General features: G+C 49.0%; 1 protein-coding gene across 5 annotated transcripts; it reads right to left on the reverse strand.

Moving 5' to 3' along the window:
- Positions 1-3,926: 3,926 nt before the first annotated feature.
- PDGFB (platelet derived growth factor subunit B) lies at positions 3,927-36,826 on the reverse strand. 5 transcript variants are annotated; one of them, XM_075009269.1, is made up of 10 exons: positions 36,547-36,826; positions 35,946-36,341; positions 34,751-34,800; positions 28,635-29,591; positions 15,699-15,795; positions 12,212-12,292; positions 11,071-11,276; positions 8,655-8,787; positions 8,093-8,256; positions 3,927-6,837 (listed from the first exon to the last, which is right to left on the reverse strand). In XM_075009269.1, the coding sequence occupies exons 4-9, from the start codon at positions 28,722-28,724 to the stop codon at positions 8,120-8,122; spliced, it is 744 nt and encodes a 247-aa protein (XP_074865370.1). In that variant the 5' UTR covers positions 28,725-29,591; positions 34,751-34,800; positions 35,946-36,341; positions 36,547-36,826; the 3' UTR covers positions 3,927-6,837; positions 8,093-8,119. The 5 variants fall into 5 exon arrangements, with proteins under 5 accessions (XP_074865370.1, XP_074865369.1, XP_074865343.1 ...); XM_075009268.1 differs by having other exon boundaries at positions 8,089-8,256; positions 36,107-36,341; positions 36,547-36,825; XM_075009242.1 differs by having other exon boundaries at positions 8,089-8,256; positions 36,547-36,825.
- Positions 36,827-71,043: the final 34,217 nt, after the last annotated feature.

Here is a 71,043-nt window from a genome sequence, read left to right on the forward strand (position 1 = left end):
AAGGGTTGGCTTATTAATGTACAGGCTAACGAATGAGTATACACAGGATATGAACATACATGGAACTCTTAAGGAGGTTCTGGAGGGCTAAGTGTCCTTGAAGCCAGCTTGTGGCCCCCTAACGACCCCGGAGAACACTTTCAGATGTAGTCCCATCGCTCTAAATGAGCCAACTCATGTGAGTAACTGCTCACCAGGGTGAATTAAGAGGGCCACAACCTGGCTCTGAGGTCCTGAAGCAGGACAGCAGCCCTACTCATGGCAGCATGTGCCTAACTCAATGCTTCCCAAACTGTGGGTCGGGACCCCAGAGTGGGTCAGGACGCCATTTTAATGGGGCAGGTCCACTGATGCGGGGAGGAAAAGGGGGCAGTTGCCCCCGGGTCCAGCATTTCAAGTGGGTCTGGAGCTGGCAGCGATGGCGCTGGAGCTCTAGGTCTCTTTGCAGTGCTGTGGGAGCAGTCTTCCAGATGTGTGGGGCTGTGAGGGAGCAGGGGGCAGGGCAGTGCTGCGGTCTGGGCAGCCTTGAGAGCTGACTGCTCTTGGCCACGCCCCTTCAGCTCCTGGCTCCGCCCCTTCTGGGGCGCAGAGCTAGGCCCCTCTCCTACTTTGCCCTGGTTCTTCAGAGGCTGTCGGAGCCGCTCTGATGGGGTTGCCAGAGCCATGGTTAGACTTGTTGAGGCCTGGGGCTGACCAGCAACATGTAGGGGGCCAGAAGGGGTTCATGGTGCAAGGAAATCTGAGAACCTCTACTTTCAAGTACTGAATGTGGTTAAAGCCCATTTCTAAAGAGAGACAAATTTAAGCATAGTAACAGAGAGGGAGCCGTGCTAGTCTATATACTATCAAACCAAAAAGCAGTCCAGTAGCACTTTAAAGACTAACAAAATAATGTATTAGGTGATGAGCTTTTGTGGGACGGACCCACTTCTTCAGACCAAATTTAAGCATGCAATTAAGTGCTTTCCTGAACTGGAGTCTAGGTAAGGATGCTGTTGTGGGAAGAGTTATTGGGTGAATAATTAGTTGCATCCCTGACCCTGGCAATAATTTCTGTCTTGCTAACCCTGCACACTGAAAAATCATGGAGTTGTCTGAAAAATCATGAATTTTAACACAATAATAAAATTGGCTGTCTTTTTATTTGTCATATACAAATGAGAGATAACTGAAAGATCATTATTATCAATCATCATCATCACCATCATTACCTGTATTGCTGCATAATCACAAACTGCCAGTAGCTGAGGCTTTAAGTAAAACATCAGCAGTCATAAGGCTCTTGACAAGATCATGAGAGCTGGCAATACACACTGTTTTATGCAGGAATTCCACCACACTATTTTGACTCATTCTGATACAGCCCTCCTTACATGTTGTACCAGTAAACCCAGGAATTTTTCAATTGCTCATCGTGCCCAGCACAACTGGAGCTAATATCTACCCCCTGAGACGGAGTGTGAAGGCCTGCCCACACCAATGCAGCTGCAGTGCTATGGTCTTCTCTCCTCGTTGGAGAGACGGCATTGTAGCCTGCACCAGTTCAAATAGCCCTGGGGCAAAGGCTTATCCAAGGTTCTGCACCCAAATACTCCAGTCAGTTCTAGGACAGCTGTTATGTGTGGATGCCAGGCACTGAACAAGTGTTATAATCTCAAAGCATTCTGAGCAATGGTCTCTTGTAGCACTTACTCGTCTAGGAATAGCTAGAGCCGTGGATAAATGTTTGTCTGTTCTTCATCTTCCACGTGATTTTCTGCCGGTCGGTAGCAGGGACATGTGTGTGGTGCATTTGACAGGAGATGGCAAATGGGGGCATTTGCCCTGAGACCCAGTGATACAAAAGGGGCAGCAGCAGCACCAGGCGGAGCCTCTGGTCCTTTAAATCACAGCCAGAGCCCTGCATGATGTGCTCTGGGTGACTACGGGCTGGTGGGGATGGGGGAGACCTGCTCCTTCAGTCAAGGCCTCCCTGCTCCTCCGCCTCAAGATTCCTCTTCCCCAGGAACTCAGCAATTCTGTCTGCTCCTCTGTGCGTGTGTGTAGAGGACGGAGAGGCATACTGAGCTCATGGAGTGGGAACACAACCCCTGCTTCTTCTTCCACAAGTGGAAGTACAATCTGCAGGGATCTGACCTGAATATGCCTGGTTCTCCATTGCCTTGCATACAGGTCCCCTCAACTCAAGCTGCTTGAAGTCTCTCAAATTGTAAGGCTAGCCTGGAAAGCTCTCAGGAGAAAATGTTTTGCTTGGTTGCGAATTCCAATCCTGATTTCTAGACCAAAGCACTTTGCATCAGCATCATCTCATATTTCTCTAATAATTTCCATTCTGCTAATCCCAAAGCGCTGTAGGGAATGCAGACAGAAGCCATTCAGCTACCCCTGATTTACAGTTCCCCGTGGGAGTGTAGCAGTAGTCCTGCACCTTTAATGAACGGGGCCTGAATAAGAGATGATCCTTGGAACAATGGAACCCAGGCCCTGTATTTGGAAGAAGCCTCTGAATTGGGGACTACACAGGACACTGAGCTATTTGGATCTGCCACCTAGAAGGTGGAATGAGCAGCTCTCACTTGGATCTATGTACCTCAGTGCTGAATATATTGGTTGTTGCTTGGCTCTACCTGTCAGAGAGCCAGTCAAAGGAGCTGAGGGCGTGTGTTCACGGCAGGCTGGCTCAACAGACAGCAATCGATCCAGCAGGGGTATATGATAAATCAGTCACTGAGCTCTCTCCTGTCAGCTCTGCTACTCCACAAAAAGGGGAAGAGTAAAGGGTGTCAATGGGAGAGGGTCAGCTGTCGATTTACCACTGTGAAGTTACCGTGGAAGCAGCCCTACGTATGTCGCCTTCAGCTGCCTTATTTATGTAGCTGAAGTTGCGTAACTTAGGTCGACAGCCCATGGCAGTATAGATGTGGCTTTTCAGAGCTGTCAGGTCGTTTCTTGTACTGTGGTCAGACTGTCAGAAGAGGGCTGTTAAACTGAGGTGTTCCTGTGCTATATTTAGTCACAAACCACAACAGGCAACAGGAAAGTGTTTTAGAAGGAGACAGAAGACTAACTTCTCTAAACTGCCAGGAGATTTGGCGGGGCAGGGGGGTAGCAGAGTACGATTGTACACAAATTGTTGCAAGAGAGTTTGGAATGCTGCTTCTCACAGACTCTGAATTACTCCTCCAGTTAGTAAAACTTTTGGGGAATGAGAAGCGAAACAGAGTGCTCAGAGACTGGGGAAATGGGAATAATTCACCAGTTCAGAGGGAGGTTTCAACAACTGTCTGTGGCACAGCCCATCTGTTTGTGCCCACCTGTGTGTTAACTGCACTGTAGCATGAGGTAGCACTAAGACACATAGGTGCCAGAATCTGCATCACCTCCCTTACCCAGTGGAAGGGGAAACACGTTGGCCTTCTGACCCCTTAAGAGGAAAGAGCAAGAAAAACTGTAGCTGTCTAGACGATGACTAAGAAGGGAAGATGTCAACTGTTTAGGAGCTGGTGAAGAATGTAAACACCAGAGAGGGAGAGGAATTGTTTTGAGTTGTTCAAAGTAGTAGAACCTGAAATCATGGGATGCAAGTGAACAATGGGAAATTCTGGCTGGGCATCAGAAAACATTGCTCAAGGTGAGACCTATTAGTATGAGACATCCCCGGTGGTTGAGTCATTGAAAACCAGACTGGACAAAGTACAGAGGAATATACACCGTAGGGAAAAATCCAGCCTTGGATGACAGCTGGGGTGGACTAAAAAAACCGATATGAATGTTCAGTCTCCAGCTTCTGTTTTTTTAATCTCAGTTAAACTGTCCCAGAAATGAAAGTCCAGGAGTTGGGATCCTCGATCTGACTCTGATCTTCTGCTCCCCCCCCATCCACACACTTTTTTAGTTTTGCATATAGAAGAAGCTTAACACACTCGAGCGTTTTGTTTTGTATTTTTTTACAGCTTTAAATACAGTACTGAGTATAAATTAATCTTACATTAAAATAAAAAAGCGAAAAAAAAAAAACAACTCACCAACTTTACAGACCACGGGGAGGAGATTTTAGAGCAGGAAGACAAAAGTGTCTTAAGACTTGAGAAGTTGTCAGGTGGCATGGGGTGAAGGGAGCAGGGTGCAAGCGGCAGAGCCAAACGTTGGCGGGAGGAGAGGAGGTCTGGTTTAGAGGCCTGGTCTACACTAGGCGGCACCTCTGACCTATTTCCGCTGTGCTATTTGCATAGCTGAAGCTGACATTGCTGTGTCTTCCATGTGGTAAGGTTGCCCGGGGCTGCTCTCCCGTCCATGCCAGCTATTCGCCTGGTTTTGGTGGGGTACTGGCATGGACAGGAGAGCATTGGGAGATTGATTTATTGCATCTAAGCAGACGCGATGAATCAATTGCTGCAGCTATGATTCCCAGCGTAGTGCAGACATACCCTGAGGTGAGGGGAGTTCTAAGCCCCTGTATGATGAACAACATTCCCCCTCCTGCTGAATCGTCTCTCTCCTGCTGCTAGTCTCCCCATGGTACCTCTGCATGCCCTGAGACCTGAATTTGGTGGGTGGGTCCACCACATTTGCCAAGGGGGCACAAATATGAAGCCAGAATTACCTCCAGCCTACCCCTTGGTGCCTTTGCCCCAAAGTGTAAGCGGTACAGCCAGAGTGTCTCATACACTTGTTGTTTGCCACATGTGGTGAGCTGGAGACCGTGGTGTGGCAAAACGAGCCACACACGTGGAGCACCCTCTGCCCACGCCCCACCACTTGGTGGCACAAGCACGTGGGGGGTGCCTCCTGTGGCTCCAACACAGTCCCAGCCATGGGGCCCGGCGCAGCTCCAGCCCCGGTCTGGCAGCTCCAGGAGTAGTGACAGCTCTGGTGAGTCGCTGGCGGTTTGGGGGTGGGAGTCTGTGTCAATCCTTGAATTTCTATTGGACATCACAGCTGGTCAGAGTGACCATGGGAGGGGCTAGTCCCCATGGAGACAATATTGCATACTTTCCCTTTTTCCCAGCTCTGGAGATTCTGGTCACTTGGAAGAAGTGGGTCTGCCCCACGGAAGCTCAGCACCTCATACGTTATTTCATTAGGCTTTAAAGGGCTACACGACTGCTTTATTTTTTGTTTTGTGACAATACGGACAAACAAGCCTCCTTCTCTGTGGCTTAGTGCGTGGGTGCACCTACGGGTAGTCCCTATCTGAAGAGTCATTCTTTCCTTCACCACCCAGCCTTTTAAGGCTCTCTAAGATGGCCAGGGAGGTAGGGACCCTACTCGGTGACCTTCCTTCACCAAAGGGGGTTATTTCTGTTTTTAATCTCTAGTTCTGAACCAGAGGTTCACCTTTGCCCCTCGCTCTCACTCCAGCCCCTTCAACGGCCCAAGAAGCATGCTGGATCTGTAGTTCTTTTGAAACTGAGAAGGGCTTTAATGTAAGTTGAGGATATCCTAGTGTGTGTGTTCAAGAGAAAACCGTGGGAGGAAAATGGGAGAGCCAAGGAAGCAGAGATGGGGAGAGCGAACGTGGTATGAGAAATATCCACAAAAGGGTTATTCTGCTCTCAGGTATTTCTGTGTAATATTATCATGCCCTCAGCATCTTGGCTCAGCCAATTACAGTTTTTTCTGATGACATAATGTTTCTAAGCCTGTATTTCATTGTCTGATTGTGTTGTCACTCTGTATCCTGCAGGGAAGTTGTGAGCAGGGGAGAAGAGAGTGAGGGACATTGTTCCATGTACCCTGTTTTGCACCCCCTACACATTGGATGAAGCCATGGAAAGTTTGTTTTTCTTCTAGCCCACCTGAGCTGGTGCATGATTGTGCCTGCAGATTCCTTCCACCATGGACCAAATCCATTTAAAAAAAACAGACAGATATATACATACAAAGTTAATTAAGCAATAACCCAAGTCCCAGACTGGAAAGTCAGACCCTCTACAGCCATGTGCAAAGACAGCATCCTCTGTCAGGGGGCGAGGAGAAGGGAGAATGATTCTGCCAGCTGTCCCCTCCGTCCTGCTGCCCCACATGTTTTCCAGTCCATAGCAGGGATGAATGGGATAAATGTGTTTTGCTTGCAGGCTTTTCTGTTCCCAGAGATGTTGTACATTTTAGTGGTTTTAAAAATAATATATATATACACACACACACACACAAAAAAAAATCTGTCCAGATGTGACAGTACAAGTTCTTAGTGCATTTTCCATCATTGGTTTCGTCTCTCAATCTGAGATCTGCCTGCTTGAAAACATGTCCATCGCAATCGTTGAGCTCAGCCAGGGCTGGGTCCACATCACTTTCACCAAGAAGCAGAGAGGAAAGGAAGAAAATTGTTCCCATTCCCCTCTTTTTCCCCCTCAAAGGAAAATGGACCCTCTTTTTCTTTCTCCTGTTTGCTGTTCTATGCTCTACAGCAGAAAAAAGCACCGTCCTATTCCAGTTGCATGTGGTTTTTAGTGGGTGGGGGGTTGTTGGTTTTTTCTTCTCTTTTTTGGAAAACTTTAAAATGTTGTTCATAAACGAAGAGAGTAAGAAGGTCCGGTCATGGATAGGGAAGCACCATTTGCCGTCCGACTCGGGCATCGAGATGGACTGACAGAGAAGAAGAGTTATCACTCTGAGGACCCCATGGGGGCAATACAGCACATACAGTAAAACCTGCCAAGAGCAACCACTCCTGGGAGTTAGCATAAGTGGTCACTTGTAAGAGGTGGTCTCTCTTCAAAGATTTGCGCACCAGAGAGCAGTGGTGTTCTGTGCCTCTGCAAGTAGCTTCTCGGGACAGGTGGTTTCTTTTCAGTGGTGATCTCTAATGCAGGTTTTACTGTATATTAAATAAACCTGAAAGTGAAACAAACAGACACTGAATTAGAGTAAGAAGCCATCCCGCTCTGCTATTCCCCTTCCTTCTCTGTTTTTTCTATAATAATGATTGTTTTAAGGTGGCAAATTAATAATCCTGGAGACCAAGCCACTGAAGTCTTCTATTTATCTTCAGGACAAAACCAGCTAAACTTGATACGGAAGCAAAATGTAGCAGTCCATCACTTTTGCATGGGGAGTCTTGAGCTGGCCAAGGACCAGAGGGGTATTTTTGGTTCAAATGTCTGAAGAACACAAAACCCAGAGCAGCCCTAGTGCTAAATATGGGTCGGTCCTGCATTAGGCAGGGGGTTGGACTCGATGACCTCCCGAGGTCTCTTCCAGCCCTAGGATTCTAGGATTCTGAAGATGGGAGAAGAAGACACTTGGCTCCAGGTTTCTGTACTCAGACCACAGTTCTCTCTGTCTCAAAAGGCCTGATTCTCCTTCAACTTACACTGATTTTACACCAGTGAAATTCCACCCGGGTCCATGGAGTTGCTCCTGATTTACACCACTGTATGTGAGACAAGAATCAGGCCCCTAGAGTAAAATGCTCCAGATTTACTTCCCTGAGACTCCCGTTCTCCTTCGGCTTTTGAAAATCTTTTTTACGCTCTCAGACTTCCTATTCAGATGCCTCCAAGTAATGCTCCTTTTTGTGTCCTTCCGCCACTTTAACCAAATAAGTAAGAAATCTATCCCACAGTAGAGGCTACAAAAAGGATATTGAGTCTTCATTTTCAGTGGAAACCCAGTACATTAAGAGAGATCGGAGTGAGGTCCACAAAACAGACAAATAATATGATCTCTGGTGGTTTTTAGACATAAAGGGGATGGGCTTGTTGCTCAGCTTTCAGGGCAGTCGTGGTGCAGGGTTCAGTGGCAAAGGGGTTAATGCATAAACCCTTCCCTTTTGCAAGAATGAGCTCAAGAGTGGTGGGTCATAAGTGGGAAGAATGTGGTGAGTACCAACCCCATCCTCTTACTTCATTAGATCAGCACTTTTGAGCCTCTCTGCTCTGCATTGGAACAAGAACTGTCTAACTGAGATCCCTGGACAGAAGAGTATGTGAGGCCCAATGCTGAAGTAGCCACAGGTGCAGTGGGTAGCAGTGGAGGTGCATGGGCAGTGCTTATGTGTGGGAAGGAAATTTCCCATGACTAGCACAGTGGCCTGGCTCACTTCCCAAAGTGCCCCTCCCCTGCAGCAGTAGCTGTTGCTATTACCTGCCTGGCACTCTCTCCCCAGCCAGCATCTCTATGCCCTGAGGATTTCTTTCTGCCCTTTTTTGTCATGGATATGCTTGAACTTCCGATGTTTTCTTTTTTGTGCTGGCCGCCGGTGCACTCGTTGCCTCCCCGAAACATGGGCTACAGTGATCGATGGGGTCGCACCTACCAAAAGAGAGGTGAGAACGTGTCACACCGTGAGCAGCAGCTGAGACATCTGGCAATACCACTCCCTCCCATCAACAATTAGCTCTACAGCAAGAGAGCAGAAAACCCTCTTCTTCTTTCCCCTCCATTTTTCCTCTGCTTCATCTAGTCTCCTTATTTCTACACTCGCCTTTCCCTCTCTGCTTCCATACTCAACTCCGTCTTTTTCTCCATTCTCTTCCCCTCCTCCAAACCCTGCCATTTTTGCCTTTTTTTCCAAGCAACACTCTAGGCAAAATCTTCAGCTGCTGGAAATCAGCCAAACTCCATGGATTTCGCTGGCACTGTGCTGATTCACAGCAGCTGAGGCCTCATCTTTCCGCACTTCCCTCTTTCCCTCGTACCAGCAGCCTTACCTCTGTGTTCACGTGAGCTGCGAGTGGAGGGCCGAGGGGGCAGGGCCTCACATCGGCACTCCAGGTGATCCTCTAAGGGCACAATGGCTTTTTTAAAGGTTGGCTTCTTCTGGACAAATCCAATCTTGTTTACCTATTGGGTGAGAATAAAAACAAACCCATCTGAAATATAAATACTGCTGCCACGTAAATACCAAGGGCATCAGTTCAGAGGGGCAGCAGCCACGTAGTCCGAGATGCTTTTTGCTCTTCCTCACACACCCCTGACTGTCAGGGAACGAAGGAAAAGTACATGGCTTGTGTGCATGCCTTTCACTCCTGGCTTGTGAGGGGAGGGGACAGAGGAGCTTGTCACACAAGCCGTGTACTTTCCCCTCGCTCCCTGACAGTCAGGGGAATGGGAAGAAGAGCAAGTGGCATCTAGTACGCATGGCTCCTGCCTTCCCAGAATGGGGCCCTTGGGGAATATTATACAATGCTTGGACCTTTTACATGGACCAAATCCAGGATTCAGACAGTCTGGTGCAACTTTCACTGATGGCAGTGGAGTAACGGATAGCTAAGCAGGTTTGACTTGAGCCTTGTACATACCGAACCATTTCACCCAACTCTGACTTAACAGCAACTTCTGGCATGAAACATGACAGCTGGTGAACAGTGCCCAGAAACATTACAAACAAAAATACAGAACAATGCTGGGTCTGATGGAATTCACAGAGGAAGTTATGGGGAAGGCAGAATATAATTAACTGAATGGAGATACTGGAATTACAACCTTGCATGGTGACAAATATCACAAGGGTAGCTGTGTTAGTCCTTTGGCACTGTAAAGACTAACAGATATATTTGGGCATAGGCTTTCATGGGCAAAAGTCCACTTCGTCAGCTGCATCTGACTTCGAATGTATCCCACGAACGCTTATGTCCAAATGCATCTATTAGTCTTTAAGGTGGCACCAGACTCCTTGCTGGGTTTTTCTTTGGAGTTCAAACCCTTACAGTTGGCAGAAAAACAAACAAACAAAAAAAAAACAACCAGGGCAGAGAGGAGAAATTTAGACCTGACAGAAAGGAGTGCAGATCTACTGACTTCAGTGGAGCCATGTCTGACAAGGTCTCAAGACTTTTAAGGTCTAGCAGTGGTATGGCGCTCATGGCTTAAGTGAAAGGCAGCATTTCTGGCAACTCAATGATCCCGGAAACCATTCTGCAGCACTGATTCAGCCTGCATCTGCCGTGCAGCTGAGGGATCTAATTTCCCACTCAAGTAGAGTGGAACTTGGCACTTGCTCTGACTGAGTCAAAATGAGTTGTGCAGCTGCGGCAGCACCGGCTGACTGCTGGCGTATGTACCTCGGATTTGGTGGGATTATACTTGAGCAGCAAGCTCAAACTGCTGCAGCCACAGCCCTAGTTCAGTCAGAGCTTGATGTTGTATATTTACCTGCACTGGGATTGACGCCTTCCAGCTGCAGTGTAACTGCATCCTCAGAGAAAAGTACCTCTTACTAAATCTCCACCAGCACATTCTGCAATCCCTGCCTTTGTGGCGGGGGTTTCTCATTCAAATACTGACCAACCCTGACCCAGTTTAGCTTATCTAACAAAACCGCATTCCCTGAGGAGGTCTGCGGGCTATAAATACCATCGCTGCTTTGAGTCTGGCACTGAAATCCTCCCAACGCGCTGGTCCTGGCAACATCACTCAACCAGCGATCAAACCCACTAGCTGTTTATCTTTCCTTGAAAGCCCCAGTCCACACGCTTCAGGCCACACGCGGCTCGCTAGACAAACATTTCCAACCACACAATACAGAGACCTCTGTCCTCAGAGGACCCATTTCCGGGTCGCTTTTCCTGGCTGACTTTTCCTAGTCTCTCCTTTGCTTTTTCCACAAAAACAACTCCCCCCCTCCCCCTCCCCCAATGCCGGCCCCCTCTCTTTTTCCTCCCTCATTTCAAGTGGCTTTTCTGAGAGAGGCATTTCCTGCTAAAGCAGACTGTGTGAATGTGCCACCCCCCACCCCACACGCACAGCCCCCAGCCTGCCCAGGGCCTGAGGGAATCTCTCTCAGGTCAGGCAGAAGATTTGCGGGGGAGGATTATATTTTTAAATTAGCTGTCTGGGAGGAAGCGTGGAGATCACTATGAACTGAGGGGCTCGAAATATCAGAGCAAGAGGTCAGCTACCAGGTGTCTGTTTAGCGCCAGGGCAGGCAGAAAGATCACAGGGGGCAAGCAGAGGAGGAGAGGGGCTGTCTGGGAGCACGTGTTAGGGCTGAGGTGCGTTGTCAGGGCTGTGATGGACTGTCGCCCGGACCGTCACCCGGCACTTTTGGTTTGTACTGTTAGTGGAGGGGCCATGAGAGCCAGAAGCAAGGCGGAGGGAGGGAGAGGCCAGAGGATTTTCGGGTACCTGGACATGCCGCACACGGATCACCGTGGGGCGACACTGGACGTTGCGATTGTTGCAGCACCCAGAGCACCGTTGCACCTCCACGCAGGGCGGCCAAACCACAAAGTTGGCATTGGTGGGATCTACCATGCTCCGGGAGACTTCGAAGACCTCCGTCCGCGTCTTGCACTCCGCGAGTACTGCTGGCTCAGCATCCGCCAGCGCATCTGGAGGGATCCAAGAGAAAGATGGCAAAATAGGCGTCATGTGACTACTCCCAGAAAACTGGCACGATCCCACTAGGTTATCTGACAATGACTGCACCCGCCTGGAATTACAGAGACCTGTTCTTTCCCCATCCTACACCAGTTCAATGCTTCTCACTGTTGCCTTCATCATCTTGATGGCCCGTAATAAATCATGATAAGTACAGCTAATATCCCAGGCAAGGAAGGACCAGGGCTAGTTAGTGTCTCTGCGTGGCAAGACAGAGTCATTTGCTGCAGAAGGATGCTTCCAAACACCACCTCCTCTGCTTCAGGGACTTAGCGCTCAGCCTCTGCAACACACTCAGGCCCAGATGGCCCCAGCTGGAGCCAGAGGATGGGAGTGGAATCAACACGTGCAAATAGCAATTGCTACATCACCAGGCCTGGTCCGTTACCATTCTGCTCGACTGAATTGTTTCAGCTAATTTAAATAGTTAATTAACAACAATCGGTGCATTTGCTTAGGGCCGCGTCAGGCTCAGCTGAAACACAGAGTTAGTCACTGGCTGACACAAGATGTTGTCTCCAGCGAGTGCACAGCACACAACACTCATCCAAGCTCTGAAGCGAATGCTAATGCAGGCAGGACTCCGGCATTTCCATCACCCTGCCTGAAGCCCCATCCAAAGAAGGCCATTAGGGCACGGAGCTGGAAATGCAGACACAGACTCCGTAACACAAACACACTTACATGGCTAAAAGCACATCCGCACAGCGACACACACGCACACTTAAATACCAGCCCAGGCATATTTCACAAACCTGCACACCCTTGCGGTGGCCACAGATGCCGACTGTACATACCCATGTCTATTCAGTATATCTAATCTCTCACTGACACTGAAACGCCTGCTCTGAAGTTAGGTAGCTCTGAAGTTGGCTCTGTTACTCACCTAGACTTCGTCTCCCTCGAAACAGGTTTTGACCTGGATGCGCCCAGGTAGCGTTCAGGTCCAAACTGGAGCTATCTTCTTCTGGAAGAGAAGGACATGACCAAATAAGAGAAGGGAGAGGGAAAAGGGTGAGGCAGGGGTGTGGGAATCAAGTGAGAGAGGAGGCAGCATTTGGGTAATTTCTCAGTCAGGCTAACATAGTAGCATATCACATCCAGAGTTTTAGGTTCAAGTTCCAGCTTGGGTCACAAACGCAATGCGTGTGGGGAATCTCTACATGTGTGCACCTCATCCCACTGCTCCATTCAAAATAACTGGCCTATCTTGCTGAGCAGAGCCCCAGGACTGGACCTGCGGAACATGCAAGAGCAAGAGGGAGATTCACTTTAGCCGAGCTCTTTGGAGTCTACCCGGCTGAATAGAGGGAGCTGCAAGTCAAGATTCAGGTGAGTCAGCGGAGCTGGAGGTGGTGAAGAGCAAAGAGCGGGGCTGAATGGGCAGGAGGGGCTGGAGGGGAGACCCGAGGTGCAGTAATAGAGAGGTGTGTTTTTCCTAGAACTGGAATATCAGAGGGAGCTACAGAACAGGACTGAGGGGCACTGGCAGAGCTGAGTGAAGGACCCAGGACGGGAATAGCAGGGGTGCTGGAGGTCAAGATGAAGTGCATTAGACGAGGTGGGCATGGTACTTGCATTCTCTCTCCCAACACACCAAGCTTATCTGAGGTTGTCACCTTTTCTGACAGGAGAAGAGAAAAATGAGTTTGCAATAACTCTTCCCCTGGATTGCTGTCAGCTCAGTATCAGGCCCTGAGAGCAGTTTGGCTGAGGGAGGAAGCGGGGAAGAGGACTGGTGGAAGTCAGCTCAATCCCCATTACCCCAGTCCCATTGCTTTCCCATAGGAAGTGCAGAACAGAGAAAAATCACATTGTCTCCCTGGGGTGCTTGTAGTAAGTTTCGCCTCTGGAGCTCCCGCCCTTCTGTGGCCTGGTGTAGCTGCAGCAGGAGGAGGAATGGACACCGGCTTCCAGCGGGTTACTACACTAAAGTGAACTCAGGACCAGGACTAGGACAAGGCACAACAGCATAGCAAATGTCCACACCTATCGCTCCACATAAGGCACTGCACCCCCCTGCCTTGGACAAAACCACTTTTAAGGGTAAAAGGGGCATTTGGTCTCTGGTCAGTCCTTACCCTCTCTGTGGAGACAGTCCCCAAGCCAACAAGGCATCACTGATGAGTATTGTGAGGCGAGCACCTGGCTGCTGGCCTGCAGGGACTGCACCACACTAATTTCACACAGGCCAGTGAACAGTCATGACATCCAGCCACTAACAACTTGAGGGCAGGTTGGAATCTGTAACCTGGGTATGAAAGTTCTCACTCCCTTATATGATCCCCTGGGTCACCCAATCTTTCCTGACCTGGGTTTAGTGTGGAACCAGTGACCTGGCCTTGAAAGGCTCCATAGCTCATTCCCAAACACCTGGTCTCCCAGGAGAATCCTGTTACATTTCTTAGGCATATGAGGGGTTTGTCACTGGAACAGAAATGTAACCCTTACATAAGCTATAAGACATGACAAGCAGCACGCATCTCCTCTGCCTCCCCTCTTTCTTGCGTTCTCTGGAATGTTATCAGGCCAGGGTGGGGGTTGCCTTTTGCGTAAGGGCGAGATGATGAGAAAAAAATAGCAACACTGTAGGACTTGAAACAAATCTTCTATTGAAAACTGAGGTCCCCCACCTCCTCCCCACAGTGTTCTTCTTTCTGACAGGCCATTTCTGCTGCTGACAGGGGTGTGGACCAGGCTTGCAAAAGGCTGTGCTGCTAATTTTGGAAGCTGCCCTATTGTGTGGCTCAGGGACTCAGAAGAAGAACTCGGGGGGACCTTGTCAGCGACGCCTCTTTTTAAGGGAAACAATAGCAGCCCGCAGCTGGTGCCCTCCCTCTCTCCCCCCTCCCAGGCCATTTTGAAAGGGAGCGGGAATGCTTTTGAGAACGTGCCAGTGGTCGGACTGGCATAGGAAACAAAAGCAGGAAATTCTGTTCCCCCGTAGATAGTGTCTCGGCAAGGATTACAAAGCTACAAACAGACAAAACACAAGAGAGAAGGCGGAGGGGGGGTGGAAGGGGATGGGCAGGAGCAGCAGTTAGAATAGAATGGAATTTACTCTGAAGAGACCGTTTATAAATACATTCCTGACCCAGCCTGGCGACTGTGACACGTGGTCCCATTCCCACACGTGCCAGTCCCTCCACGCTTTGCTCCCTGAGCTGCTGCTGTTGCTGCTGCTCTGTGATTTCAGTCCTGGCCGGGTGTTCCCAGGCACTGCAGACTCTGAGCTGTTACCCACTGACAAACACCAAGCAACTCCATCCCTCCTTCCTCCGCCCCCGGGTATGTCTACACTGCCTCGGAAGATTGACCCATTCAGAGTCAATCTTCCAGGGTTTGATTTTGCACGTCTAGCCTGGATGTGTGAAATTGACCTCTCAGGGGTCGCAGTCGACCCCTGTACGCCTTGTGAGATGCGAGAAGCAAGGGAGGTCAAAAGGAGGAACTCTCCCATTGACCTTCCTCTGTATAGACAGCCAAGTGAGCCGAGTGCAGATACGTCGGGTCTAGCTACCCAAATGCCATAGCAAGAACTGTGTATCTGTGGTCAACTTACTTTGCCTACTGTAGATGTAGTCTTAGTTAATCTGACACAATTCTACGTCTTCCTTCCCCTTTCTGTTATCTCATAGAAGGGCCTACCTGTGAACCACTTGACTCCACCCACCTGCCTGTGCCCCTCCCCATTTATTATTTCTGGGGAACCAGCTCTCTCATCTTCTCATCTGCCCTCTTCATCCCCCCTCCTATCCCACCTGCTCCTAGATGAGCGCCTGGCCGACTCCCAATCACCCACTGGTGCATTTTTTGTCTACTGATGGATCAGTCTATCCATCCACTGCTGCATCTCCCCAAAACCTATTTCCTTCAGCCACCTGTGTGCCTTTGCACCAGCCCATGGGCTGGTTCCCTCGCCTGCTTGTACACCTCCAAATCCACTCACATCCTGCTCCAAGTACTTAGCAGCTGAGTGTCAGAGGCTGGGAATGGGTAACAGGGAACAGATCGCTTGATTGTTACCTGTTCTGTTCATTCCCTCTGGGGCACCTGGCACCTGCCACTGTCAAGAGGCGGGGTATTGGGCTATTTGAACCTTTAGTCTGACCTTGTCTGGCTGTTCTTATGAGCTTGCTTAGGTCTTTCTCCAACTCCTCTTTCCATGCACCAGGCTATTTGAATCTCCCCAGCACCCAGCCCTATTATAACTGGGTTTTGCAGCATAGCTTGATAGACTGTCACCTAGAGATGAACAAGTTCCTGTATCTAGAGTGAGAAAGTCCTGCTAGTATACCTGCTGGAAGAAGAAAGGTTCTCCCACCATGAGATTGAAAGAAGGAAGAGGAGTGTTTGGCGTAGAGGAGATTTACCTACGGAGTCTATCTGCAGAGCACGCTGGAGGTCACTCCTGGAGCGCACCGAGCTGTCACTCATTATCTTGTAAACGTCTTCTGGGATGGGGTCCCCCTACCAGGCAATAACAAATCAGGAAACAGGTGTTAACACAGGTACCAAATGCCAATCCTGCACAAACAGCTCTAATTCTGATGAGGGAAAGGAGGGTGGCTGTGGGAGAGAGGGAGTAGGAACCAGCCAAATAGAGAGAGAAATACTGCCACAAAAGCATGGGATGAGAAATCCAAGAGGATGGAGGTGAGAGAACCTTGGCCTCTACAAAGTGGTTTGTGGCATGAAGTCTGAGACTTCCTGAGCAATAGCATTACATGCTGAAGAGCTCTGCATACTTTGCCAACCGTCAGGGAAATTTCATTTTAAAGGAATAGATTATGTGATTTCACCAGGTGGCTGGCAGATCTGGTGCATACAGTACTGGAATTTTTAAACTATCAGAGAAAATATTTCCCAATATTTCCCTCTGTTATGAACTTACATGATTTGCCACATACTGTGCAGGTTTGTTTGTTTTTTCAATATCACTGGCCAATTATGCTCACATTTGGGCATCATTAAAAAAAAGAGTGGAAAGGGAGAATGACTCTTATTTGCTACTCCTGTTTGTTCAGGCAGTAAAGTCACAAACGCTGCACTATGACACAACAGTTATTTCCGTGGGCTGTGATGTCATAAACGCTGGATTTCAGTGTTGTCAACCTTGAATGTTGACATCACAGACATCAGATTCCAGGCCTTATTCAGAGTGAGTGTAAGAGAATGCAGATCCATTGAGTTCAGTGAAATTTCACCAACCCACACCAGTTCCGAATTTTTCCGTGTCTGCCCTGCAGTACAACAGAGGAGAAGCACAGGAACACAAATGCTTATTTAAAACCCATTTCCAAATCAAGAAAAGTCCCACCCAACTGTTTGGTTTACTCCATGCTCTCTTTTTCTGGAGTGCTCATGTGTGGACAAGTTGGCCTTTCAGCTGATCTTCACTACATTGCATCTGACAAAGCGGGTCTTTGCCCACAAAAGCTTATGCTCCAAAATACCTGTTAGTCTATAAGGTCCCACAGGACTTCTTGTTGTTCTCAAAGGTACAGACTAACATGGCTACCTCGCTGATACTTGTCACCATGCAAGGCACTACATTTAGCTGTAATGAGTGGAAATTCCTTACTGAGGTTATTCTTTGCTCATCTACTTCCAGAGTGTAACGTTTCATTTCAGCTCAGTGTTGGGGGGAAAGTGCCGGACTGATGGCTCCATGGACAATGAATCTTCTGTTCATCTACAGAGCAGGTACTGCACAGGGGATGACAACGCAAGTTTCACTCCACATCCTATTGTCTCCTTCCCTGTTACCAACGGGCCTTAGGGACCATTTTAGTGATGAGAAGTGCAATTTCCCAGCCCTCTAAATCCTTGGACTCTCTGTTGAGGCTGCCAATAAGGGGACAGCTAATGCCAGGTTCAGGGTGTGTTTTACGACGTAGGCCACTTCCCACAAGACACACAGCTGAGAGAACACAAACTCGTGTCGTTCGGGGGCCACCAAACAGCTCTCACATGCTGTTGACTACTGATAATTACCAAGCTGGATCTGGGTTGGAACGAGGGTGGCCATCTTTTTGAAAGGCAAAAGCAGGATGCACGCAGGAGCTCCACCGCTCCGCTTTTCCTGAGCCCCCACCACCTACTCGTCCTCTGGCCCCAATAGCTCTGCCACCTGGCCAGGCCGGACCAGAAGCCGGAACTGGGCAGTGGTAAACGCTCCTCAGGGAATCCAGGCTTCCATGGGGAGCCCCAGACTCTGCGCCTGCCCTCAGCAGGGTGCCAGGTGCCCATGGGCGCTCTCCAGCCTGTGTCCCGTCCCCTGTGGGACACCACAGTGGTCTGGACTCCCTGGGCAACTTCTGGTCTGGTGAGGGGTCAAGGCCTCAGGGGGAAGAAGAGGAGAAGAGGGCAGGGCTGACGACAGACTTTGCTGGACACTGGGCAGGGCGTGGGGGCTCAGCTCAGGTGCCCCCTGAAGGGGCAGGGTCTGGGGCATAATGGACGAGGCTGTGGGGGGAGGCTAGACTTGTCCACACAGCCCTCAGCATTGCCCAGACTGCGCCACGCAGGGCTCTGGTGGCAATTTAAAGGGCTTGGGATTCTGGACGTTGCTGTTGCTGCTGCAGGAGCAGCTTGCAGCCCTGGGCCCTTTTAAATACCCAGCTCCCAGGGCAGCTGCCCTCTTTGGCCTGCCCTGCCCATTGGTGGCCCTGGCAGGAGGCTGCAAGGAATGGGAGAAGGCCCAGCTCAGCCCCACTCCACTTTCCCACCAGGAAGAGACGGGTGCTGGCTCCGAGCCTCAGGCAGGTGCAGTGTGGTGCTAGAGGGAATTGGAGACAAGACCTGTCCTGCAGTCATTCAACCTGCAACCATGGCTTGAGCTCTGCAGCTCAAGATGGGTGGTCATCTTAGCTGGCACCGGGGACCTAAGGCTCTATATCCCTCCTGTACTCTTCTTTTTGTACCAGGAGTCCAAGGATTTGTAACCTGAGATCAGAACTGACTTTTAATCTGTTCACCTGTCAAGAAACGCATCTGTGCACAAATACTGCACTGTACAGACGACTCTGGTCCTTCCCGTTGCATGGTACAGGTAGGAAATTAGACCTGATTGTAAACTTTGGCACTTGCTGGGGTCAGCAGGAGGTGCTACATGACTGCACAACTTTGGTGAATTGGTGGGAAGAAGAGAGATGTGACCTTCATCACTAGGGAGGAGGCGGAGGCGTGAAAACTGGAGGAGCATTTATGGATCAGTGCTCTGCGGAGGTATTTCAAAAGCAGGCTCGCTCACTAGGGACCGGATGACAGGAATTAGCTCCACTCCCTGATCACAGAAGGAATTTTAGGTGCCAAGTTTTTCTTGTCGCAGATGCTATCAGTTTGACTAAAGCATGTCAGCACGCCCAGGCTGCAGGCCTCATTATTCCCTCCCTGTAGCTCTAAGGCAGCTCTGGGAGTGGGGACTGCCTGCTTGCGTCTCTTACTTTCTTCCCTGTTACAAAGCCGAGTCTGAGTGGAGCCTGTAGGAGACTGTACCTGGGCTGGGAGGCTTGCTGGGCTCTCCCCACCTCCCTGAGCTGACCCTGTGTGAGGGAACTGCTGGGAAGGAACAGAAGCTGGCAGTGCTGCTGTGAAGCTGTGCTCAGTCTCTGCACAGGCAGTGCCATTCTGCAGTGATCGCTATGGCTGAGGAAGTTTAGTGAGTGGGAAACTGCCCTCACTGTTCCCAGGTTACAGACAGACCCTTAGCTGCGAAGAAGGGAAGAGCACAAAGCACGGCAATTACCAGCAAACCCATCCACCTGCTCCTCTGACATGGGCAGGAGAAGGGCGGAGTGGCAGCGGAGGGGTGGAGTCTCCTCAGAGGCCAAGCAGGGCAGCAGGGGCTGTTCCTGAGCTGTAGCAGGAGCTTAGGGAAGGTTATTGGTCTAGAGCGAGTTAATGATCTCCTTTTAACTCTGCGGGACATCAAAGAGGTCTCTTGTCTTGCCAGAGCCCTGGCTGGCTGTCAAGTGCCTGAGGTCTGGCCTTGTGCTGCTGTGAGGCCTTGGAATTCTTAGCCCAGTGACTGAGTTCCTCCGGCTGCCCCCCCCCGCCCCCCAGTTCCTCATTTCCCCATGTTCTGTACCCTGCACGCAGAGCCACCTCGCTATGGACATGCAGGCAGACACGCTCTGACCAACGCACACACGCAAGCACGTTGCTTTGATTGTTTAACATTGGCACATGATTGTGGTGCTCATGAAAGCCAGGGATGTGCAGAGCTGGGGGCGTCTCCTCAGTGGCGGCTTTGCCTGCCTTCTGTTGAGTCAGAGCGGTGTGATCTGGATGTGCCAGTAAATTCAAAGCACATCTCCATGACATGTCAGATTTTCCTCCCTACTTTCAGATATCAGCAGCCTTGGCTGATACAAACAAATCCACATGTGGCTCTGCTAATGTTCCATGGACATCTCCATCCCGTCCTACGTTCCTCTTTAACACCTGTCTGAAGCCCTCTCACAGCTCTGCCCATGCCCCTGAGGGCTGACCATCAGCCCACATCTATTTCAGCAAGATGCCAAGGGTGAAGCCCAAATCCATTAACTCACTGGGGCTCTCACCCTCCCCTGCACGTGTAAGCATGTATCATGAGTCAGGCAACCTAGCAAAAGGGGAGTACGGCAGAGGACACTTCACTGCCCTGGGGTTAGGAATATACACACTGGGCTGGAACACTTGGGTTAGGTTCCAGGTCCAATTCCTGAGCCATCAGGAGCTGGGAGTGCTGCTGCGAAGCCGGGCTCAGTCTCTGCACGGGCAGTGAATGGAGCCTGCACGGCCATTCTGCAGTGATCCCTATGGCTATTCATGGGTTCCAACAAGAGCCTAGCTCGTTCCTCCTCATTTAATAACACAGCAAATGCTTGGCCCGGAGGGAGCAAAGATTGTGAAACTGGGAGGGCGGGATTGAGAAAAACCCTGGGGGCTCGGAGAAAGAAACCGAGGACGCTCCCCTGGCGAGGATTCCTCCCCTCTTTGGGCTGTGATGCTGCACATCCGAGGAGTGCCATATAAATCAATGCCACAGGAGAAAGGATGGAAGGTGAGACCCTCCCATTTGAGGAAGGGAAATGCAGAATGTCCGAGCTCTCTGCTTCTGTCCTTGGGGAAGGGGGTAGGTTATGAAACTCCTGAGCCATCCCATTGCTGGAGATCAGCGTACCGGGAGAGGTTGATAGCCGCTGTGTCCCTATGTCCTGGTGGGGGCATGAAGGCTGGAGAGAGCAAGGGAGGAAACAAAGAGGTTTCCTCTTACCTCTCAGACTCAGACTAGGGATGATGAGGGGAGACACGGTGACATTCTTCAGCATGGAGTAAGATGGGCGAGTCCCAGCAGAGCCTGGCAAGAGACTCGTTTTGACTTAACCCCAGGGGTTGTTGGCTCCTTGGCTGGGCAGATGTATTTACCTTAACTCTTCCAGTGCCACACCCAGCCAGATAGGTTAACCTCTCAGGAGTCCTTCCACCCATCTCCCTGGGACCAATTCTGCTCGCTCCTAAGTCAGGGCACACTCCTCCACCTCTCCCAGAATCCATTCCATGAGGCACAGAAACATAGTTCAGGTTCTGCTCCCTAAAACACCCCATTAAATCTTTGATAAGTTGTTTGCAGTGACACAGTCTAACCCTCAGTGTTCTAATCATGTACTGGTACCGGCCTCACCCCTCCATCCTATACAATCCCCAGCCCCAAGCAGCAGCAGCCTCTGGGCAAGGTAATGGAAGAATTAGCCCATCAGCACAACACATATAAATAGTATCGGAAATAACATAAGAAGCAGAGTCATTCTCTCCCAGCCCACGTATCAGCTGATGGGGAGAGATAGGCCCACTCCAATTGCCTTGTTGTTTCCACCAGCTTACCCCAGATACGTATCCCATCCTGAAATTCACTGCCATGGTTGCACTGTTTCACTCCTGCAAGAGCCTCACGTTTACAGGACTGGATAAGAGTCCTAGTGTCAGAGGGGTAGCCGTGTTAGTCTGTGTCCGCAAACACAACGAGAAGTCCTGTGGCACCTTATAGACTAACATATTTTGGAGCATGAGCTTTCATGGGCAAAGACTGCTTTGAAAATATTGGTTGGTCTGTAAGGTGCCCCAGGGCTTCTTGTTGTTTTTGTAAGAGTCCTAGGCCTTCATACCATGAATTAGAGATGAGCCAAAACTGGGACTATCTATCAGTCCCACCACATTCTAGGGGAGATGGATTTCAAAATGCCCAGACAATGGAAATTTGCAAAAACCAAACCATGTTGCTTACCCTCTAAACATTGCAAGGCAATTATTATGGCCCACTGGGGAATGGCAAATAGGTTAGCATCCTTGCTCCCCACCAGGCAAATACCATCCCACTTCCACACTCCCCTTGGCAGGCCTCCCAGGAAAAGCGGAGGGACCAAAAAGGACTCCACCCTACAGCTCAGAGCTTTCTGAATCAGCTGTAACCCCAGTGGTTCTAGTGACCCTTCCCCAGCCAGTGTTGAGACAAATGGGAGTTCCCATTAGGTAGCTCCTCCCTGTACTGGCAGTGACGAACCACCATGCATACTGCTTGTACCAAGCCTGCCATTAACCCGTCTGTTAGGAATTTAAGCAGCTTCTGCCAGTTAGTGACAGCGACAGGGCTGTGAATGTAGGGTTGGGGAAGGAAATTCCATCAGGGTGCTGAATGGAGGCAGGGGCGTGTCCTCTCAGGCAGGCACCATCTTCAGCCTGGGGAGGTGAGAAATGCCATCACAGTCTCTCCAGAAAAGCCTTCTTCTGGGGCCCTGAGCTCTGACCTGCCAGGGAGGCATTACAGTGTGTGCTTTGTGGTGGTGCAGTGAATACATCTCTCCCCAGGCTCAGAAACAGGCACCCTTTTTCACTCCTCCCCTTGCCAACATAGATAATTTTTCATGTGTAACAGGCGAGGAGGAAATACTCTCCCCATCTGAAACAAACACAACAGCTGGCCAGCCCACAGCACCAACTGCTTCCCTTTTGCAGTCTGGGTCAGCCGACAGAGCACGACGAGGAATAAAGGATACATCTCCCCTGCTGTACTGCCATCCCCTCCCTCCACCCACACAGCGACAGACCAACATGAGAAAGAGAGAGATAAAGGATGCAATGCAGGAGATGATGATTTGGGAAGGAGCAGTCCTGTCTCCTGCCCCTGTGCCAAGCCAGGATTCAATCCTCTTGTTTGGGATCCTCCCATTGAGTACACTGAGGTGCAGTTGGCGTTACATGGGGAAGTGGTAGGAGTCTTCCCCCATCTCCTTTTGTGGAGTCAGATACTGACAGTGCAGAGGCCTGAGATCAGGGAAAGACCCTTCCCCTCAACCAGATCTCCGCTGGCAGGAAAAACAGCTCCAGGTTTGGGATGGAAAAGAGCTTGGTTTCCATCTGGGGAAACACAAATGTTGCCCTTGTCATATATGCTGAATGGATCAAACTTATCACCTCACCTCAGTTCCCCTCCTGTGTTTTCTCCCTTGGAGCCTGTGTGTACATGGGGTGGGGGGGGGGTGTAGTGGTGGGGGGGCAACTGCATGGTGCAGCTATGTGCGGGTGTATGTATGCTCCTGGAATAGGATGATGTGTTTGAATTTCGGTTTTTCTATGGTGCACAGCTGGGTTCCTCTCTCTCCTAATGTAATAGAACCAGCAAGATGTGCACAAGCCTTAACTTGTTGTGTCGGGTCTGAATTGAGACTGTAGACTTCTCAGGGCAGGGTTTGTACCTTTGCTTGTTTCTGCAAAGAGCCTTGCAAGCCCGAAGGGTGCTCAAAAAGCAAATAATAATATTAACATATGCCTGATGGGTGCATGTGTGTACTTCCATGCAGGTTAACACAGCAGTGCATTTGTATTATGCGCGCGTGGTTGTGGGGACTTGCATATAGGAAGGGGTGTTTAAGGGGCTACGGATGTGTGCCTTTGCGTGAAGGGTGGGAGAAGTGAGAGGCACACTTTGGAGTGATTATTAGTTCCCAGGGCATTCTAGCACACTGACGGGAAAACCTCTTCCTTCTTATGCATTAAGCAAGACAGATTTCGTCAGGTCTCCACTTCCCTTTGAACTGAAATCCACGAGCAGCTTTTGAGTTTTTCTGAGTTCAGACAGGGCAGAGAAGCCTCCAATATGTATTCCTCCCTATCCCAAAGATTCAGCCTCTTTGTTACTTTTCAGGGAAAGGGTGGTTCTCCTGACTCTAATGCCACATTTTCACTGATAATATGTCTCCTTTCTTTCCTGTTCCCATTCCCCCGAGGCAGTGCTGTAGAGAAAAGTGTAGCTTAGTGATCTGAGCATGTAATGTCTGTTCCTTACTTGCATCTGATGAAGCGGGTCTTTGCCCATGAAAGCTTATGCTCCAAAATATCTGTTAGTCTATAAGGTGCCACAGGACTTCTTGTTGTTCTTTACTTTGATTACCTGAAGCCTTGGCTAAATCATTTAGGTCAAGAATTTGGAAGCTGGGGTCCCTGGAGTTACATAATCTCTTCTTTGAGTGCTTCTTTAGCACCTATATCGTAAAATCTTACATAAAATGAGGCATGGCTTTCAGAGGTGTGGAATACCCACAGCTGCCATTGATGTCTCTGGTTGTTGTGGCTGAATATCAGGCCGCTTTCATTTCATTGCCCAAATATGTGCTTAATTTTAAGAATCCAAAAGTCTGTCCTTTAATCTTTCTATGCTTCAGTTTCTCCTCTCTAAAATGAGGGACATAAGAACGGCCATGCTTGGTCAGACCAATGGTCCATCTATCCCAGTATTTTGTCTTCTTACAGTGACTGATGCCAGGTGCTTCAGAGGAAATGAACAGAACAGGTAAACTTATCAAGTGACCCATTCTCCTGACTCTAATGCCCCATTTTCACTGATAAAATGTCTCCTTTCTTTCCCATTCCCATTCCCCTCAGGCAGTACTGTAGGGAAAGGTGTTGCTAAATGAGCTAAGTGTAAGCTGTTGTTGTCCAGTCCCAGCCTCTGGCTGTTAGAGGTTCAGGGACAATGAGAGCACAGTTATGTCCCAGATGATCTGGCAAATAGCCATTAATGGATATTTCTTTCACAAATGTATTTAACTCTTTTTTGAACCCAGTTAATAGTTTTGGCCTGATAGCCTCCTCTGACAAGGAGTTCCACAGGCTGACAGCCCATTGTGTGAAGCGGTACCACCTGTTGTTTGTTTTAACCCTGCAGCCTGTTATTTTAACAGAGTGATCCCTGGTTCTCGTGTCATGTCAAGTAGTACATAATATTTCCTTGTTCACTTTCACTACACCATTCATGATTTGATAGACCGTGATCATCTGTATTTTATGATGAATAGTTCAAACCTTTTTTAATCCCTTTGTACGGAAGCTGTTCTGTGTGCCTAATAATATCTTTGCCCTTCTCTGCACCTTCCCAGTTCTGATATACCTTTCTGCAGATGGGAGTGATCAGATCTGCACAGAGTATTGAAGGTGTGGGAGCATCATGAGTTGATAGTCTTGCATCTGACAAAGCGGGTCTTTGCCCATGAAAGCTTATGCTCCAAAATATCTGTTAGTCTATAAGGTGCCACAGGACTTCTTGTTGTTCTCGAAGACACAGACTAACACGGCTACCTCTCTGATATGAGTTGATATAGGGCATTACAATACTTTCTGTCTTATTATCTATCCCTTTCCTTACAGTTCTTGATACTGTTTGCTTTTTTGACTGCTGCTGTACATTGAATGGATGTTTTCAGAGAACTATTCACAGTGAATCCAAGATCTCTTTCTTGGGTGGTAGTAGCTAATTTAGACCCCATCATTTTTATGTATAGTTGGGATTAGGTTTTCCAAAGATTTTACATTGAATTTCATCTGGGATTGTGTTGCTCGGTCACCCAATTTATGTGAGGCCCCCTCTGTCACTCTTTGCAATCTGATTTGGATTCAACTGACAATTTATACCTATTCTTTTTTTCCTATTTTTTAGCCATGATCCATGAGAGAACCTTCCCACTTATCTGATGACTGCCTACTTTGCTTAAGAGTGTTTGGTGAGGAACCTTATCAAAGGCATTCTGGAAGTCCAAGTACGCTATATCAACTCCCCCCGCCCCAGAAGTCTAGGTTGGCGAGGTATGATTTCCCTGTTACAAAAGCCAAGTTAACTCTCCCCCAACATATTATTTTCATATATTTGCCTGATAATTCTACTTCTTACTATAGTTTCAGTCAATTTGCCTGGAACACAGATTTATAGGCCTGTAATTGCCATGATCTCCTCTGAAGTCTATTAAAAAAATTGGTGATATTTTTGACATCTGCCAGTTATCTGGTACAGAGGCCAATTTAAGCAATAGCTTACTACATGTCACAATTAGTAGCTCTTCAGTTTCATATATGAGTTCCTTCAGAATTCTTGGGTGAACACCCTTTCGTCTGGAGATCTATCCATGTTTATCAACTTGTTCCAAACCTCTTCTATTCAATATGGGGCCATTCCTCTGATTCAATATCTAAATAGAAAAGGCTCAGGAATGGGAATCTCGCTAACATTCTCTGCAGTGAAAACTGATGCAAACAATCCATTTAGCATATTTGCATTACCCTTGTCTTCTTTAGCAGCTATATTGTCCAGTGGCCTCTTTTTTTCCCCCTTTTTTTGACTGTTTGACAGGCTTCCTGCATATGGTGTGCCTTCAAAATGTTTGCTGGTTTTGTGCCTTTTGCTAGTTACTCTTCAAATTCTTTTTTTGGCAGCCTATTTATACTTTCACACTTGACTCACCAGAGTTAATATTGCTTTCTATTTTCCTCAATAGGATTTGATCTGCAGTTTTTTTAAAAAAGATATCTTTTTATCACTCAGCAGCCTCTTTTACTCTGTAATTTACTCATGGTGACATTTTCTTGGTCCTCTTACTTTTTTTCAATTGCACTTAGGATACCTAACAGAGGGGTTTGAGGATGAATCCGTTAAAGCTTGCACAGTTCTTTACATAACATAAAGTGCTATCTAGCTGGTAAGTAGGATGATTATTACTTTCCCCTAGAGCTGTAGCAAGCCAGTGGAGTAGAGGGGTTGCTGGGAATGTAATGTTGATTTACCACCATTACAAGCGAAGAAAATACTGGTGTGATGGGAACTGCTACAGTGAGGAGGGAGAGAAGGCAGACAGCCAGCTTTGGGCCAAAACCCTGGAATGAATCTCTGTTTTTTCTCAGGATGATCACCCATGGTGGGGAAGCCCTGCCTCCCTCCCACTCGGTTTTCTGTTGGTTTGGCTCTGGGGAATGAAGGAGAGCCTCTGGCACCCAGCATGACTGCAGCTGTAGTAAGGGTGGGGCCCAAAGCACACCATCCCTTCCCAGATAGGTGAGGCACTGGCGGGTGGAAGGAACCGGGGGGTGTGGGGGGGAGAGATCCCTCACAAGCCAGGAGCCAGCGGCAGTGGGTGAAATCTGCAGGATGGCTCCCCGGAGCCTGGAGAACAAAAGAATTCTTTCCACGAGTTGGTGGTCAAAACAACCTGCCTTGGCTGCAGCCCAGGCCTTGGCTTTCCATCTGGGCCGGTCTCACCTCCAGGTTAACCCTCTCCTGCCACTCCTCACTCCGCCCTTTTTCTTGTACACCAGGCAGTGTTTACTTCAGGTCTGATTACCATATGAAGGACTCCCTCCTTTTCATAAGCCCATACATTTAGACCCTCCTCTGGAACCATACCCGCCTCCCCGAACTCATACATCTGCTGAAGCAGGTCTTTGCCCAGGAAAGCTTATGCTCCAAAATATGTTAGTCTATAAGGTGTCACAGGACTTCTTGCTGCATATAGAAAGGAACACCAGGAGAGTGGGCAGATACTGACAAGCATACCCAGGCTGTCCTCTTTTTTTTGAAAGGTCAGGTATGGTCCAGCATCCTGCGTCTAACTCCACTGCAGAAGTACCCCCCCTCCCACGGCCAGGTCCTGTTTATCCAGGCTGTTGCTCTCTCTCTATGCGAGGCAGCTGGTGCCAGCTCACTGCAAGGACAGCAACTCATCCAGCTTGATGTCTTCAGGCTTTTTTTGGGTAATTACCTCCCCCTGCAGCTGTGCATTTCCAGCCAAGCTGCTCGGGCTCTCCTGCCCCGTGCGGTGCACCCATTACTCGCCGGACATACAGACCTGGGACACACACCCGGCACTCTGCAGCCGGCCTGATCCACCCCGGTGCAGGCCTCAAGCGGGAACCACTCGAGCCCGATCTGCAGGTGGGGGGAATAACGGCCGGAAAGCAACAGGCGACCCGGAGCCTTTAAGACGCTCCCCCTCCCGCACAAGTCTCCCTGCAAATCGGGGCCATCTTCCCTCCCTTTGGGGCATTGGTTCAGACCCGATAGGCGGCTCCCCGCCCAGCCAGCTGGACAGCACGCGCCGCTGCCGCCGCCGCCAGCAAAGCGGGGCTGGAATTCAGCGAGCGCCGGCCCCGCCCGCCCAGCGGCAGGGAGGTGACCCCCCAGCTACCGCCGCGCGTCGCGTCCGTCTGGCCCCTCCAGCCCCTGCGTTGGCTCCTGGGCGGCGGGCGCTCGCGGCGGCAGGTACGCCAGGCGCCCCCTTGGCCGGCTCGCCGGGCTCACGCCTGCTTCTTTGCAACGGGACCCAGTCTTTGCAGCCCGGAGCCGCGCTGCCATGGGGCGGGGGGCGGGGAGAAGGGGTTCCCCCGCCAGCTAGTAGGGCCAGGCCCAGCGCCTGCTGGGGTGCGCCGCAGGCAGTCGCCTAAATAAGGGTTGTTTATTTTAAAGAGCCAAACTCCTAAATACCTGAGGGAGGGAGACGCTGCGCTTGCTACACTGGGCCAGCGTGGGTGGGGGTGGGGAATGCACCCCAGGTATGGGTGTGGTTTGGAGGGGGTAGGGTACTGTTGTGTCCCCCTTCAAACTGCAAGCCTTGGGCAGGTGCAGAATTTGCCCCTTCCCCCTGTGGCTTCATTGGCCTGACTGGAGCGCTCACCCATCCACCCCCAGTGTACAAATCCAACTACATGTATAATCCCAAAGTCAAAGCAGCCCTTCCCTCCAACTCCCTTTTTCCTGTCAGTTCAGCAGCTCACGTGTGGCTTATTCAACCGCCTTCCTTTCCCCCCATTCATTTTCTTGTTTTCTAAAATAAAGTAATATAAAAAATAACCCACACCTGTTCTTACAGGCACAATTAAAGTTGTTAGTGCAACACCTATAAGGAGTTCATTCTTTCTTGCTGAGCTGTGTAAACTTTATTCTTAGTCTAAAGTTCAGTAGATATTGATCATTCTACGTTGTAAAAATAAAATGATTCAACACTCACCTCAGTGCTGATGAGAGGCAGGTACCAGAGAGACATGAAGATCAATCTGAAATTCATACCGACTCTGATCCCCAGAAGTTCCAGGCACATTGAAGGAGGGACTTTAAAAGAGAGAATAAATTCCCACGCTTAGGCAAAATGGTGAGAGAGGCAGTCTCTGCTTACAGTTTGGCTCCAGCCTTGCCTCCTGCACAGAGGGCTCTGCACTTCTTCATTTTTTCCCCCCAAGTTATTTTTTCTTGCCTCCCACAATCATGGAGTGGGGAAGAAAGGGTTAAAAAAAAGACTTTATTTTAAGAAAAGTAATTCTTGCTATCTGTCTGTCCCTTTCTCTGCCTTGTCAGCCAGCAGGAATATAGGGGAGGAGTATTAAAAAATAAAGGCAGTCCCCCTCCGAATATATGCATCCGAGTCTGTCTTGCCCCCTTGCTGCAAGAAATGTTTCAGTATTTCCTTCTGTTGGATGGTGCACACCAATTCTTCTTTTTCCTTCTTAGTTTTTCCTCTTAAAAAAAAAAGTCCTACACAAAAAGGTAAAAATGGTTTGCAATGTTATTACAAAAACAGAAAAGTTTGAAATAAAGATTCTTCTAAATGTTCATAAAAAATCAGAAAATCTTTGATTTTTGTTGGTTTAATTCTTTTAATTGTTTTTCTTCTGACATAACATTTTAAAAATAAAAGTTGGTTTAAGTTGAATTTTTCCCCCTAAATTATTTTCTTGGTTTCACACTGTCTTTTCTTTCAGAATGTTGTTGGTAGTTTAGTTGTATGTGAGGTCTGATTTGGTTTTGTAGACAGGTGAATCTTTGCTGGATTCTGTGTGCGCGTTGAGTCTTGATAAGTCTCAGCCGTGCTGCTGCTGCCTCTTAAGCTCTTTTGCAACAAGAAAAAAGGTAGAATCCAGCGGGAGGAGAGAGAGTTGCAGAGAGAGAGCTGGTGGGTTTTTATTTTAGTCTGAAAAAAAGAGAATAAGGTGCCACCCTTTCAGCTGTTCTTTTAAAGGAGAAGGGAGAGGGGTGGAGACTACTAGCAGCAACTCCTTTCTTGGCTGTGTGTCAAAGACAGGAAAAAAATCTAATAAGGCACTGACAATTCAGTACTCAACAAAATAAAAAAAAACAACAGAACTGATATTGGTGATGTCCCTACACTCACAAAGATGTGGGAAGAGAAATTCCAAGAGGACTGAGAGAGAAGGAGAAAGCCATTCTTAGCGGAGCAGTTGAATTTTTTGGCCTGGCTTCAGACTTTCACTGTTGCAACTCTCAGCATTTTCCCCCCTGCCCTGCCATCCCATTTGCTCTGGAGGCAAATATATCTTCTGTCTCCGTGCGTGCAGAAGGAAGCCAAAAAAAAAAATCAAATGGTGTTACAACAAAATTTGTGTTGCTCTTGGCACTAAAAGGAATTTTGCTGCATAATTATCTCCATATGTAATAAACATCCAAAGGGAAATTAAGCAAGTAGGTATTTGCTGGGGGAAGCAAGAGGGTTGGTTAACAGGTGAATTCAAGATAGAGTCATAGCCTATTAAACACACACAAACCTTGTGTACTTGTGTCTTCATGAACAAAATTTCACACTTAAAGTGCACAGTCACAAATCACACGTTTTCTCACACACCTTCTCTTTCAAAGACATCCACCCATGCTCTCTCCTACACACATAGCTGCATGCTGTTTCTCTGACACTTGCACCCTCGACACACACCCAACTATGTGCATGCTCTGGCAGAGTCACACTAGCAGAGACACTCACACTATGAACGCAATTAGACACCCATTATCACATACTCATGCATCCTGACTGACACATCCATATGCTGTCCTCTCTCTCACACACCAGTATGCTCACATTTTGAGCAAAGGTGCTTGCTCTTGGGATTTCTCTGAGAAAGACTTTCAGGGTCATATCCCAGGGGACTCTAGGCATTGTACACAGGAGAAAGGGGTGGAGATAATGAGGGCACGGTGACAGCTGAGAAAAGACTCCAGCCATTCTGAGCTTAGCAATGATATGCATATAGTGGCAGCTATGAGAACCTTATTCGCTGAGGGAAGGGATGCTGGCTAGGATGCTGGCTATACTCTTCTAGAAGTGCCCTGTGACCTTTAAGTTCTCTGTGATCTGCAACCACCAGAGATGGACAGAAGGGTGTCCAGCGTAATGTCTCCTCTGAAGTAGGAGGCCCCAGATATCAAGACGCCTCCCAGCTTAGCTGTTCCTATCTAAATGGCCTGACTTGGAGCTCATGTACTCTGCTGTAAATCAGCACCTGTGGTGGTAGAATCAGCTCCATTGTGTCCACGTCTCCTGTAACAGCACAGCAATCCCCTCTGCTTCCTACTTCCAAGAGAAATGTCGTCTGGCTCACGAAAGCTTAGTGAGCTGGACAAAGCTACCTGCTGGGATTTAGCATGGGCCACTTTCATCCTAAACCGGGAAGCAAGAGGCCATGTCCTGGGCTGGTGTAAAAACCCCAGTGCTATGCCTGTTTACACTAGCTGAGGATCCGGCGCGTAGGTCACAGATGCAGAAGGAAAGAGTTGACAAGGGAGGGTGTTTAACCAGACCTGAGCCTAATTCCACAACTAAAGTGCAGGAAGGCAGTGCCGGATATACCTCCTCTGACCTACTGCCACCCTGCCAGTGTACCCCTGATCTTTTTCAGGGGCTTTTGCTTAGATCTTCCAGTCCCGTTAATCAAGCTGTCTCAAATATACAAAACCATCATTTGTGTTCCTGCTTCTTTAATTCTCTAGACGTGATCCACTGCCTGTTCTAGACTGATCCCCATCACATCACTCATCACACACATGGTCATACCCACACGGATTTTAGCAGAGCTCCTATGATTTACATCAGGTGGGATTATGGCCCACAGACCCCACGGGCCATCTCTGCTCACGTAGGACTAAAACTGTGTGCCTGGGAGCTGGTGAGCACCTGAGGTAGATCAAAGTGAGTGAGGCTAACAACTAAGCTAGCAGGAAGCGCTGCATCTTTTCTATGCAACACAAGACGTTAGGAAATGTATGACCTCAGAGTCTGCTTTGAGGGGGAGAGTCTTTTCCGTATCCAGCTCAGTTACCTGAGGTCAGATGGAAGTAGTTGTTTATTTTGATGTGGATGATGCTGGGGAATTTTTAAAAGCTCAGAAACAGTGAAAAGCTGATCCCAATTGAATCTTTAAATGACAAGGAAGAGGATGTTTGGAAGTTGACTAATCATCCACCTGTAACTGGCTGAAAATAGAACTAAATAGTGTTCAGAGTTGCTTGGATTTCAGAGGCTATTTATTTATCTTTTCTGTTTTTAATGGAAGTACAGATTTTTCACTTGTGAAAAAGTCTTAAAGGTATAATCCAGATTCAGATTTGAGTAGATGCAACTCCACTGAGCTCAATACCAATTCATTGGAGCTGCTTACCCTAGCTCTAAGGTTGGCCCATTCTCTGTTTTTTTTATTTTTATGAAATAGGATTGCTGCTTGCCCTGTTCTGTACAAAATCATCCCCTTTCTAATGAGGCACTTGATTCTTCTACAAGGACCACTTGTGAGTCATTTGTAGGACTCCAAAACATTTTTGAGGCCAGTGGCAATGTCGTTATGTGGTTATGTCACATCACAACGATTGGAAACTGCATTGTCATTTCTAGTGAGTTCAGGTTTGGTTGCAGTGGGATGTTGTAGAGCCAAAATGTCATCGTGACTTCATGAGGCAATGTCACAGCCTAGTGATGCCTGAGCTGATCCCATCAAACAAGCCACAAATATGATGGCCTGACAGGATCCCACCAGATTTGATAGCCTGCAGTTTTAATCATGAAGGTTTTTAATTCTACAGTTTCCGCCCCCCACCTTTAAACAGCGGACAGGTGTGTTCATCACGCTCCAGTTATTTACTTGTTATTGAGAATGTGTTTAATCTGCACGTCAAAGTCCTAAACCCATGAAGACTCCATAGCACATAAACAACTTCGCCACCGTCACCTCAGTGGTCGGCAAAAAATTCTCTGCTGGCCACAGATCACACATGCAACATGGGAGTGTCAATAACCTTTCCTGGGGCTGTGTGTGGGGAAAGTGAAGTTGAGTTTCTAGTGGCAAACAATATGCAGTCTGAATTGTGGACAGGTCCCAGATACTCCATAATGAACACTTTAAAATTAGTCAGTAGAAAAAAATAGCTCTGAAAGTCAGGGTTTAAACTGCCTCCATGTAGCTGAGGGGGACTGTTAGAAATGGAATAATAGCTGATACCGCAGAGCAGATTGAGATGGTGGGGGGCTCAGAACAGGAAATAGAGGGTGCTGCTAGTGAGGATGAGATGTTTTAGTTGCAGAAGGTGCTGCAAGTGGGTGTGCTGGCAGAACTGTGGGAGGAGGTGAGACCCAGGGATGGCAGAGCAAAGACTGGGTGGGTTCCCTGGGAGACAGATAGGAGGAGGTACGTTATTATTATTGCCTCCAGATAAATTCATCTCTTGTGTAACTCCATAGGCTTCTATGAAGTCACAGCTAATGAGTAAAAGCTTAATTCAGCCTGCCCAAATCTTGCTGTATGACCAGCATACACCAGTGACCAGTTCTGATTTCTTATCAGTGGCTCTCCGTTGGCATCAGTGGAAATTACTCCAGGTTCACCCCAGTATAAGTGTGGTCAGAAACCAGCCCCAGTTGTGTCACCTATACTACTACCATTTGTCATTTGCCCCAGAACATCCCATGGGAATTGCACCTACTTCCTGAAGGTCACGCTTAGCCCGAAAGGAGTCAGAAGGGAGGCAAGGGAAAGAGGGAGTGAAGGAAGGAAGCAGACAATGGGTGGCAGCATTGCTTGGAGCAGGAGTCAGCAACCTTTCCAAGGGGAGGGTTCTGGAATTTGACCTTTGACCTGTATGTATGGTCTGAGCACCAGTGGTACTTTTTAAAGTCGCTAATAGTCCTACTTGGAACAGCATCATTAAGAAATAAAGGAAGATGCAGAGCTTTACCGTTTAGTTGGTGGTTGGTAGCATTAGCTGGTCTTTTGTTAAGCCACAGGCGGCATGGCCTAGAGCAAGCTCCCAGCTGCACAAAGAGGAGAGGCGCGGCTGCCTTGCGTGTGGATGAAAATTGGCTCATGTGCCACTCTTGGCACCTGTGCCGGGAGTTGCTGACCCCTGGCTCTGAGAAAGGCAAAGCTTCCTCCCTGAAGGGTTTGCATATTCTATCTTTGTGTTGAATTGGAAGGATAACGGGGCCTCTGGGCTCTAATTACTTTTCAGGTGTTAAATAAAACCCTCGCACAGCAGCTACGTTGCAGAAAGAGATGCCAGCACCTGGGAGTCAGTGCTGCCAGGATCTCCCAGGGAGTCCCCACTTCCACTGTCACCTGAGCCAGGGTTTCCTCTGCCTCTTGGGGTGGGCTTGTAAATCTCTCTCACTTTGCTTTCGGGATCCGTGCCAGAGACTGAATGAAAGAGGAGAGGCTGGGGAAGGGGACACCACAGGCCAGACCAGGGGGCCTTGCCTGGGTTGGGAAAGGGGCACTTACGGTGGGGACGTGCACTGGCCACCACCCACCCACATGGAGGGGGCAGGGGCAGTCAGCAGCTTCTTCATCCCTCCATGAAGGAGAAAGAGGAGTGAAGATCAAGCAGAACGAGAGCATCAATTTATGCCTCAAACCTACCTGTGTGCATCTACTTTATGTCAGCGAGGGTAGGAGAGAGATTGCACCGGTGCCTACACACCCTGCTCTCTCCCCAAGCTTAGGGCAAAGGGTAGCTATCTCCTTAGTCTGGCAACATTTTACTATGTGCCTGTATCTCTTCCCAGCCTCATTCCTCATCTCTTTCCTGTTTTGATGGAAGGAAAAAGAAACGCTCCACTTTCCTTCTTTATTTTTCCAGACTGGTGACTAGCATTGGAAAGGAATTTCTCCCCCCTGGTATAATAAATAATAATAATGTATGGACGGGACATACATCAGAGCTCATCCTGTTGTTTTTGGATATTATTATGTTGCTTTTGTTTCCTAAAAGGGTGGGACTCCCTCGGGTGGGACTCCCTCCCCCTCCCCCTCCCCCAGGCATCCCACCCTCAGTTCCCTTTCCCCCCCAACTCACCATCCTCATGTCCTTCGTCCATCCAGCAGCAGCAGCAGAGAGAAGGAAGCCTGCTGAACAAGAACAAGGGTAAAAATAGCCCCAGCAGTTACTCAGCTCCTGAGAACATGATAACATGACTCATGATGTGCGGTAAAAAAGAGGGGTGAAAAACAAAAGTGATTGTCTCTTCTCCCTGCACCCCCCCCCCATGCATTATTATTTCTCATGACTAAAGAGAAAACTAAATATCAATTGTGTCCCTTTTATGCCAGGGGAGATGCCTTATTAACAATCCTGGAGGCTGGGGGCCAAAATCTTGCATGGTGTATCTCCAGGGAAGCCATGAATGGGACCCAGAGGGCCAGTCCTTGCTCTCAGTCAGATGTTATACTGGTGTAACTAACTCTGCTGCCATCCCTCCTGGTTTGTAGCTGTGTGAGGAAGGTTGGTGGCAGTCCCTCCCACCTGACCTCATTTGCATCCATTTAAATCAGCAGTAGTGCTACTGATGCCACAGGAACTAAGGTCTCATCTTGACCCCATTTAAAATAATGCAAGACTTTACCAGGTCTAGGATTTAGCCCTGTCTTCAGCTTCACAATGGTGTAGCTGAGCTCAGGATGCCACCTTGAAGTCCTGTTTACCAGCAGCAAATGCCACAGGGCTAGCTGTGCCTGTGCGTTGTTCCCTGCCTGAGTGCCTCAAGCCCCCGCACAAGGAAACTCCTCTAGCACAGAGCGAGCAGTGGGTTTGTCCTTGCCCCATGTCCTGAGACTGCTGACGAGAGGCCCAGCTAGCCTCAGCTGGCATGGGGCTGGTTTTGTGCCTGCTGCCCTCTGTTCCCTGAGAATGCTTTGCTCTGAATTTTATAAACACTCCTTCCTTCCCCAGCCTGACGCAGAGCTCTGGGTAGCTTGAAAGCTTGTGTCCTCTGCCAACAGAAGTTGGTCCAGTAAACAACTCTACCTCAGTTTCCTGATCTCATATCCTGGGACCAAGGGGGCTACAACAGTGCTGCAAACAACACAAGCCCTGGACACACATAACCTGGCCTGAGATCCCTACGGGTAAGGTGTGTGATGTAGCATGATACGGCGCAATAGAGGGAAGAGGGGGCACTTGATATCTTGTAGGGTATGTAATGAAGAGGGAGTTTAAAAATAGACTCTGAGAGAGGGTTATATTGCGAGATGGGTATATGTGTCCTACATACCTATGGTTTTGATTCTCCAGCGTCTTGCACTTTGTGTGATTATTTGCACCTATGCATTGTGGACGTGGAATGCTACCGGATCAGATTTCTCTTCTCTCCCTTGCAGTAGGCAAAACGCAAGGGCATGAGAGAAGCAGACCCACAGTGAACAGGGATCTCACCAGCGTGATGCAATCAGACATTTTGCCGCAAGAGCACGGTAAGAAGGAAGAATGTCAATGAAGGAGCAAGCTTTCCATGGCAGCCTGGGTAGGGCTGCCCCCAGAGTCCGTTCCAGGAGCAGGAATCCAGCACAGGTTCTTCCCTTGGCTCTGGGTGCTGTACCCAGTGTCCATTCCAAGGGCACGGAAATCCAGCTTGGGTCCTTCCCTGCCCTCCAGGGGCTGCACCCTGCGTCTGTTCCAGGAGAAATACATTATTTTCTTTATATTTCTCTCCCACTCTTAGGAGCTGGAATAAATGGGCAGCTCCAGGTTCCTTCCCCTCCCCCGCCCACCTCCACTCTGGTAACTTCACACACCATTCTACATATATTCCTAAACTGAATCCCCCTGTACTCACCTCCTCCCCCAGAAGGTAGCAATAAACTGTACCCACCTACCTTCAATCGACTGCGGTGGTGAGTCGCTGTCCAAGGACAAATCAGTGTTCCCGGTCCAGCTCAGCCCGACCCCTCCAGCAATGGTTACCCTGTGACGGCATCACTAATACAAAGACTCCCACCTAACCAGCGCAGGAGTCTTTGACTAACAAACCACCCAGAAAACACACTTGACTGGCTTAATATCTCCCTCCTCCACCCCTGGTGTGCCCAGACAAAGTGGCATCACTTAGGACAAAGGTTTTTCAATAGATCGCCTGCCCTCTGCCCTCTCCCATACAATGAGAAATCAAGGAATATTGTCCTCAGCTGAATAAAAAGATCTAAATATAGAGTGTCTGATGTGTTCTTGGTTTCCTGCCCATGACTCCCCTCCCGTCCCCTCCTCCCCCGCCTCCCTCCTCGCTGCTTCTGGCTCACTCGCGCTAATCTCACACAGTGGCACCCAGGGTTTGAGATGGGGTGAGATCACCGCAAAGCCCCCCTTTCTCCGGGCATGAGACAGAGGGGATTTCCAAGTTTGACTGTTCCCTCTTGTTTCCATGGAGGTACACAGCTGGGTTAGGTATGGGAGGGAGAGACGGAGCCTTTCTTTTCAGTATTATTTTCTCCTCCACTCTCCACTGTTCTGGTCCTGGACCACCCGCACAGGCACTGCCCGGGTTCCTCGCTTAGCGTGCAGCACTCATTTCTCCTCCAGGCCCCAGCATGCCTGCAGCTCTGCGTGCCTACCTGCCGCAGCCCTTCTCTCTTAAGTCAAGGAGCCCTAACCATCACTCACACTGCCTCTCTTTTAGCTAAGTTCTCCCACTCCCTCCAGTCTCCTGATAGGCGGCAGCTGTTCGGAGCAGAACCAAGCGTATCTCAGAACAGGCAAGGTGGTTGCAGAAAAACTGAGCGGGGGGCACTGGGTGATTTGCTGCCCGTGTTTTCACCGGCACATCCCACCAACATTTTCTCCGTTAACTTGTGATAACCAGGTTGTATGTCAGTGGCTGGGGAATCTGTTCATTTGTTTTCATCTGTAAACAAAAACGCTTTCCCATAACTGCAACCAAGGAGGAGCCAGTACCTCTAGGGCTGGTCTGAAGTGGACATGCAATAATACTAGGTTCTGAGAAACGGGAATTCTGTGTTTGTGTGTGTGTGGGGTGGGGAGAGCAGGGAAAATCAGCTTCATCCTTCCCAGGAAATGTTTTTGAACATACCTGATGTTGGAGCAGTCTGGGGCGTGCCAGTGCGTTTGTTCAGCAGAACTATTTGTGTAAGCCCCTGGGACAAAATCCAGTGCTGGCTAAGGCACAGTATTCAGGGAGGGGCTGAGCTCTGTCAGATGCAGGGCGATCTCCTCAGCTCCCTCTTGCTTTGGACAATTAACTAGAGCCCCGTGCCTCCCCCTCCCACCCCCAGCATGTCTCTAGTATTTGTCTCCTTCCCCGATTGCTTTTCTAATGGGGGGGACAGGTGGAGAAGGGCTTTGAAGCCAGCTAGCCCCTCTTACGCCTCACACTCTTTCCGTGGCTGTGTGATTTGGCAGGGGGTGTTCTTGTTTTTCCTTTTTGACCAGGGTCTTGGGGGGAGGCTCTTTCGTGTGCCAAGGCTGGTAAGCCAAACGCAGCAGAAGCAATGGGAGAAAGCACCAGAGCCCCACAAAGACCAGCAGCAGAGGGAGCAGCACTGCAGCAACTTCAGTCTGAGTCACAGGGGGAAGAGCCTGACTGGGTTGTACGGGGTGGGGAATGAGACATGCAGGACTGGGTGCTTAGCAACTGGAGGGGGAACCTGGAGCCTTTTACCCCTAGGTTGTGAGGTCTGTTCCCATCCTAGGCGGAGCGGGCTGGATGGCTCAGGAATTAGAGTTATGGAATGGAAATGTTCACCTCTGGTGAGGCATCAGGATCATTAAGTATATGGTGAAGGGAGGAACAGAGCCACCAGAGACAAAGCCTCCTGAAATAAATTACATTGACACTGGTGGCCATTTACATGGCAGGACATCCTCACCTCTCCGGACAGCAGGACACGCCTTCCCACACCAACAGGGCACACCATCTGGGCCAGATACTCCTGCCTTGAGCAGCCGGAGGCGGGAGAGAGTTGAAAGCCAAAACACATCTGAGCAACAAATGGGGGGATTAGCTAGCTCTTCCCACCCCCATCTACCTCTCTCTCCCTAGAAAGAGAGAGACTTTGCATCCACCCCAGCAGCCTATGCCAAGTAATTTTTATTTTTAAGTTCACAAACAATGACCTAGCAGCTGCTCCAAGACTGGCTTTTTTCTATAACTGGGTGGAAATTATATGTATATAAATTTCCCTTCCCACCATTCAGCATTAACTACTGATGCCAAAATGACTCTGATGCCTTCTCCCATCACCAGCCAGCAATTAGGAAATTTCAGAGGTCTGATTTTACCATTCTTGACCTTATTCTGCCCCCTCTTCATTCTATGCGTAAAGTATAGTAGGTCAGCAATTTAAAACACTGTTATTTATTATTGCACGCATCATGCTGGAGTGCTTGGTCACCTGCAGATACAAAGTGAAAAGACAAGAGGCCAAGTGCTGTTATCTTTGAAAACTGTGGTAAAGTTCATGTTGCTTTCAATTAGGCTGATCAGAATGTGCAGGAAAAAGTAATTCACACAAAAAAAAATCTCATCGCAAAAGTTTTGAATTAAACAAAAGCAACCAGGCGATGTGCTAGTAAACAACAGCAACAAATGTTCAGCACAGAATCTTCAAAAAGTTTGCCAGGAATTTTGAACCCAATCAAACATTCACCAGGGTTAGGATTTGGCACTCAGCCCCTTCCTTGAGAAGCTGACAGACATTTTCCAGAGACTACAGCTTCCATGGATACTGGATCAAATGCATCTCTGGTGTAACTCTGGTGTCATCACCAAGAGTATTTATGGGCCAGGACTGTGCAAGGTGTGTCCATGCTGCCAAGAAGAAGTCTCAGAGCTTGAGTGCTTGACTTGGCTTCATAGGACACAGGCTTCAAGACTCATACGAGCAGTGTAGACATCCCCACATGATCCGCCACCCAGCTCCAAGCCCCTCTTCCCTTGCTGGGTTTCAAAGCCCAGGCTGCATCCCAAGCAGAACATCTACTCTGCCACTTTTAGCAGTGAGCTGCAGTCAATTGACTGAGGGCCGCAGCATTGACTTTGCCTGTTAGACATACCCATAGCTATCTAAACTGACCAGACTGCTTGCAGCCTACATCCTGTAGTTCTGAGGGGTCAAATAAAATTGGTTAATAAAAGGTGTTGCAACGGCAACATCTTTTGCTTTCTCTTTTTTTCAGCATCGTGCTGACTCCCTAGCAGCAATAGCTTGCTTTTCCTACCCCATTATTTTTAATTGTAGGTGAACTAGATAAATGGGTGGAAGGTGGCAGACTGACCTAGGCATTAAGGATGGGATTTTCAAAAGTGACTAAAGGAACACAAGTCCCTTTGTCTTTCACAGGCTCTTCTGTTCATAGATTACTTTGGCACTTTTGAAAATCCTGCCCTCAATCCCCTTGTCTAACCCATGAGCCATTACCCACCAGCCAGCAGCAGAGGAAGCTTGTCATATTTTGACTCCCTTACAACCTGGAGGGACCATCTCTAGTGATGGACATGAGAGGAAGACATCAGAACAACCTTTTTGCCCTTTTACATTTGTCCTCCATCCTGGTTTCTGAGCATCACTGGACTGGACGTGTTTTGTAGCAGAAAATAACGATCCTTCTTCATGGACTCAAAAACAACAAGAAGTCCTGTGGCACCTTATAGACTAACCGATATTTTGGATCATAAGCTTTTGAGGGCAAAGACTCATGCATCTGATGGAGCAGGTCTTTGCCCATGAAAGCTTATGCTCCAAAATAGCTGTTAGTCTATAAGGTGCCACAGGACTTCTTGTTGTTCTCGAATATACAGACTAACACGGCTACCTCTGTGATACTTGTCTTCATGGACTCCTTTACCTTTGGAATCTGAACTTCACTCCAAGGAACTCAAGGGTTCCCTGTAGCATTGCCCCAGTCTCATTCTCTCTGTGTGTGTATTTTGGAAGTGGTGTGATAGTGTGAGAATTGTTTGAGTCCCTTGTTTATTTTCTTCAATGTATGGGAGCCACAATAGAAGGTCAAGTTATACGTAAAACCCTGGCTCATGCCTCAGCTATGGGGCAAGTCAGAATAGATCACACTTATCTCCAAAAAACACAGTTCCAGTCACAGCCAGAGCCCTGAACCCCGTTGTCAACCTGTCCAGCCTTCCTTTCTCCTTCACCCCCACTGGAGTTTCTGTGAGGTCACTCTGCCCTGCAGGAGCACCAGCGGCACTGTCAAGGCAGTTGGAATGTCTGCAATGCCAGCAGGACAAATAACTCTCTGGTGACAACAGGCCCCCCTCCTTCCTTTCTGCTGCTCTCGCTGAGCCTGGGACTTGCCAATCAGGGACTGCGGTTAGGTTCGGGTCCAAAATGCCTTGAGCAAAATTCCTCCTTTGACCCCCCAGGTGGTTTCTTGGCACAGGGTGTGTTGTGTGGCTGTTCAGGTGGGGTGTGAATGTGCGTGCAGGTGTGGAGGCGTATGATTGTTTATGCCTGTATCTCTGTGGCTGAGCCGGTCTCTCTGTTTTCATGCGTTAGTAAGCATGGGTGTATCCCTACATAGGGGTCTCTGTGCCTTATTATGATCCACACGTGACTGAGTCTGTGTGCATGTGTGCAAGATCATATAAAGAGGCCCACCAACTGTGGTGGGGAAAGCGGGAAGTTGGCCCAGGGCCCAGCAATTCAAAAGGGCCCAGGGCTCCCAGCTACTGCCACAGGTACCAAAGCCATGGCAGTATCCAGAGCCCTAGGCCCTTTAGAGCACTACCCAGGACGCAAGCAACACATTCTGCGTGGCACTGAAGGGCTGCCGAGGGGAGGCTCGTCCCAAGCCCCCTCCCTTCTGCCCAAGGCCCCGTCCCTTCTGGGAGCACAGAGATGGGCCCCTGACCTTGCCAAGAGGCCCAGCAGTTCTGTTCCCCCCCCCCCCCCCCCCCCCCCCCCCCGTATATAAGCATGTCTGTTTGCATGCGAAATTCTAGAGACAAAATGGGTAAAGTGGTATCTTTTAATGGACCCACTTCTGGCTGTGAGGGAGACAAGTTTTCGATCCTACACAGAGCTCTTCATCCGGTTTGGGAAATGTACTCAGATTCTAGACAAAGGTATGTCTCAGTGTATGAATATATATATGCATGTGTAGGTGTCTGCATGAACAGCAGGTGCATCTATGCATACGTGTGTCTCCGTATGCTGGTATATACAAAGGTGCCTGTGCACCAGCATACAGCTTTGGCACTAACCCGGTCTTCACGGAGCTGATGCTTCACAAGTCACTCAGGGCTCTTCTAAACTAAGCAGAAGATCGACCATGTCAGGGTCGATCATCCAAAGTTTGATTATGCGTGTCAGGTGAAGACATGGCAAAATCGATCTCTCTGGAGTCAGCAGTTGACCCCTGTGGTCCATGCTAGCGTGTGGAGTATGGCAGGTCGATGCGAGAGTATAGAGGCTAGGTCTTCACTAGGGAAATAAGTCGATTCTGATACATGGATTCTAGCTAGGCAAATGCCATAGCTAGAACTGTGTATCTGAAATCAACTTATTTCCCTAGTATAGACTTAGCCTAAGGGTGCATCTGCATTCCAGGGAAGATCGACCGTGCTGTTGTTGATCGTTTGGAGTTCTATTTAGCGCGCCTAGTGGGGATTCACTAAATTAAGTTTTCAGGGTGCCCTTGTTGACCATGTTCCAGGGAGTGCAGGCTCCCATTAACCTCCCTTAGCAGAGGCGGCCCGGAAGCCCAAATTAAGGTATGTCAACTTCAGCTCTGTAACTAACATAGCTGGAACTATGTACCTCAACTCAACACTACCCTGTAGTGTAGACCTGGCCCAACTTGCACGATCCTCTTCTTTCCAGCTCAGAGCAGGTAAACTGAAAGCACAATCATTTTTCTTTTTCTGCACGTGAATTGAAAGGCGAGACACTGAAAGAAGCAGTGGCTCTGCAGATAACCTCCCGCCTTTCCTCCCATTCGGCCCAGCGCCCAGCACAAATTCTTCTCCTGGAGAATGGACAGCTTGCCATTGTAATCTGCGTCCAGCCAAACCCCTGGATAAAACTCCTCCTGCTTCCCAGCAGACAGACGGAGTTCTGCGTGTCACTTTTTTGCTGTAAGCCAGGGCTCGTAGTCAAGGTTGTGTGTGGGAGCACAAACTGTAGTACATGTAGGGAAAGGGTCTGATGATAAGGGATCTTTGAACCTCACTAGGATGTGAGCACACATGCTTGCCCACTCCCTCGCTCTGACATGCACTGGTGTGCACATGCACTCACATTTCCTGGGCCATTGAGAAGCAGGAGATGTTTGCGTAACTGGTATTTCTCTCACCCAGCCTGTAGCAATAGACCCCTCAGGGACGGAGCAGATAAGAAGCAGGGCAATGACCTGTTAATTGAGGACAGGTTTTGCACATTACATCAAAAATGCATTCCCAGCATTCCAACGCTTTGTGACTGCAGATTGTCCATGCTTAATGGTTGACTAATGTTCTGAGAGGTGGTCTTCCCGTCTTTCTCTGAGTCTCCCTCTGGAGAAGGCCATGAATTCTGAAGGGTGGTTTCTCCCTTCCTCTTAGGGCTTGTCTATGCCCAGAAAAAATAATTTAGAGGTGCTCTTACCCTAGGATTAACCAGGACAACTGAAAATGTGTTAAAACACAGCTGTCTTTGTCCACAGTAAGGGCAAAGGCTGTGTTAGTTAACATGTGTTACTTAGCACATTTTTCAACACAGTGCATTTTCTCAACACAGGCAATCCCTGGAATCTCTGTATGACCCTACAAGAAACATCTGAGTCCTACCACCGCTCGTTCATTCTAAGGGTTGAAGGGAATTAGTGATCTAAAGAACTCATTACGTCAAGGCCACTTACTCATTTTCCGGATTGTGTTTTTCAGCTCAGGCTTTTCAGTTTGGTTTTCAATGGAGTAGAGTCACTTTCCCTCCGCCTAGGATCAGACGGATAGCCATGTTAGTCTGTATCTTCAAAAACAACACGAAGTCCTGTGGCACCTTATAGAGTAACAGAAATTTTGGAGCTCCAAAATTTGTTTCTCTACTAGGTGCCATAGGACTTCCTGTTGTTTTCTCTCTGCCTGCTGTCTTCTCACGGGCATTCCAGGGGAGCAGGTTTCTCCAGAATCATTAATAAATGGCACCTTAATAACTCTTTCCCCTTCACAAGGCATCTAAAACCCAAAACGTTGCTGGTGCATGGAATTTCAGGGGTCTGAGAGAGCAGGGACGGGGTACAGAATCTTTCACCTCTGGGAACTTTTTATGTATTTCTGATCCTATCTCAGTTTGGTGATAATCAAATGATGTTTAGAGGGTGGGCTGAAGCAATGAATTGGTGTCGCAACATTCTTTCCCCAAATGTGAGGCAATTCAGCTGTAATTTTGGCTCATCCCATTATAGAGATATGCCCAGATGACAAGCTTAGCTCTGGTTCCCAAAATTCAGGAGCGTTCACACTGGGGAGATTTATTTAGACGGTGCAATATAAAATGATCAGATGGGCTCATTCTAAGACTAATAATAATATACTTCATATGACACTTTCCATCTTCAAAATTCTGTACCTAGATTAACTCATCTTCCCATGATTAGGTAGGGAAGTATTATTATCCCCAATATATAGACAGAGGAACAAAGGTATAAAGCTGTCACAGATTTCACGTCAGTAGCTAAATTATAAATCAGGGGTTTCTGCCTCCTATTGCCATGTTCAGACAGCTCGTCTCTGCTGCCTCTCTCATTCCAAGCCAGATGTCTGTATAAAAGAAAAATACTGTCACAATGGCCAGGCACTAATTTGCTGCTTGTTGGCAGTCTCGGTGAAGGGATCAAGGACTCAGTGAGCCATGGAGAGTGAACTCCCGGATGAACTCTCGAGGTGGTCTCTCTCGAGCAGGGCTGAGGTACCTCGCTGGTGTGTGGTATAGGTGAGAAGCTTGTAAACCATGCAGTCAGCTCATGCTGGAATATAACATAGGAATTCAAACCTCCAGAGCGGTTGATCTGGCACCTTGCAAAGGTACTAAATTTGCTAAAAAGCATAGCTAAGCATGGAAGCATCTGTGTGACCCAAAGACCTGACACTCCCTGGGGAGAAGCATGAGAAATCAGGTGCAAATGAAAGGCAGGAGGCTCATGGTTTAAATCTTTTTCCATGCCAACCTCCCCCGCACCCAGCTGTGCTGATGCTAAGCGGAACCCTCTTTACACGGATGAAAGCAATGCCTTTGCAGTAGCAAGTCATAATCAGCATTCCAGAAAGATTTCAATACAGCCATTGTCCTGGGGAAAGGTCACCAAAACCAGACACACTGCTGGGCTCCGATCTGCAGCAGCAGTGAATATGGAATATGTTATTGAAAAGGGTAAACAGGATGACCCAGAAAATTATAGAGCTCTCAACCTAACATCAGTCCTGAGCGAGTGGCTGACGAAGAACTCAATTAATAAAGAATTAAAGGAAGGTAATATTGTTAATATGAGACAGCATGGAGAATAGGTCCTGTCAAATTATCTTGATGTATTTTTTTAATGAGATTACAAACTGTGTTGATAAAGTTGATGTGATATACGTAGAGTTTTAAGACTTGTTGCCATATGACATTTTCATTAGAAAAATATAAAAAGAACATGACACAGATTAAAAACTGGTACAGGTTGAACCTCTCTAATCTGGCACCCTGGAGACCTGACCCGTGCCGGACAAGAGAATTTGCCAACCCACAGAAGGTCAGTAGTGTCTAGCAGCATTACAAACACTTTGGCTGTTTACTGGGCTCTTAAAAGACATTTAGGGGTAAATTCCAGCTAAATAACAGCACAGCACACCAAGAGCCAGGACTGGTGGCTGGAAACAAACTTTATGGGACCACAGGAAACTCCGCCACAGCCATGATAAGTGGTTGTCTAGCTAACTGAAATCATGCCGGATTATGGATGTTGCTGGATGAGAGCATTCCGGATTAGAGAATGTCAGTCTGTAGGTCTCAAAATGTAACTGTAAATGGGGTGTGTTTCTCAAGGGATCCTGCAGGGATCAGTTCTTGGGTCTATGCTGTTTAATAGTTTTGTCAGTGACCATATGATATAAAATAATCACTGATAAAGTCTAGAAATGACACAAAAATTGGGAGAGTGGTTTTTAATGAAAATGACTGACAAAGCAATCTGGATTGCTGGGTAGACTGGGCAGAAGTAAACGGTGTGTGTTTTCATACAGCTCAGTGTACATGTCTACATCTAAGAATAAAGAATATAAGCCATACTTACATGAGGTGGACTGTACGCTGGGAAGCCGTGACCTGAGAAAGCTTTGGAAGTCAGAGTGGATAATCGGCAAACGTGAATTTCCAGCGCAATGCTGTGACCAGAAGCACGAATGTGATTGTCAGGTGCATAAAGAGTGGAAACGCAAGCAGGAGGAGAGGCTGTGGTGTTCTCTGCACTCTGTGTGCGTGGGCGGCCACCCAGGAGCAATCAAATGCTGCCCTGCTGATGAGCAGAACCCCCACAACTGCCCATGGCCAGCAGCCTGTTTCTCCAGGTGGTGTACATCTGCACATGCTGCAATGCACATAATATTTATTTCACACATGGATGGAAAAAATGAGCAGGAACACGGAGAGAGATGTTATTTTGTTGCCCACCATGATGCCCCGGAATGTCAGGATGACCTATATTCTTTGTACCTAGATAGATACATCCACCCACTCTGTCTTTGGCACTTGCATGACCCCCACTGGACAGTCCTGGTGTTTAGACTTGCAGGAGGACATCGGTATGTGAGGGAGTGCTCAGAGAAAAGCCCCGAGAGTGATGACAGCAGGACCACCGATGGGAAAGGGAGTGAGAGGGGCAAGTGCACAGGGCTCTGGTGTTTCAAAGGGGCCCGGGGCTCTGGGTCACCGCTGTTGCTGCAGTAACTGTGGTGGCAGGAGGAGTTCCAGGCCTCTTTGAAACACCACAGAAGCGTCACTCCACCACCCCACATGGCTTCTGAGGGCTGGTGGGTGGGGTGCAGCCCCGTGCTCTGGGTGGTGCTAGGGGCTGATTGTTCTGGGCCCCACCCCTTCTGCACATGGCACCACCCCTTCTGGGGCATGGAGCTGCCCCCCCACATCTTGCCCCCAGCTCATGGTGGCTGTTGGCCCTGCTGGATTGCAGGATTAGAGAACACGCCTTATTTATCTTTTACAAAGAGAAGGTGAAGCGGTGACTTGGTTACAGTCTGTAAGGATCAACACAAGGGGCGTATTGGGTAATGGCGTCTTCAGTCTAGCAGCCAAAAATGTAATATAGCCCAATGGTGGGAGATTGAAGCCAGAGAACTTTGGACTGGAAATCAAGTTTGCATCTTTAACAAGAAGGGTAATTAACTATCTGGACAATTTAACAAGAGTCATGGTCAGTGTTCAGCTCCATGGGCAGATCTGCTGGGCGGCACTTGAATCTCTCCCGAGGTGCCACAGAAGTGCACAGCTTACAGGAAGCATGGGTCATGCTGGATTCTCCATCACTGGCAATGTTTAAAGCAACATTGGATGTTTCTCTAAATCCTGTGCTCTGAGGCTTGGTCTACGCTAGGGGAGAAAATCAACCTAAAATATGCACTTCCGGCTATGAGAATAGCATCGCCAGAGTAGGTCACCTCTCTCCGCTGTCTGCACAGCAGGTCTTTCCTTCACTCCTTGCATCTGAAAGTATTACCAGAGTCACCAGAAATGCCCTCAGCGTTCAACTGAGTGCATCCCTGCTAGATGCACTAAATTGAACCCTTGAAAAATGATAGCTGCAGCATTGAAACTGTGGTAAATGTAGACATACACTAGGACATGGTTTCCCAAACTCGGGGGCACGCCATCCCTGGGGGTATGTGAAGAAATTCCAGGGGGGCGTGAGGCAACCCACCCCCCTCATTGTTCCCCCACCCCAAGAAACAGCTGGTGTTTGCTTCCAGCTCTCAGCCCCTGCCATTTTATGTAGGCGACTTGGTGCAGCCGCTATAAAAAGCAGGCAGCTGGCAAAGACCCACGTGGAGCTGGCTGCCTTCTGCAAATGTGAGTGAGTGTGGGTTGGGGAAAGGGGGAGGGGATGAGGTTAGATGGGGAGCTGGGGGGCCTGGCTCGGGGGGAGGGAGATGAGATAAGAGTGGGTGGCCGGTGGTGCCTGGCTTTGGGGAGGGGAGGGGCTTAGGCAGGCAGCTCATGGGGCTTGTGGGACTTGGGCAGCTGGCCCTGGCAGCTGACGGGTGGGCAGGTGGCTGGCCCTGGCAGCACGGGTCTCAGGTGGCTTGGGCTGGCAGACAGGTGGCTGGCCCTGGCAGCATGGGGCTCAGGAGGGTGGCTTGGGCAGCTGGCCTTTGGCTGGAGCAGCTGGCTGGTGGGCACACAGCTGGCCCCAGCAGCATGGGGCTTGGGTGGCTCGTGGGCGGCTGGCTGGGGTGGTGTGGGGCTCGGGTGGCTGGCTCATGGGGATCAGGCAGCTGACAGGTGGGCAGCTGGCCTTGGTGGCCGGCAGGCAGCTGTCCCCAGCAGCTGGTTGGTGGGTGGCTCTGGCAGCACAGGGCTTGGGCAGGAGGGCAGCTGGTGTAGATAGCTCTGGCGGCTGGCACGGGGTTCAGACAGTGGCCAGCTGAGGCTGCACCAGGCCTCCACAAGGGACAAGAAAAACTATTTGTGCTTATTTTTAATTTTAAATAACATTTTATATCAAGCTTTTATGTTTATTTCAAATTACAAATTGAATTTTTTGTTAGCGGGGGGATGGATGATGTTAAAGAAGAGGCGAGGGGGGCGTGAGGGTTTCTCACAAATCAAGAGCGGGGCGTGATGCTGAAAAGTTTGGGAACACCTGCCCTAGGATATATTTTGGTGACAGCCGCGCTGCAGTGGGGGAGGGCCGGGAGAGGCAGCCAGGAAACTGACCAGCCAGGGCGGGCTGTTCATTTTCCCATGGCCGCAACTAGAGGGGAGTTGGGAACTAAATGGCAGCCCGGTTCCCATCTGCCCCCCGACTTGCACATAAACTCGAGTTACATAGGGGTTGCAGGAACACAACCCCTGCGTAACTCGAGGGTTTACTGTATTGACAAGTTGTGTTTTAACCGTACATAAAGCTTTGATTTTTTTAAATCTCAACATCTTACTGTGATTATATGATTGTCTGACAGCCCCATAGTATCATGCAACCATAAAATTTTAAATCAATAAAAATCTAAAAAAAGTGCTGGAAATAGACATTGATATTGTCTGTTGGAAGTATAAAAAAAAAAGAAATTGAATTCTGCCAACCCTCGCTACACAGGAGGTTAAACTAGGTGATCACAATGGTCTCTTCTGGCCTTGAAATATATTAATATATGAATCTAATGGAATGATTCAACATGGGGAAGTTACGAGGGAGGGGAAGGCAAAGACAACTGTTGTGATGGATTAGATGGGAGCTGGTGGAGGATTCTGTCTGCCTTTGATAGTCTCCTACCAAAGTCTTCTACCAATGTGGACCTCAGTGATGAGATGGCTGAGTTCAGAGAAATTATGCTGGATTTACATTGTTATAATTCAGAGCAAAATTTGGCCCTCACTGGAAAAATTCTTACCCCAAGAAGTCGGAGGATGAAAGCAAATGAGATATCTTTGGGATAACAAATGTCATGGCTTTTCCCATAGCTGTTTCTTTTCATCTGCTGTCCCCTTGCAAAGTGTGAGGGGCTTTAATGGTATTTGCATCTCAACTAATGGCTGGGATAGGTCATGTCTAGTTCTGTTTTTACATTTCTCAATATTCAGGTGAACACTGTGATCTATGCTGGGTATTTCTGACCTCATGCTGAGTGGAGTTACGATATAACGTCCTTTGTACAGAATCCTATCGTATGTCATCTCTCTAGCCCCAATAAGTGTTTGTGGTTAGAAGTGCCTGAGATATTTATGCGACCGTTCATCTAGAATTATTATCGTCGGTTTCTTCCGGTTGAGTTCTTTTCTGTTCTGCCTCTGAGCTTGTCAAATTTTGCTTCAGAAGGAGGTTGTGTTTGAGTCATATATCCCACTTCCTGTATCTCCCTCCTTTTGTTGTCTGTAGGTGCTCTTGGAAGCATGCCTGCTACCGGAGGCTGTTTCCTGGGCCTGAATTTCATATTTAACAAATAGTTCTGCAATTTCATGATCATTTTCTGAGGTCTAGGCAGTATTTTGTACAATACTTTATGTTACATAGCTTCCAACAACCTATAGTCCGGTTCTACCTCCATCAGTTTTTAAATCACTCATAAGCTAAAACAATTCCCAACATTTTTCCATTGTTTATTTTAGTCAGTGCTCTGGGAGCATATGCCACTGAATAATCTCCTTGCTTTTAGACTGTTGGTAGTCTCTGCAAATTTCAGTCGGGTGAGATTTTAGACTTTCTGTTAATCACAGTATTTCAGTATTGATGCTTCTCTATCATGTATTTTTAATTTCCAAAATATGTTCTCATGCCTGTCATCCCCATGGCATTCTGAGTGGACAACTTAATTGTGACAAATCAGGTTTTTTTCAAAGCGAGGTTAACACATCTGTGCATCTGTAGATGGCCACCTTGTTTGGGAATCTCTCCACTTGTTCTGTTGTCATCACCTCTCTTCAATCTGGTCCAATTTCTTTGTCACTGAATAGTCTCCTACATAACCGGAATTTAAACTGGGTAGGAGTGCAGAGATACCCTTCCAGACTTCTCCCACAAAATAAACTCCACCCACACAAGCTGCCAAAGTGATATCCGCTGTCAGAGTAGATTGTGCAGAGAACAACAAGAAGTCCTGGGGCACCTTATAGACTAACAGATATTTTAGAGTATAAGCTTTCATGGGCAAAGACCCGCTTCACGTGCAGTGGTTCAGAATTAGGACAGTTCTCACTAGCCTTGCAAATATTCCCCTGTGTTTGCTAAGTCAAGCCTTTTCTTGTGATAAGGTTGCTTTGACCTGGTTATTGGTTATACCACATATAATTTTATCTCATCTCAGGCCATAAACTCTTCAGACTCATCTTGCTTTTTATTTCATAGGCCTCTAGCACAGTAATCAATAGCCTTATCAAGCTGACATTTGATAAAGAAAATGTCTTTTCCAAATCCTGTTCTTATACCAATCAAAATCACCTTGGAATTTTGCAAGGACTTTGTCTCGCTATTTGCAGTCTCCTTCTTGCTCCCATTGGACGGCATCATAGCTCCTTAGTGTCTCCGTGTCTGGTGAGTGTAGCAATGCGGATAATTTTGTCATCTGTGATTGCTTTTCAGCCCCACTTGTTTCCAGGAGAACAGAGAAATCTCTGCAGCCACCTCATCCAGTTCTCTTCTAGGGACTATATTTGCTCTATATTCTCCTATAATTAAGGTTTAGTTGACTTTTGTCACCTTGTAATCAAGTTGTGTTATGCAGACATACTGGTAAGAGATTGATCCTTATTTCTTGGTCTGAGTCACACGATGTGGTTCAAGGTTACAAAAGGTCATGGTCACATGGCAGGGATGAATATCATGGGCTCTGTTGGCTGCTGTTACAGGGCTCTACTCTAAGTGGTGGGATATATTGAAATGAACAAGGCGTCAGGAGTAGAGACCAGACTAATTTCCTGCTTATTGTAAAGGGCTAGAGCCCCACATTTAATCCTCATCGGGGGAGGGAGAACATTGCCTTTTGACCAGTCACAATCTCATCACAGATTCTCAGAAGGAAGGTGACCATCTGTCCCATATTAGGCGGGATGGTCCTGTATTTGGGATGCTACTTATTTTTTAAAAGATACCAATTGTCCCGTATTTGAGCTCAACCCTGCTGACCTTTTCTGCAAACAGCTGCACAGGCAGGAGTCATTTCCTTGAACCTCAGGGAAGTTGGGGAGCGTGGGCAGCTGCCACATCCCTACCATTTCCCCAGGTCTCGGGGAGCACCATCGGCTGCCACTTTCCCAGGAAGTGCTGGCAACTGGCCCTTCCTCGGGGATCCCGGGGAGGGCTGGCGGCTGCTGCTTCTCTGAGCTCCCAGGGAGTGCTAGCAGCTGCCGCTTTCCCAGAGCTCCTGGGGAGTGCTGACAGCTGCCGCCTCCTTCCTGGCTCCCCCCATATCTCCCTGTCCCGTATTTGGGGCAGGGAGGTATGGTCACCCTTCTCAGAACCTAACACAATCCCTAAAACAAGAAAGCAGTAGGACTTGCTCATGTTACCAGCTCATGATGCGACATCACAATGTTTACCAACTTGTGTGATGACGATATTGTCTCACGACCTTTGCAATCAATACAACATCTTGTGTCCCTGCAATTTGCAGTCTTCCAGGCTGCCGCTGGGAAATTCAATGGTGTCCTGTGAATTTTGGGGTGGGCAGCAAGCTGTGGGTCAGGAGGGTGTCAGTGCCAGGATAGCAGAGTATGCTGCAGGTCAGGATGGAGATGCACCAGCAATGCCTCTCTGCAGGCGCGTGTGTGTTGTGGAAAACAGAGAGTAGTCACAGAGAGGTGGTCGTGTGAGTCTGTATCCTCACAAAACAAACAAGCAGCCCTGTAGCACTCTGAGGACTAACACAATAATTTATGAGGTGATGAGCTTTTGTGGGGCAGACCCACTTCCTCAGGCCATAGCCATACCAGAACAGACTCAATATTTAAGGCACAGAGAACCAAACATAGTAATCAAGGTTGACAAATCAGAAAAATATTATCAAGGAGAGCAAATCGGAGAGCAGAGGGGCAGAAGAGGGGCAGTCAAGAATTAGATAAAGCCAAGTATTTTAAAGTATGTAAAAGAGCTCCTATAATGAGTCTGTTCTGGTAAGGCTACGATCTGAAGAAGCGGGTCTGTCCCACGAAAGCTCGTCACCTAATAAATTATTTTGTTAAAGTGCTACTGGAGTGCTTTTTTTTTTTGATAAATTATTTTGTGAGCCTTTAAAGTGCTTTATGACTGGACTGCTTGTGGGTGTGGGTGTAAAATGGAGGAGATGCACATTCAGTGGGTCAGAATCAATATCCCCTCTAATCTTGTCCATCCATGAGTGGAACGAATTTTATGTGCACTGAGGTCTGTGTGAATATGCACCACCAGAAGAAACAAAAGCTTAGCTCTAGGCACCCTGTGAATCAGCATGGCGGCATTTGAAGCTCTCCTGAGCAGCTGCACAAGGACACAGCTTAAGGGGAGCACTGGTCAGAATCAAATACCACATGGCCACACATGCTTGCGGGTGACAGAGGAGAGCAGTGGGAAGGGAGGGCCCCCTCAGGAACAACTGTGCATTGAGAGTGCCATATCTCTCTGGGGCAAGGGAAACGGAAGGGAGATAAGGACGCTTTCGGATCAGTGATTTCTTCTCGCGTTCCTCTTTCTGTTTGTCTTTCACCAGAGATAACGCCAGGTCTTGCCGCAACCTACCTGCTCCAGAGCTGCCAGCAAGTAAGGGAGCAGCTGCAATATTTTCTTCTCTCTTGCCTTCACTCTGTCTTCTGCCAGCCATGGAATAGCCCTGATGGGGTCGTGCGGCGGTGCTAGGGAGATACATGTCACACATCTCATAGAACTGGAAGGGACCTCAGGAGAGTGCAGCCCCTGCCCCCTTAGCAGGATGAAGCACCATCCCTGACAGGTTGCTGGTGAGAAGCCCCTCCCCAAGGCCCCTGGTTCCCTGCAGGAGTCCTGTCAGGTTATCACGCTGTGTAACTCGAGGGGTGCTGCGGAAAAGAGAAACAAGATTTCATGTAATGAAACAAGGAGGCAGTCAAAGCCAAGACTGATAAGGCTGGGAGAACATTTGTATAGTGTTTCACCACCACCCTGCAGTGTGCCCTTGGGAACGGAGGGACACCTGAATAGCTCTCCCAAGGCCTATGCAGTGCAGAAGGTTAGTCTAGATTAAAATGGTTCCTCCTGGCTCTGTGTGCACATTGCAGTGACTGTCTTTCTGCCGACAGCCCTCTTCCTTCTGACGGTGTCATTGGCACTCTCAAAACCAGCCTATAAGGGGCGCAGCAGTGTGGCCAGATTTGTGTCTGCCCAGTAACATGCCCGCTTCCCCCCCATGTGCTGGGTGTGCTGGCTGCTTACTGGAGCAGCCAGCAAACACTTTGGAAAGGCCAGTGGGTTTTGCCTAATGAGGAAGGGCTCGCAGTGGCTAAGGTATGGGCCAGGGGTCTGCAACCAAAGGAGCGAGAAGGGCCATTTTTTCAAATTTGGTTACAAAATCAATACTTCAGGAGCTGCCGGGTGTGTGAGCACGAGACAGCCCTTAATAAGCACCGTGGAACCGTACGTTTTGGCGCCCCTATTTTAAGAGCAGTGCACACACAATGGTTTGGACCAGTTAGAAGGTTTAAAGTTACTTTCACCCCTGGCTCTGAGAAAGGAAAACACGGCACCTGGGGCGGGTGGGGTAGGCTCTTAAGCAGGAAGGAGCAATGTTCACCTCAACCCTCCACAGTGGTGTTTCTCAACTTTTTTTTTTTTTTAAATAAAATACCCCCTTTTCTTAAAAAAAAAATGATAAGTACCACATCCCCACCTTTTTAACCACTCAGTGGTGCGAGCGTTGGCCTGCTAAACCCAGGGCTGTGAGTTCAGTCCTTGAGGGGGCCATCTAGGGATCTGGTGCAAGTAGATTAAAAAAAAAAAATCGGTGAGCGATGGTGATCGACGCTGCTGTGAGTGCAGGGGACTGGACTCGATGACCTCTGAAGGTTTCTTCTAGTTCTATGAGATATGTATCTCTCCATATATTAACCCAGTTCCCCTCTCTCCTCCAGAGCCAGGCACCTCTCCCCTCCCACTGTTATCCAATGCTGATGTCTCACCAGAGCCACCACTGCCCCGCACTTCTCCCTTGAAGCGCTGGAGTAGACGTGTGCTCAGAGAGGCACACAGTGCTCCTGCAGCTCCAAGCATTTGATTGCTCAAAGAGCCACATGTGGCTCAAGCATACGTATCCCCCACCCTCCCCCCGGACTTCTCTCATGTCCCGGGGTCAGCAACCTGCCAGCGGAGTGGGGAGCCTGACTGAGGCGAGCTCTGTGGCCAGGCCTTTCCTGGGAGCCTCTTGTGAGGGGGACACAATACAGAGCCACAAAGGAGTCACCGGGGGCAGTGTCCAGAGCTGCAAATGACTCCTTAAAGAGCTGCATGAGACTTCGGAGCCTCAGGTTGCCAGCCCCAGGTATGGGCCTTTCCCACTAGGGCTATATCTACACTAGCCAAAAACTTCGAAATGGCCATGCATTATTCCTTATTCCTATGAGCAGATGGGAATAAGGGGACTTCGAAGTCGGCGGGGTCCTTTCAAAAAGTAGCCCTGTTGGGACGAGCCGCGCGGCAGTGAGCCGCGTCAATTTTGAAGTGCCGCAGCCGCCCGCATGCTAATGAGGCGCTGAATATGCATTTCAGTGCTTCATTAGTAAACTTCGAAATGGCCATTTACATGGCCATTTCGAAGTTTGGGGCTAGTGTAGATATAGCCTAGGTGTCAAATATATCTCCTGCTTTTTCAAAGGAGCAGAAGTATGGAAAGAAAAGCCTGGAGGAAAACATACTAAAATCATGAGACCTGTTTTGAGGCCATCAGCTTCTCCTCAGGAGTAGGGCAATGATTCCAAGCATGCTTTTCCTTGAGCTGACCTCTCTCATCCGGCAACATCCATAATCCGGCATGATTTTAATTTTCTGGATCACCACTTATCATGGGTGTGGCTAAGTTTCTCAGGGTCCCATAAAGTTTGTTTCCAGCCACGAGTCCTTGCTCTCAGAGTTCTGTCCTGTTATTTAGCTGTAGTGAACCCCTAAACATCTGCTCAGAGCCCAGTTGGCAGTGGAAGTGTTGCTAATGTGCTAGACAATATTAAAATTACCATATCTGAACTGGCGAAAAAGGGGACATCTTTGAGGGGGAGTATATCTGTATCAGTATCTACCAATTCATGTCGAATTGATGTGTTATAATATGTATAGTACATTAATACAAGGTGAGTGGGTAGATACTGATACAAATACACTCCCTCTCAGGGGTATCCTCTTTTATGAAAGTTCAAATATGGGAACCTAGAACAGCATTTCCCAATTGTATTTGGCCATGGAACCCTTTTAAACTCAAAAGAATTTTGCTGAACCCCAATCCCAGGCTCAACCCCCCTCGGCCCTCAAATCTGCCCCCCCCAATCCCTACACTTAACCCTTCTCATCCCCAAACCTGCCCTTCCATCCCAAGGATTAACCTGCCTCAGCCCCAAACTGGCCCCTGGGACTAACCCATCCGTGGCGCTGGCTGAAGAGCATACCTTGGGCAGCACATGCAGCCAGAAGAAGGAAGGTTGGCGTGGAGGTGTTCCATGGGCAGGGGTGAGCTGAGCCACGCCCCCTGAAGGGGCGCAGCCGATCAGGTAGTGGTGTGAGTGAGGGGCTCTCTGCGGCTCCTGCCCTGCCACTGTTGAAATGATGAAATTAAACTCTTGGTTTGACGGCCGGATCCCTCCTGCCGCCCTGCCAGCCGTTAAACCAATTAAATTTAGATCTACTGTTTCAGCAGCAGCAGGGAAGGGAGCTGCAGAGGAATTTTCTCACTGAACTCTTATTTTCGCTTTGCAGAAAGCTAGGGTCTGTGCAACACCATTTGGGAAACATTGACCTAGACAATATTGACTTCCTATGGTCCAGCAAATTTTCTCATTTGGCACCGGTCAGATCCCCAGGGTACCAGATTAGGGGTTCAACCTGTATAAAAACAGAAGCAACTATTGCAATCACCAGTTCCGATATTCTTGCATCATGCAGGGCAGACAATTTCACTCAGTATTTTCTTGCATCAGACCTTTATCTTGTGGTTGACCTAGTGCATCCCTGTTGATTGATGTGACCAACAAACTGGCAAGTGAATTTGAATTGCTTCCCACCCTGCTAGACAGCAAACAGGAATTTAACTCTTCTTCAGCCTGGGGCTGTTCAGATCAACTTCGGAATTGTAAGAGTGGTCATTTCCCAGGGCCAGCTCTGAATGCTATGAACTGTGTGTTAAGTGGGCACAGAAATCCAGACCAGGATTTACCTGTGATTGCCTCAAGTGAAAATAATATCAGAGGAGTAGCCATGTTAGTCTGTCTCTGCAGAAACACTGAGAAGTCCTGTGGCACCTTATAGGCCAACAAATATTTTGGAGCATAAGCTTTCATGGGTAAAGACCATCTTGCATCTGATGAAGTGGGTTTTTGCCCATGAAAGATTGTGCAGCTAAAAAAAAAAAAAGATAGCAGATGAAGTGAGACAGAAAACCTGAGCTGGTATTCTGTCCCTACGTGCAGTAGTGGGCTCCGGCTACAGTCCTCTGGAGATGGGGAGAACCTGACCTGGAACTCTATTCTGCCTGAAATGGGTTCTGGCCATAGCCCTTTGGAACTAGGGAAGACCTGAACTGGAGCACAGTCCTTCTTCAATTGGACTTTGAGTGCCAGCTGTAATAGGAGAACTATTAGTAAAAGTAACAAGCAGTCCTGTAGCGCCTTAAAGACTAATGAATTTATTAGGTCCTGAGATTTCGTGGGTAACACCCACTTCTTCAGATTAGATTATTACCAGAAGTGGATTTTTGTGCTTCCTGGAATGAACACTGCATACAGACCCTGAAAAAAGGGATACCTGATGCCAAGGCTGTTCCCCCCTCTGACACTCCGAGTGCAGAAGGTGAGGGCTTGCAAAGGACCTTAAAATTACCTTGCTTCAATAGGATCCTGTTCAAAAGCTTCCCAAGGTCACAGATGCCCTGACCCTGGGAGGTAGCTGCCACCACCCAAGTGAGAAAACCCCTCTTTAGAACCCAGGAAGACACACTTGGGATGTCTCCTGGTGAGGTAGCTCCAAGCTCTTAACCCTCCCTCAGGAGACATCTTGAAAACAAAGAGAAAGAAATTAAACTGCAATCTCTGGCTATGTCTCCACAGTGCCCTAACCTTGAAATAAGCAAACTGCGTAGCCTATTTTGAGTAGGTTTTGAAATGGGCTATTTTGGCATGTGGCGTTGTATAAATGGCACCACATGCCAAAATAAAGCCCTATTTTGAGGCATCCCTGTACTCCTCCTGCGATCAGGCATACAGGGATGCTGGAATAGCATGCCCATTATCTCGAAAACTGTTTTGAGACAATGGGCACATTTCTTAGACGCGGGCAGCTATTTTGGGATACCACCATATCCCGACATTGCATCCACCGTGTACACATAGCCTATGCTAGCTGACCTTTCAGTCTTTGGCATGCATACGCACAGAGCCTTCTCTAGGGCACAGGAATCAAATCATTGCCATATAAAGGTGATTTGTTAACAAAACAAAAAGATATACGTAATAAAGCATACTTGGTTGCTAGGTTCAGAACAACTGAAAAAAAGGTAGATTAAAGCACAGAGAAGTGCTTCCCTGGGATTCAGTTTAAAAGGTAGAGTGGACGGGGGTACATCAGCCAGTCTGAGAAGTCCCACATCAAACCCAAAATTAAAAATATCACCTGATTGCATCTGCCTAAATATTTCCTTTCTGCTTACACATCTGTATTCTCAGATTTATTTTGACACCTGGATGTTTACTGAACTCCTCCAAGCCTGGTTCAGACTTCAACCATCCTGTCTCTCTCCTCTGGCCACACAAAAGAAAAATTCTCTCAGCAGGTAACAGCTTCAGTTCAAAAATCCCCCTCTCTCTTCCCATTGGTTCACCTGGCTATTTGCCAACAGAGAATCTACTATCTCTGGGTTCAACCCTTTACAGGCATTCATTCATGACACCTGAACTAGATTTGTTTACATCCGGAGTGAACTCAAGCGTGTTCAGTGCAGGAAGCCAGAGTCACATAGCTGTGGTGGTGGTGACACTGAAACATACATGCCAACTCCTCTAGAACTTAGATGCGTTGTAAATGTGCCATCTTTTAGCCAAGGTCCCTTTGATTTCCCGAGGTGCATGATTCATTTTTTGTTGCTTGTTGCAACTCCATTTGGCATGGGGGATGTGGAAGGTGAGGACCACAGGAAGAGGGGATGAGTCAGTCCTGAGTCCAGGTGGCTGTTCTAGCTCAGGGACCCTTGAGCAGCTCCGGAGTGGCAGGAAAGCGATAGGAAGGGTAGATGAACCCAGGGGAGTAAGCCTGGAATTTCAGAATAACAAGGGTTTCCTTGCCTTATTGTGTGCCTGTACATTTGGGAAAGTAATCAAGCAAATGCCTTTGAATGAGCTCATAGACAGGGAGGGAAGACAGACTCAGAGGCATTGTTTCTACTGAGGATTTACTGAAATTCTCCAACTGTTCTTCCAGGGCTAGTGCAGCTACAATGCTGCTGGCAAAGCTGGGTAGCACTACAGGTGCTTTCTATTATCAAATTCGATGGGTCCATACCAGGAGACTGCCTGCACAGGTATCCTTATGACTGTTACCATGCTGTGAGCTGCATCTCTGCATGAGCAACAGAACTGTCAACATCCGAACTACAAGAGAGAAGCGAGATGGAATGAATGGCACAGACTGTAGGATTATCATACTTAACCTTTCAAAAAAAAGGACACCCCTGAGAGAGAGTGTATCTGTATCAATATCTACCCACTCACACTGTATTAATGTTATAATATACATATATATATATATATATATAATATAGATAACATATTAATACAAGGTAAAAAAGCAGTCCAGTAGCACTTTAAAGACTAACAAAATAATTTATTAGGTGATGAGCTTTCTTGGGACAGACCCACTTCTTCAGACCATAGCCTTACCAGAGCAGATTCAATATTTAAGGCACAGAGAACCAAAAACAGTAATCAAGGTTGACAAATCAGAAAAATATTATCAAGGTGAGCAAATCAGAGAGCAGAGGGGAAGAAGGGGGTGGTGGGGAGTCAAGAATTAGATTAAGCCAAGTATGCAAAAGAGCCCCTGTAATGACCTAAAAAATTCCCATCCCGGTTCAAACCATGTATTAATGTGTCAAATTTGAATATAAAAGAGAGTTCAGCAGCCTCTCTTTCCAAACTGTTGTGAAAATTCCTCTTCAGTAAGACGCGAACTTTCAGGTCATTAACAGAATGGCCCACTCCATTAAAGTGCTGAGTGGCTGGTTTGTGGATCAGGATTGTTTTTATGTCTGTTTTATGCCCATTAATATTTTGTCGAAGAGAATTTGAAGTCTGTCCAATATACAAAGCACCTGGGCATTGTTGGTACGTGATGGCATATATGAGGTTAGTTGAGGAACATGAGCATGTGCCCGTGATTCTGTGAATAACCTGGTTACGTCCAGTGATGGTATCTCCAGAATAGATATATGGACAAAGTTGGCAACGGGCCTTGTTGCAAGGAAAAGTTCCAGGATTGGTGTTCCTGAGGTATAGACTGTGGCTGTTGGTGAGAATCCTCATAAGGTTGGGAGGTTGTCTGTAGGAGAGAACAGGCCTGTCACCTAGGGCCTTTTGGAGTGTGGCATCCTATTAAGGATAGGGTGTAGGTCTTTAATAATGCGTTGCAGTGGTCTGAGTTGGGGGCTGTAGGTAATGACCAGTGGTGTTCTGGTCTTGGCTTTTTTGGGCCTATCTTGGAGTAGCTGGTCTCTGGGTATTCATTTGGCCCTGTCGATTTGTTTTTTTATTTCTCCTGGTGGGTAATTCAGGTTTATGAATATTTGGTAAAGATCTTGTAGTTTTCAGTCTCTGTCAGTAGGATCAGAGCAAACGCGATTGTACCTAAGGGCTTGACTGTAAGCAATGGATCTAGTCGTGTGTGCAGGATGGAAGCTAGAAGCGTGTAGGTAAGTATAGCAATCAGTGGGTTTCTGGTGGAGTGTGGTACCGATCAGGCAATCCTTGATTTGTACTGTAGTGTCCAGGACTATTAATACCAAGTGAGTGGGTAGAGATTGATACAGATACACTCCCTCTCTGGAGTGTCCCTTTTTTGAAAGGTCAAATATGGTAACCCTAACAGAGAGGACAGAGAAGGGAGGAGCGGCTACAGAATAAGACAAGAGAATGAGAAGTAGCAGAGTGAAAGCTGAGAAGGTTTGTAGGGACAACACTGAAGGGCTGGTTAATGGGGGAATTGGGTGAGGTGCTTGTGGCAGAGGTGGAGCTGCTATGCAATGACCTTATGAATATTGAATGTGATCTTTTTATGGAGACAGACTGTATAACCTCATTAGGGTTAGTGGAGTGTTTATTATACTTTCATTCAATGGAAGAACAACAAGCAGGAAGAGCAACACAATGTGTCCCCAGATGAGAACATCTGACCATACACTTGAAAGACAATGGGAAAAGCTATTATCTTCAAGGATACCATATCCTGTCTCCAATGTCTTGTTTTGCCAGGCTGGGAGCCTAGAGATCAAAAGAACACTTAGGCTCTGTCTACATTAAAACCTTTGGTCAATGTAAGTTCCAGCCGCATCCAGCAGCCGTGGGCAGTATGTCTCTTGTGTGCGTTCCCATTCGCCTGCTTGCCTCAGTGCTGCACGTACTCACCAGGCGTGCTCGTTTCGACGTGCGGTGTGACGCGCTGCGGACAGGGATCGCTGAGTGCCATCTGCTGCCCTCCGGCGTGCTGTCTTTTGGGAAGCTTTGCCAATGCAGCAGAAACGGCTCCTACAAGGCTGACTGGGAGCAAGGAGGCAACTTCCCAATGCACAACTGGCTCGACCCCATAAGATCGTCTAGATCTTGGTACTTGCATGCTTTTGCCGTCCTCGCTGTCTGCCGTCTCCGGCCAGGCCTGCCAACGGGGGGAGGAGGGGAAGGAGGCAACTGCCCTGGGCCCAGGCCCCCAGCTGCCACCACTGCTTCTGTGGTAGCGACAGAACTGTCTCTATCTGCCTCTGCTCCGCCCCGGCCTGCCCCCCACCCCACCCCTTCCCTCAAGTCCTACCCCTGCTCCACTGCACCTCCACCTGCCCCTGCTCTGCTTTCTCCCACCCGCATTTCACCCCTTCCCAGAAGCCCCCTCCCTCCAAGCAATGTGACCGAGGGGATTGCCAGGGGCCTGGCACAGGGCAGCAGCAGAAGTTGGGCTCCCCCTGCACTGACCGCAGCAGCGAGCTCCCTGGGAGGCAGAGCAACCCAGGGAGCTGCTTCACTCCACCGCCTTCTCCAAGCCAGCTTCTGTGCTTCACATCAGCGGTGGCAAGCGGAGTGACCCGGCTCAGCCTGCTCTGCTCTGCTCCCCGAAGCCTGCATCACGCCGTGTCACACCAGTGCGGCGAAACAGGTCAAACTGGCCAGGCGAGGGGCAGGTGGAGCATAGCCTGCTACTGTGTCGCTCTGCTTCCTGTGGCTCCTGGCATGACCAGAAGTGCGGGAGGGCCCGATCCCTGCTGCCACCCTGTGCCAGGCTCACTGGGAATTTCCCAGGCCGCTTGGGGCCCCAGAGGCTAACATCAGTATGGGGGAACGGTCCCATCCATGCGATGGTTGGGGCAGACGCTGCAGGGCTCTGTGCCCAGCTCTGCGCTTCAAATGCAAGGCACACAGTCCTCTGCTGTTTGAAGAACTGCAAGGAGAACAGATGCCGCGTGGGACGGAGGGGCAACATTATCCCCTTCCGCACTGGGGTGCAGAAGTGGGCCCTAGCTCCCTGTCACCATGAGGCCCCACCCCCTCTCTGAGGCCCTGCCCCCTGCTCCTCCCTTCCTCCCACCGAGGCCCCAGTGGACTGCTCCTCTGGACCTGAGCGCCCAGCCAGTAGCCACCGTTCCCTCCACCCTGCCTTCTCTCTACCCGCCACAGACTGGCAGCTGCTATGGAGTGGCTATGCAGGGGCTAAGGCCAATTCTGAGGTGGCTATTGCCCCAACAAGCTCCACCAGCTCCACCCCGGTGGAGTACAATAAGTCTGTGGAGAACAGATGGCCGTGGGACATAGAGAGAAGAACCAAGTCAAGGTTACTGTTCGTGTTCACAGAGCAGCTGATGATGGGAAAGTGCCGCTTCTGGGTTTGAGAAACAAGTAATAGCTGATAGGGTCACATAGTAATGCAGGTTTGGAATGATAAGCAGAGGCTGCAGAACTTTTGGATGTAGGAAGCACCATTCCCAGGACTGTGTGTGCCTATGTCATCCCATTCCTCCAGTGCTCAAACCGAGAGCTGCACTGACAGTGGCGGAGCACATGATGATCATGCTGTGGAAACTTGTGACAGTGAATTGGTACACATCAATGAGAAGTTATTCTGGAGTTAGAAAATCCACCACAAGGGCAGTTATCATGCAAGGGTGCAGGGTCATTCATTGTTTCTTGCTACCGAGGACTGTGAGCCTGGGCAAAGCACAAGGCGTAGCAGATGAATTTACAACAGCGGCAGTCCTGAACTCTGGTGGAGCAATAGGCAGAACTCATAATCCTATTTTTAAACCAGGCCACCTTGCCACAGAGTGCATCCAAAGGAGAGGCTACGTGGTTATGCAAACATTCGTGGATGAGCAGAGATACTTCACTTACATCTGCATTAGCAGGGCAGGGAAGGTACTTAACACTCACATATTTAAGAACACAGGACTGTTTGGAAAGTGAGAAGCAGGGGGTGTCTTTCCCAGCTGGCAGATAACCATTGAGGGTGTTGAAGTTCCAATAGTGACCCTGGAAGACTTCACCTCTCCCTTGCTCCTCTGGCTCATGCGGCTGCACATAGACCACCTGCCCGGCACCAAGGAAAGATTCAACTACTGGCTCAGAGGGTGCAAAATAACAGTTGAACGTGCTTCTGATAGGTTGAAAGGATACTCAAGTTGTTTACTCACAAGTTGGATCTGAGTGAGAAAAATCTAAACGGTTATAGCTGCCTGCTGTGTCCTGCATAGTACCTGTGTAGAAAAGGGAACAAAGTTGCTGCTGAGGTGGAGATGGGACAGCTGCCTGCTGCATTTCAGCTGTCAAACACAAAGACTATTAAAAAAGCTCAGTGGCTCAGGGACTCTTTGAAAGATCACTTTAATAGTGAGCCATACAGATGCATTGTGAGTTAAAGTGCTCTGCCTGGGCCTGCTGTTCCAGGGCCTGTTATGAATTGTATGGTCCTTGGTGTATAAGAATATAACACTAACAGTGCCCATAACAACAAGAAGTGTTGTGGCACCTTAAAAACTAACAAATCTATCTGAACGTACTTGTCCCTATTTTGACATTCTCACATTCTCATCAGCTGTTGGGAGCGGGCCACATGCATCCTGATCAAACTGACCTTGTTAGCACTGGCCCTCCGCATAGTAAGGTAACACTCCTGTCTTTGCATGTGAAGTTTCCACTTCATGCATTTGATGAAATGGGCTGTAGCCCACAAAAGATTATTCCCAATAAATCTGTTAGTCTTTAAGGTGCCACATGACTCATTGTTTTTGCTGAAACAGACTAACATGGCTACCCCTCTGAAAAATGCACATATTACTTTTTCTACGTTTGCAGTACATTTATGATTATTATTATGAGCTGTGTACAGGAACAGGATAGTAGGTGCTTTCAGAACTGCTAGGCACTTGGCAGCTTATGTTGTGAACTAATAGAAGAATAGAAGTGTATTCAATAACTGAAGTAGGGTGAAGGAAAATCCGTGCAAGTTGAAAGGAAGTACATTAAGATTTAATACGTTAATGGAACAGAACTCAACAAGAGGAAAGAACATTCATATCCATTTTACCTACACATGCAGCAACCATGGCTCTCACAGGTCAGGATACATGAAGCTGTGGTGGTCCTTAATGTTCCCCATGGATGTGGTACAGGGAACATTGAGGAAGATGTGTACTGGAGTTGTCCATGGACTGCAGAATGAGGTGAGTCTGCGATTGTTGATTGTATAGATTCGTAAGAGTCTGCAGCATCCATGTTTGCTGCTGGTGAAGCCCCAGTATAGCCTCATACAGCCCCCTCTCCTCTTTTTGCTAGGGTTTCTGGGCCTTTCTCCTGGGCATGCTTTCCTTCTCCAGGCTGTCTGCGATGTTCACCCCTCAGGTCTGATACAGCACTAGCTTGCAGTGAACATGGCAAAGTGAGCCCTCTTCTTTTTCCTCCTAATCTAGCTCAGGCATTCTGGGGGTGTGGAGGAGACCAATGGCAGCAGCTGCAGGTGACACACATTATCAACATAATCATAAAAGCACTGGTAGTCCAACACAGCCCACTAGTGGTCCCTTGCAAGTGGGCTGTGAGGCTCAGGGCACGTCCTCGGCCCTTAAAAGTGATAGGTACGGGAGGGTACATCAGCCAGCCTGAGAAGTCCCACACCAAAAGCAAAATTAAAAAAAATAACTCAATCATGTCTGACTAAACCTTTCCTTTCTAATAGCATATCTGTTATTCCAAGATTGTTCTCGAGGCTTGGATATTACTGAAAACTTCCAAGCCTGGTTTCAGACTTAAGCTATCACTGGATCCCTTCTCTGGACACACAGAGACTGCTTCAATTAAAAAATCGCCCTCTCTCTCTTCCCACTGGCTCACCTGGAGGCTTGCCCACACAGGACCCACTATCTCTGGTTTAACCCTTTACAGGCAATTTTGTTCAATGACCACTGGGACGTCTAGAAAAGGGGAAGTGGCCCTCCCATCTATCACAAGCTCCAGGAAACATTCCTCAAGATCTCTCAAGAAGACTCAAGGGACAGCCATGTGTGCATAAACAGACTGCTCTGCATGCCCCCACTCCCTTGCCTAACTCTACAGGGGAATGAAAAGCAGATGACAGGGCTATCTCCCATTGTTCTACCACTCTACTATTCTAGTAGTTTAATAAAAAGGTTGTAGCTGTGTCCTGTTCAGGTGGGGTGACATCATTGTAAGGGGAAATAAATTTACATTCTTACCAAAGGATCCTTCCCTTGCGTCAGTCTCTCCCATACTTGAGCTGCGTCTACACGTGCACACTACTTCGAAGTAGCGGCACCAACTTCGACGTTAGGCGGCGAGATGTCGAAGTCGCTAACCTCATGAGGAGATAGGAATAGCGCCCTACTTCGACGTTGAACGTCGAAGTAGGGACCGTGTAGACGATCCGCGTCCCGCAACGTCGAAATTGCTGGGTCCTCCATGGCGGCCATCAGCTGGGGGGTTGAGAGATGCTCTCTCTCCAGCCCCTGCAGGGCTCTATGGTCACCATGGGCAGCAGCCCTTAGCCCAGGGCTTCTGGCTGCTTCTGCGGCAGCTGGGGATCTATGCTGCAGGCACAGGGTCTGCAACCAGTTGTCAGCTCTGTGGATCTTGTGTTGTTTAGTGCAACTGTGTCTGGGAGGGGCCCTTTAAGGGAGCGGCTTGCTGTTGAGTCCGCCCTGTGACCCTGTCTGCAGCTGTGCCTGGCATCCCTATTTCGATGTGTGCTACTTTGATGTGTAGACGTTCCCTCGCTGCGCCTATTTCGATGTTGGGCTGAGCAACGTCGAAGTTGAACATCGACGTTGCCGGCCCTGGAGGACGTGTAGACGTTATTCATTGAAATAGACTATGTCGATGTCGCAACATCGAAATAAGCTATTTCGATGTTGGCTGCACGTGTAGACGTAGCCTTGGTGTCCTGGACTGAGTGAACTATGGTTGAGTATCAAATTGATCCTGACTTTCCACATAGCTAGGCTCTCCAACTGCATGTTCCCCATCCTCCTTCTCTTCCTCCTTATCCTCATCTTCTCTGATCAGGCTGGAAGCCTGTTACCTGGACTTCTCAGAGGTGTCCACGCTGGTCTCTGGGGCTGTAGTAAGGGCCCTGCCAAGCACAGCATACATCTCTTTGTAAAACTGGCAAGGCTGTGGCTTGGCCCTGGATCAACTGCTGGCCTCTCTGACACCGGCATGCCTCCTGCAGTCCCTTCACTTTCATATGACACTGCTGCTGGTCCCTGTTGTACCCGCTTCTCCTGCAGCCTCTGTGCAACCTGCTCACAAACATCCCTGTTGCTGTGTTTGCTCTGTAGCTGGGCCTGCACATCCTCTTCTCCCACAAGCCCAGGAGATCCCCTATCTCCCATCTCTGCCAAGTCAGAGCATGTGTAGAGCATGTAGCCAGCAAGCCGGACAGTTGCACACAAGGGAGAGCTGCTAGGGATGGGCTCCAAGTGGAGCACTCAGGAAAAGGCATTTCAAAAATGTGTGGGGTTTAAAGGGTGGGTGGCCCGTCACGACCCCCAGCCGTGACGTACACAACTGTAGTAAGAATGATCAGAGTTAAGCATTGCAGGACAGCGGCTGGAGGACTGTTAGAGTCAACATAAGTAACACAGCATCTACTTATTTGGCATAACGGACGGTTCGAACAGGAGATGCAGACCCCACAGAGAATGGGTAGATGATGTAGTAGATTCAGGTGGAGCTAGTCTACAGAAACTAAGCCACTCCGCACTGGACAGGGAAAGATGGAAGGAAATAGTGAGGGAGGCATCAGACACCAATGGGCGCTGAGCTCACAGTTATTCATGGTGATGATGATCCTCTTGCATTACATCAACTTCTATATGGCAGCCATGGCCCAACACCGCTCAGGGGGTGCGGTGTCCCTGCATCACCGTAACAAGGTTTTTACATTGGTGGTAGACGAAATTGAGTGTAGACGCCTGCACAGCTGGGTCAATGCAAGGTGGCTCGTGTCCGCCTAGCTGTGTTTTGCATATCAGGCCTACAGAGGTGAAAAGCACACTTGAGAAAGGAAGGGGTGGGGGATTGTCAAGAGATTAGGACTGACAACTTTAAACTTACACACAACCAAATGCCCTAGCACCACCCCCTGCCCTGCCCCTCCTCTAAGGTCCCTCCCCTCCTCTGTGGCCCCATCTGTGTTCACGCCATCCCCCACCTTTTGTCACTTGCTGTCCACGTGCTCACATACTTTCTTATTTTCACCAGACTGCTCAGGGAGCAGGGGTGTGGGAGCGGGTGAGGGTGGGGGCACCAGCTGGGGGTATGGGCTCTGGGGCAGGGCCGGAGATGAGGAGGTCAGGGTGCAGGGGCTGGTGAAGGTTCCAGCTGGAGGTGGGGCCAGGGATGAAAGGTTGGGGAGCATGAGAGAGCTCTGGGCTGGCGGGTGGAGCCAAGGGGTTTGGAATATGGGAACAGGCTGCAAGCTGAGGCTGGTGGTTGGCAGGTAGTGGAGTACAGGCTCTGGGCGGGGGGCTGAGTTCTGGGGTGAGACCAGGAATGAGGGGTTCAGGGTGCACTAGGCAGCTCTGGAATGTGGCAGGGGTGCAGGGGGTTGAGGTAGGGTCAGGGCTCTGGCTGGGGGTGCAGACTGAGGTGGGACTGGGGATGAAGGTTTTGGAGCATAGGGCGCGCTCTGGGCTGGGGCTCAGAAGGTCGGTGGCTGGGAGGGAATCAGGGTTGGGGCAGAAAGCTGGGTTGCAGGGTGGGGGGTGGGACTGGGAATGAGGGATTTGGGGGTGCAGGAGCAGGATGCTCTGGGCTGGGATCAAGGGGTTTGGAAGGCAGTAGGAGATCAAAGCTGGAGCAAGTGTTTGGGGTGTGGTGGTGGCTCATGGATGCAGACTCCAGGCAGAGCTTATCTCCAGCAGCTCCCAGAGACAGCAGCATGTCTCCCCTCAGGTGCCTCCATGGAAGCACAGCTGTGTGGCTCTGTGCATGGCCCTGTCTGCAGGTACCAGCCAGCCACAGACTTGGCACTGAGGGAGGGGGCAGGGTGTGCAGCCACGTGGCTGTCCCTACATGGTGGAGCCAGAGGGGAATATGCCACTGCTTCCCGGAGCTGCATGGAGCCGTGGCAGGTAGGGGGCCAGACAGCCCAGCTGTGCCACTGACTGGACTTTGCATGACCCCATCAGGAGCACTGACTGAAGCCGCCAGGGTCCCAGTGGTTGTCAAAACCAGGACACCGGGCAAACCTACAGGGGATGTTTTGGGGCCAGGAGGACAGAGGCTGGGCGGGGGGGCTCTGTGGAGGGACTTCCCCGACCCTGGGAATAGTGAGCCTTAGGCAGACTACAAGCAGGCAGGCGCAGAGACAGGTTTATTGTTCTAAGATCTGTTTTGTCTTCAATGCTTGCTTCCAAATAAATACTGCTCTGTGGTAGGAAGTGGGCTTAGTGGCTGGGCAGTCCCGTTGTTGGTCACAGAGGGGACAGAACTGTGGCACTGAAGACCAGGATCATGGGGGATTTGTAGCTGGAGCCTGAGCTGTGCGTGGGGAGCGGCGGGATTGCACCAGAGAGAGACCCCACAGGCTGAGCCCCGGGGAGGTGCTCGCTAAGACAGCAGGATGAGTGGGAGAAGCAGGTAGCCTGGTAATTGTGACAGTGGGCTCTTCAGGGTGGCTGATTAGCCACTGGGCAGACAGGACCCATGCTCATGGGCCCTGGCCAGCTGGGATGCCTTGGAAATAATACACCACTGGGCAGTGGAAGCCCAAAGACTTGGCTGCTGGGCAGGTGGGTCATGGGAACCCCACATACACTGACTCTACTCCACAGCAGCAGCGCTGAGTGGGAGCCATACCCGCATCCCTCCTCTGCTCCCCGACTGCAGCACCAGGTGCGTGGGATGGGACAAGCACCTTTTCCCTGGCTGCACCCCCTCCCCCATCCCCAGCAGATGCCTCAGGGCAGCAGGGCATGTCCCACACCCAACCTTCCCGCCGGCAGAAGCACCAAGGTGGAGTGGGACAAGCCACAGCACCCTGACCCCGGTCCCCTGCAGAAGCGCGGTGGGCAGCTGGGGAAGCTCCAGCACCTGGACTATGTCTACACTGCCGAGTTATTTCGAAATAGGATATTTCACAATAACGCTGCTGCCCACAAAATGCATTTCGAAATAGCACTCGGGACACACAGCGCTATCTCGACATAGGCGTTATTCCTCCTGCAATGAGGTTTTCTGCTTTCGACACATAAAGCCCCCCCCCCATTTCAAATTTATTGCAAAGTACGTGGGTATAGTGCAGATGTTCTCAATGTCATTTTGAAACAACTCTGTAGTGTGGACGTAGCCTGGCCATGGCCATGGGACGGAAGGCGCTCTCGCTCCCTGAGGCAGCCCCAGGGCCAGGATGCAGCAACAGAGATTTTTCTGGTCATGATGCTGTGGGCTGGGGGGGAGGGAAGAAGGGAACGAAAGGGCTGGTGAGGCGGGACGGTGGGGTGGAACAGGGGAACCTGAGTGGAACAGTGGCAGCCCCTGGAAAGGGACAAAGAGGGGTGGAGTGGTGGACAGGGCTGCAGGCAGAAGGGATGGGGAGCAGCACCCTGCTTCCTCTGGCCCACGGCTCCAGGGACCCTCAGTCTGCCTCTGGCAGCCAGTAGGATAAGAAGCGAGAGTTGGATTCGGTGAAGAGGGACCGGCTCAGTGTGTGCTGGGGGGTTAGCAGGTGAGCGCTGAGTTGGATGAAGCAGGGATTGGGAGAGAGAGAGAACGATGCTGGTGTCTTTTCTGTGTTTACATCCCCCGCAGAGTTCTGCAAAGCCGGCACAGTTACTGTGCCCCACCCGGCCTCAGTCCTGCTCCAGCAAAAGCAGAGAATAATTTGGAGGGTAAGAGGTTCAGGTCTGAACTGAGCCCTCTCCCTTGGTGAGGCAAGAGCAACCCGCTCCCCTTCCAGCTTAGCTCTGGAGATCGCCATCCTCGCGGATCTCGCCTACACTCCAACGGACATGGTGGGCATCATCTCCAAATGGCTGAACACCCACAGCTCCTCTGACTGTCAGTGGGCACAGCGGGAAATTAGCAGCTCTGAAAAGCCAGCCTGGTGTGGGTACTCCCTGCTCTAGCAGGAGCTGGGAGCGGGGTGAGCAGTGATCGGACACCAGAGACAGGGAAGCAACTGGGGAGATTTGACGCACCGGTATTAGTTTTATCTGTGTCCCATGCAGTAGAGTTGCCACCTTTGCTTCGACAAATTCCTGGAGATTTCATCATGACATAATCTTTGAGTAAAGATGCATCTTTAATTCCTGGAGAGTCCAGGACACTCCTAGAAGGCTGGGAATGTGGCCACACAGGTCCTGACAGGTAGTTCTGTAAAGAGAGAAAAGGGGTGAGGAGGACTTAGAAGAGTCATATGGTAGGGGTTCATGTTGGAGTCACAGGCTTCCTTAGGGGGCATGGTTTAAGATTTGCCACATGGCCTGTGTAAATATGCCTCAGACTGCTGCCCTTCTCCCACAGATGTGCTTTTCATCCATTCCCATGGTGGGTCACTGGCTAACTTGCCTCTCTGCTCTCCCACCTGGTCTGGGATTGCCTTGGACAGAGGATGCAACTTCCCATTTTCTCCATGAACCGGGAGGTCCTTGCTGCAAACACCTGCCCACCCAGATGCCTTTGGGATGCATGTGTGGCTTTGTGTTGGATTTCAACCTTTGAAAAATTGTGTGCCTAAAAGGAAAGCAGGAAGAG

This window comes from Carettochelys insculpta, chromosome 1 (genome assembly GCF_033958435.1).
Source record: "Carettochelys insculpta isolate YL-2023 chromosome 1, ASM3395843v1, whole genome shotgun sequence".
NCBI lineage: Eukaryota > Metazoa > Chordata > Testudines > Carettochelyidae > Carettochelys > Carettochelys insculpta.

Bases quoted from the DNA above. Each gene is read 5' to 3' on its own strand.
- PDGFB (XM_075009269.1), bottom strand. From the start codon at position 28,724: ATGTGCCTGGAACTTCTGGGGATCAGAGTCGGTATGAATTTCAGATTG. The intron at 15,796-28,634 runs GTGAGTGTTGAA...ATTGCCTGGTAG, and splicing joins TGCCTCTCATCAGCACTGAG to GGGGACCCCATCCCAGAAGA. The intron at 8,257-8,654 runs GTAAGGCTGCTG...CTCTTTTGGTAG, and splicing joins CAGCTCACGTGAACACAGAG to GTGCGACCCCATCGATCACT.